Genomic DNA, 57,407 nt, shown 5'->3' with positions numbered 1-57,407 from the left:
ATATATACATACATACACACATACATACATAAATACATACACAAATACGTTCATGTATATATACACAAAAATACATATATAAATACATACATACAAACATACACAAAAAAAAATCATACATACGTATGTAATAAATGTGTCGTCGCGTGACGCGTTGTAAACGTGTTAGAAATGTGTCGTCGTGTGACACGTTGTAAACGTGTAATAAATGTGTCGTCGCGTGACACGTTGTAAACGTGTAATAAATGTGTCGTTGCGTGACGCGTTGTAAACGTGTAATAAATGTGTCGTCGCGTGACGCGTTGTCAACGTGTAATAAATGTGTCGTCGCGTGGCGCGTTGTAAACGTGTAATAAATGTGTCCCTCACGTGACACTTTGTAAACGTGTAATAAATGTGTTATCGCGTGACGCATTGTAAACATGTAATAAACGTGTCGTCGCGTGACACGTTGTAAACGTGTAATAAATGTGTCGTCGTGTGACGCGTTATAAACTTGTCATAAACGTGTCGTCGCGTGACGCGTTATAAACGTGTAATAAACGTGTTGTCACGCGACGAGTTATAAATGTGTCATTAACACGTCAGCGCGCGACGCGTTATAAACGTGTCATAAACGCGTCATCGCGCGACGCGTTATAAACGTGTCATAAACGCGTCGTCGCGTGACACGTCATAAAAGTGTCATAAACGTGTCGTCGTGTGACACGTAATAAACGTGTAATAAATGTGTCATCACGTGACGCATTATAAACGTGTCATAAACGCGTCGTGGCGTGACGCTCTATAAACGTGTCATAAACGCGTCGTCGTGTTATAAACGTGTCATAAACGCGTCGTCACGTGACGCGTTATAAAAGTGTCATAAACACGTCGTCGCGTGACGCGTTATAAACTTGTCCTAAACGTGTCGTCGCGTGACACGTTACAAACGTGTAATAAATGTGTCGTCGCGTGACGCGTTATAAACGTGTAATAAATGCGTCGTCGCATGACTCGTTATAAACGTGTAATAAACGTGTCGTCGCGTGACACATTATAAACATGTAATAAATGTGTGGTCGCGTTATAAACGTGTAATAAACGCTTCATCGCGTGACGTGTTATAACCTTGTCATAAACGCGTCGTCGCGTGACGCTTTATAAACGTGTCATAAACGCGTCATAAACGCGTCTTCGCGCGACGCATTATAAAAGTGTCATAAACGCGTCGTCGTGCGACACGTTATAAACGTGTCATAAATGCGTCGGCGCGCAACGCGTTATAAACGTGTCATAAATGCGTCTTCACGCGACGCATAAATATAAACGTGTCATAAACACATCGCGCGACAATGCATTATCACCGTGTCATAAACGCGTCGTCGCGTGACGCATTACAAACGTGTCATAAACGCATTGTCGCGTGACGCATTACAAACGTGTCATAAACGTGTCGTCGCGTGACGCGTTATAATCGTGTCATAAACGCGTCGATGCGAGCCGCGTCACAAACGTGTCACAAACACGTTGTCGCGTGACGCGTTATAAACGTGTAATAAACGTGTCCTCGAGTGACGCGTCATAAACGTGTCGTCGCGTGACGTGTTATAAACGTGTCATAAACGTGTCTTCGCGTGACGCGTTATAAACGTGTCATAAATGTGTCGTCGCGTGACGCGTTATAAACGTGTCATAAACATGTCGTCGCATGATGCGTTATAAACTTGTCATAAATGTGTCGTCGCGTGCCACGTTATAAACATGTCATAAATGTGTAACATACATACATACATACATACATACATACATACATACATATACAAATACATACATACACACATACACACATACATACATACATACATACACAAATACATATACACATACATACATACACAAATACACACATACACATAAATACATACATACATACATACATACATACAAACATACATACATATATTCACACATACACAAATACATACATACATACATACACAAATATGTAAATACATACATACATACATTCATACATACACAAATACATACATACATACATACATACATTCATACATGCACATACATACATATATACATACATACACACACATACATACATACACAAATATTTTCATATATATATACACAAACATACATCATACATACATACATACATACATACATACATACATACATACATGCATACATAATGCATACATAAAGCATACATAAATACATCTATACATACATTCATCTATACAACACATACACAAATACATACCTACATAAACACATAAATACACACATACATACATACATACATACATACATACATACATACATAAACCCATACATACACACACAAATATATTCATAGACACATGCATACATACACACATTCATACATACATAAATACATACATAAACACATACATACACACATACATACACACATGCACAAAAATATGCTTACACACATACATGCACACATAAACAAATACATACATACATACATACATACATACATACATACATACATACATACATACATAAATACATACTTTAATACATACACAAATATATACATAGATACTTACATACATATACACATACATACATACATACATAAACACACACATACATACACACCTACATTCATACACACATATACACACATATAAACACATACATACATACATACATACATACATACATACATACATACATACATACATACATACATACATACATACATAAATACATACATACATACATACATACATACATACATACATACATACATAAACAAATACATACATGCATACATACAAACATAAATACACACATTAAACCACACACATACATACATACATACATACATACAGACAGACAGACAGACAGACAGACAGAATGACAGACATTCATAAATACATATATACATACATGCATTCACACATACATACATACATACATACATACATACATACATACATATACACACACACACACACACATACATACATACATACATACATACATACATACATACATACAAACATACATACATACATACATACATACTCACACATGTATTGATAGGATTAGTGGATCAACAGGTATTAAACTGTTTACATCAGTAGATGGTTTTGGTCGACAGTGGATGTTTGGGTGTTTATGGGTTAATGTCTGAAAAGTCAGTTCACCTTCATAAGAAAATAAACACAGGCTTAAAGAAAAGTAAAGTGAACTGAGATTATGACAGTACAAAAACCACATTAAAGTCTTCACTGTGGTTTTATACAGGTCTGTTTAATTTACTTGTCAAGTACAATACAATTCATAAACACGACAAAAAGTAAAGGATGACAAAAATATTCAAACTTTTAAAATAATGATGATAAAAAAACTCTTCTGTGAAAACATTGTCACCTATATTTTCAATTTTAAGTAACTCACAAACACTCAGTAACTCACAACTTTTTTCAAGTAAGTGATATGTGAATGAGTAGAGTATGAGGATGGTTTCAGGTGCATCTTGTCATGTTGTTGAAACTGAGCTAAAATGACAATTCAGATTAAACAAACACAAGTCAGCAACACTTTCTGATACACCGACCCCTTGAGAGACCAAATACTGAGGGCTTGTGTCATTTAAATACTATTATAGTTGTACAGCTCTACCTTTTAAAGCTAACTATCTGAGCTCCTGACATTGGATCACAGCCTGTACATCTTGATCTTTTTCCCCTTTAACTATTTGTTTCTTCTTTATTTCCCCCTTTAACTATTGAATGATAACCAACAGAGTAAACTAACTGTAAACATTAGGATTCACCAAACTCCTTGACTGAAATGTGCACTATTTTTCACAGCTTCTGGATCAGTAAACGTCATGGTGACTACTTGCTTAAACACAGATTTAGATTTCTTATTATACTTCTTTACTAAAATATTCACAAAACTGTCCCATCGGTGAGTCAACTGATCTTTACTTTATTTACCATACATTGCTACATTTTTCCATCTCTTGAATGTGTGTGTCCCAGTGGGCGTTTGCTCGTATGATAATGCATGTGGTGGTGTATGTCACCCTACATCCTGTCGCACCCGAGACAGGAAATATGAACTCAGTGGCGGAGGAGTACCAGTAGGGGTAAATGGATAATCAACAGATCAAATGATAAAAGAACAAAAAGACATTTAAAGCACAAGCCAAACATTGTGCACAAAGTCTGTGTAAAAGTGGATTCTGAGAAGAGACAGAATAGTTTCATATGGAATGTTATATTAACATCAAAATAAATAAGAAAATAAGACGTTACTTTTTGATTTTCACTATACCAAAAACATCAAACAAAATACTGTAAAAGAAAATATACATCAACATGTGTAAACTATTATGTACATCATTTCTATATTAATTTCCCTTTATCATTCACATTTGTATTATACAATTGAAGGGCCTGTGTGTATAACTAAGGGTGACTTAAGATTTTCTAAATGCAGAGAATGCAGTTCATAAATAGATCATATCTGCAGAGGCAGTGGGTCACCGTCCTCCATGACTCCCACTTGTCGTTTTTTGGATTTTACGGCGGGTGACATCCAGTGTTAACGTCCATCGATATAATCCACAATGTGTGAGAGTGAACCCGGGGTATTATTCCCTTCAGAAAAAGTCCCAAAACAGCAAAAAGGGAATTCTATGATTTTGTATCCACAGTTATGGCTGTTGAATAAGTCAGTTCAGCTGGTTGATTCACCTCCAGAAAAGCTTCATGTCACACACTGAATCATTAAATGTTCAGTTTTTATGGGAATATAGCTGAAAAATTTCCGTCTGCACTAAGCTTATGTTAAACACAGTCATATATATATATATATGTCTGCATGAAAGTTCTTTTGTTTTTCTCACTCATCATAAGCTGCAAAGCCAAACCCAGTCTTAGTCTTAGACGGATATACTTAGGGTTTGGCCTTTGAAGCCCTTTAAGTAACGGCTGGAGCCTGTGGACTTGGACATGAGCAGAAACAGAAAAGGGTCCAGACAGGAATGGAGGCAGCACAAACACACCGCCACGTTAAAGTACACATATAAAATCCCTGTTCCATTCACAGACAGGTTCACATAATGGAGAAAATGCAGGACTCCAGCAGGGGCAAAACACACCACAAAGATGACAAACACCAGCGAACTGGCCTTCATGTACAGCGCCCAGTCACTATGTGCCTGGTTTAGCTCATGCATGATTCGGACATAGCACATGATGGTGACCACCAGTGGCAAAAGGAGGCCGAAGATGGTGAGAAACAGGTTGTAGTAGAGCAAGAAGGAATGGGAGTCATAACGCACAGGCAACACATCGTGGCATGTGAGGATGTGCAGTTGTGGGATCCAGTAGGTCTGCTGGATAAGGAGCTCAGGGATGACAGCAGCACCAAACACCCCCCATACGACCACGCAGACCCATGACGTGTACATCCTCTTGGGGAGACTTTTGTACATGAACGGGTGTGCTACAGCTAGGTAGCGTTTTATGCTGATGCAGGCCAGGGTCTGAGCTGAGCAGTAGAGGTTGCCATAGAAACAGGCCGTGACCAGTCGACAGGCAGGCTCTCCGAACAGCCAGTGGTTGCCATGGAGATGGTAGTGAGCCTTGAAGAAGAGGGAGAAGAGAAGGAAGAGGTCGGAGACAGCCAGGCTGCAGTAGAGGATGGCAGAGGACACCTTTCTAATTTTAGTGGCTAGGGTCCCCAAGATAACGATGTTGGCTGGGATCCCAACAGTAAGCACCAAAATATAAATAACAGGGATGACTCTGGTGCTCAGCGGGCCTTGGATGTACTGGGCACTTGTGTTGTCTTGCAAATGTAGCTCTGGAAAGAAATCTGATGAGTTAGGAGCCAGGGTCCCATTTTGGGATGGGTCCTTCTGAGTGATTAGGTCCCCTGGAAATATTCTGGGTATAGGAAAGGCATCCTTCAACTTTTTATTCTGATGCTTTTCTTTGTTTTTATCTGCAACGAGAAAAATAAAAAATAATTATTTGCATGGCTTTTTTTTATGTAGGAGTGCCAGTCAGTAGCTGCTGCACTAATAATTAATCTATTTTACAGATGATTATTTTATATAGTAGCATTAATATAAATATAAATACACACACACACATATAAAGAAAGAGAGAGAGCAAGAGAGAGAGCAAATTATGACATTGCATATATTCTATTATCATCTGTACAAAAACAATCACTTGTTAAAGACATCTAAGATGAATCTAATTATACCTGTTTTAGGAACCACTAGCGTGTTGACCCATGGGGATCCACGAGTTCTAGATGTGGTAGTTTTTATTAGGTTGTGTATTTATGTATGCTGTACTGCATTTGTCCAGCAGTCACCACCAAAGCGTTCCGGCCATAGCGACGTGATTGGAAGGCTATTGTATTCCAAAATTACTAATATCTCCCAAAATATTGGCCCTATCAACTTGACATTTTTGCTACTGTCTTTCTTGACCAAAAATCTATTAGTATGCCAAACTGCAGCTGTCAGTGCTTTCTGGATTTTGTGTGAAGCCCAGGACACACACACACACACACACACACACACACTCACACACAAGCACACATACACTTAATATATATCATATATTGGCTGTATATATCCTTACATGGTGTACATATTTCTCATTTGTAGTACAGTTAGCTTTTGGACATGTCAGTCGTTTTAGTAGTACTGTACTAACTTTACTAACATATGTATATTTAATATTTTATCCTGTAGCTTTTTGCACACACACACACACACACACACACACACAAAGGCCACTTGGCTTTTATAATACAGATTAGGTATTTCATTGTGTATGTATAGTATGTTTGTATGTTCATTGTCACATTTTAAATTAGTATGAACTCCATATATTTATCACATAAGTACAAAAAGCACTGTATGTGACAAAAATGTTTGATAAGTGAAAGTAAATCTCATATGTGTTGGAATCAGTAAATTACTTGGCTTTTTAGATAATCATTTAAAAAGTTTTCAGTATCATTTGTGTTAGACATGTAAGTATACTTGTAATACATTCATTTCTTCAGTGACAAAATCAAGTGTAATTTCATGTTGACTGAATCAGTCAAATTCAGTGTTGTTTAAACCGGTCTCAGCAAAAACTTACAAATCTTCAAAAACGGATCAGTTTTTCTGACGCCTTCTGACACATACGTACATAAGATGAAAGTAAAGCAAACAGTAAAACATCACAAAGGTTCTGTTGTCATTTATCACAGATTCTTAGACTAAAATAAATCCATCTTACCTGTGGTTTGAAGTGTCCCACTGAGACAAAGGGAAAAAATGAGTAGAAAAGCTAAAGGTTTCTTCATGTTTTCTTCTCGGTCAGTAGTGCTTCGCTCAGCTGTAACAGGCAAATCTAAGGTCTTTTCTGTACTGGTGAATCATTTGTCACCTCTGCTTCTCTGTGGGTGTACTCAAACAGCTTGCCCTCCCAAACTTCAACAAAAAAAACAAAAAAAAATCATTGCCGTTACCAGAGCAGCAAGAATGTGGGTTGTCTTCTGTCGCTGTTTTAACATGCACCGTGTGAGTTTGTGGAACTTCAACACTCAGTATCTTCTACCAGAAATCAACTCAGTTACATTACATATTACTCATTATAGTAATTACACATATCTTTTTGTGGTTTGCTCCCTAAGTTTTTTTTTTTAAATTACCATGGTTTTCTTAGGTACACTGAAGAACAATTAGGAGGGTTATACAGGATTCAAAGACTTCTATTGTCTAATAAATCACATTTAAGCAAATATTCCACTTGTGTCATTCCTAAAGCTTTCGGCCGTGGCTGTAATCCTTACTTCCTCAGACTTTTCAGTAGTGAACAACATATGAAGTGTGAGAAAGTCAAATGGAATATGTCACATTTGGTATCAATTTCACAACTGCTGTGAGCTATTCGTTACATTTGGATGTTTCAGTTTATGCGTTGTGTTGCCTGAAGGATGAGGAATGAAGCAATAATTTCATTTCATATGAGGCCACTGGGAACCGCAAAAGGAAATATCTGTCTGGAGATGATAAGCTTGTCTGAACATGAGCTGTTTTGTTTAGGCTTCTCTATCACACTTTTAGCCAAAAGCTCTCTTATTTCTTTTTATTTTTTCTTGTCTTCGTTTTTTTGGGGGGGAGGGGTTACTCTCTTCACTTTTTTTTGTCTTCACTGTTTAAGTTGCGAACACTCCCTGAAATCTGCTTATTGACACCAAAGATCCTAAAAAGACGGTGACTGTGACAGTAACAGTAACAGTAACAGTGAGTCACACTGTCACATTCACTAAACTTCTACTGAACTAAACTGAAATCTGAGGTTAGAACATGAACTTCACACCCACTTGTTGAAATACCACCTGAATGCTTTTATTTTCACATTCTATCTTTTATTTTATTTACTTGAGTTTTATCTAACTGTTTAGGGGTGAAATGTCTGGAGAAGTGACATTCTTTCCTCCAGTGCCTGTGGTTTAGATGCAGGACAAGATGTTTTTGATATCAGCATGTGTGTATGAGCGGAGCAGATGGGCCCTCACAGATGATATGCACTTCCTGTCTGTGACGCACTTCAGAAACTTAACTCAAACCAAACATGTTGTTTCCATATTTGACCAAAACTTAGTCAGAGAGGTTAACTGTTTGTCTACTGTATATAAATACTAAACATTATTGCTATTTACAGGCTCATTGTTTGCATTTTGTAGAATTTATTTGTCATATATGATTTTGTTTTATTGAAATGCACTGTTTTCATAAACTACAGAAAACAACTTTTTTTCTATTAACTATCGATTCATTTATTTTCAAGAATTACAAATGAATTAAGTCACCACATACTTCACACAGTTCACACATCTCTTTCTGGTAATAATGACAAACCTCCTTCCTTCTGTAAAATCAAATATAGAACTGCAAACATCTGTTTCCTGTAGCAGAGATGTACAGTAAATAAGACTCTCGCAAATACTTCCAGTTTCTTATTTCATAGTTAAGAGTAAATAATTCAGTTTTAAGGATTTGGGTTATGAATCTGAGGGGAAACTATCTTTCATGCTAAACAACAATGAAAGGTTTGGTTTGTTTTTAACCTATAAAGACCCAGGACTACTTTTGTGTCAGTTCCCATATGAATTGTTCTCTGTATTTAACTTTCCTTAAGTGATTTATCATCATTTATTATAATCTTATCCTCTGTATTTTGTATTTTTTTTCAATGAAAATCATGTGTTTTCCTATATTTCATTCGCTGATCATGTAGATGTTCATTGAAACTCAGAATATAGTTGAAGGTTATTATATAAAAAGCAGAGAAAACTGAAGAAAAAGTGTCTTTTTCAGTCAAATCTGTCATTAACTGAACATAAACCCAGTGTCTTCATCCACTGTCAGTTATCAAACTCCATGGGTTTTACTGGTGAGTCAGTGTTGTAGAAGATCAGTGTTTGCATGTTCACTACGGAGCCTCTGAATGTCCAAATGGGTGATATCTGAGGACCGTGAAAAGATGACAAACTGTATTTTACCTGAATTATTTTTCCATATTGATAGGTTTAATGGTTCAGAAGTTATTAAACATTTTAGGTCAGTAGATGGTTTTTGGCCACCAGTGGCTGTTTGGGTCTTTAGAGGTTGAGTAGTTGTAAAAATAATAAGAAAAATGAGAAGAAAAATTCATCCAAGTTCTATACTTTTGGTTTGTAATCCCGATACCTCTGTTTAGAAATAGTTACACACATCACACAAAGATATGTGGACACATTAAAAACAAGTTGAGTGCTGGGTTTTTCAATGAAGTAGAAGTTTTTTCCACAAGAGGGCGACAATGTCATTTACCGTAGTCTTAAACTTTTTAATTTCAAGGCTATAGTCTGTGTATTTTTGTATGCATATTTTATGTTTTTTCAGTTCTTAGACCTTCTCAGAGTTTTCCATGTATCGTCCCACAAGAAAAAGTCTACTGTTTGGGTGAAAAGGCTCATTTAGAACAGATAAGTGGACAAATTAAGAGCTTCCTGCAGTGTACTTTCATACTTTCTGCAGTAGATATGTAAACACCATTAAGTCACTTGATGTCAAAGCTTAGGATGTTTTGTGATTTGTTTTGCTGGAACATTCAAACGTTAATGCTGTTTCTAACATTAAGGGCCAACCTAAACAGTGTTTTATTTTGACTGTGGAAAAAAAAATATTTTTGACATTTACAGCTTAAACCTAGATCTTAAAACTTTGCTTAGAAAAGTTCTTTCTCTAACACTGCTTTATGTGGGATCGTTTTCTACAGAAGGAGATTATACAGTTTCTTATGAGAAAATATAAAGAAAATTAAAATGCTTAAATATGAACAAACTTTAGGGGAGATGATGTGACTGAATGACATGAATTCATACCCACTAACTGAAACTATGAGTAAATTTACATGGTGTTTCATAAAGGGGACAATGGAAGAGAAAGAAGGGAAGGAAATGCGTGAGCAAACACTGTGTCATACATTTGTTGTGTCATTGTGGTTATTTGGCTCTTTGATGTTTATCTGCCCTATGCACTAACTTTTGTCACCACTTCCAGAGTGACTACAAATGTTCACCACTGCCTGGTTGTAGAGTATGTGGGATTTAAAGACAGGGAAGAGACTGTGAACATCACTTTCAAATATGCAGTTGTGTTCATAAGTTTACATACCCTAGCAAAATTTGTGATTCTTTGTCCGTTTTTCAGAGAATATGAATGATAACACAAAAACTGTTTTTTCACTCATGGCTAGCGGTTGGGTGAAGCCATTTATTATCAAACAAATGTGTTTGCTCTTTTTAAATCATACTAACAACAGAAACTATCCAAATGACCCTGATCTAAAGTTTACATACCCTCATTCTTAATCCTCTGTTCATCAATGACAGCTTAAAGTCTTTTGTGGTAGTTGTGGATGAGGCACTTTATGTTCTCAGATGGTAAAGCTGCCCATTCTTCTTGCAAAACACCTTCAGTTCCTCTAAGATTTGTGGTTTTCTTGCATGAACTGCATGGTTGAGACCTCACCAAAGTGGCTCAATGACACTAAGGTCAGGAGACTGAGACGGCCGCTCCTTCACCTTCACGTTTTTCTTCTATAACCAATGACAGGTCGACTTGGCCTTGTGTTTTAGGTCATTGTCATGTTGGAACCTCCAAGACAGTCCCATGTGCATTGTGTCAGGGTATGTAAACGTATGAGGACAACTGTACATAGACATGCATGAGGAAATAATAAATAATCTAACTTCGCTGTAATGTAATATAGATTGTTCCCTCTTTTTCAAGGGTTTATGATGCTGTTTACTCAAGTCACTGAGGATGTAATGTTCGTTAAATCCTCATTTTCTAGTTTGCTCCACTGTATACTTAAAGAAAAACACACCGAGAAAAGAAGGAAAAAATAACTTCCCCATCTCTACTGAAGTCAAAGGTTCACAGGAGGCTTCTCAAACATTTTCAGCATAGTTTTAATAATTGCTCACGATCATTGTCACGCAGGCAATGAATCATTCTAAGCAGAATAAACAAGGCTTTACAGTGATGCAACAGAATAAAATGCTGTTTCAGTACTGGACGTGCTTTATTTCATTTTTGTCTGTGTGTAACTGATATTTCTAGTATACCAAAGTTCAATAATAATCTACTAGTTTAATGGCAGTTTCCCTTTTTTAATCTTCCATTTAAAGGCTAAAGAGTTTATGGGTAAGCACCCTTTCACAGACTTGTGTAAAGGAACTGATGAGGTCATTTCAGATTTTCTGTGAAATGAGGCACTGGAGGCAGAGGCTTCTGTGCCACTAGACTACAAAGTTGTAGCATCGCATATTATTAAGGTATTTCAAGCAGATGCTCATTTTAGCTTCATTTTTCTTCTTCAGTCTGAAGAACCAAGGAATGAAAATAGAAACTTCCTCTTTCAGTGGTAATAGTTTCATGCTGTGTTCCACAAATAAAACCACAGTTCTCACAGTGGTACAATCCTCCTTTCACTCTCTAAATTCATAGATTAAAAGGCAGATGAAACTGAACAAGTGAGAATACAGCAAAAATAATATTTTGTACATTGCATTTTGTTGGTTGTTATTCTTTTGAACCTGTCTAAACCCCCCTCCCCCTTAATTTAACCCCCTGTTGTTGAAGTCAAGGCCTGTCCTGACTCAACACTGGCCTGAGAACAATAAACTGTGTTAAAGTGAATGTAGAAAACAACAGGAATTCATGGCGTTAAATGCAGACCTGGAATGTTGCCATGCTGGACCTAATCTCCCACAGTCTGTATCCTGCCTCCTCCTTTGAGCAGGAATGAGCTTATGTTAGTTCAGGAACGCCCAGCTTGCTTCGCGACAGGAGTAACATGACCTCCACCATGGCCAGCTGCACTTTGTCTCATGATGAATTTCAGAAAAACACAAATAACCGAAAAGGGACATTTTAGACACAAGCAGAAAGAACATTAAATGATACACATTCAGATCTGTATGTTTATGATGAGACTGATAAATTTAGCTTCAACCCTGGACTTGTATTGATTCTATAAAAAACAGATGATTTGGCTTTTTATGAGAAAACTGGTTTAGTCTGGCTGTCTGTGAAGCTCCCAGTGGACAGAGAGCCGACAGTCAGGATGAATGAGTCACACCGCTTCCACCCCATCCTGCCCTTCATTTCCCTTTGTCAAAAACTCTACTCTTTTATCACCCAAATCACCACAGCAGCACTTTTTGTTTTCTTTTACGCATGCAAACTCTCTCTATGTTGAACACGAAGACTGATGTTTCCTTGTTTTCAGAAGCTCATGCCAGTAAAGAGCTTCAGTTTAATCAGGAACTACCATTGAATAAATAAGCAAATAAACGCCATAAAATGTGGGTTCTGGAGAATCTATGAACACATCAGGACACAGTGTTACTTTTGCAGTACTTCCCAAATGAATTTTTCTCTATATTTAACTTTCCTTAACTGACCTATCACCATTTATTGTAATATTATCTTCTGTATTTTGTGTTTTATCAGTGACAGTCAGGTATTTTCCTACATTTAATTTACTAATCATGTCAGTGTTCATAAAAGCTAAGAGTAAAGTTAAGGTTTATTATATCAAAAAGGGAGAAAACTGAAGAAAAAGTGACTTTTTCAGTAAAATACATCATTAACTGAACATAAACCCAGTGTCTCCATCCACTGTCATTGATCAAACTCCATGGATTTTACAGGTGAATCAATGTTGTAGAAGATGATGGTGTTTCCACGTTCACCACAAAGCTGCTGAACATCCAAATGGGAAGCATTTTACACCAATTATTGACATGGGTTGATAAGATTAGTGGATCAACAGGTATTAAACAGTTTACATTAGTTGATGGTTTTGGTCACCGGCGGATGACTGGGTCTTTCTGGGTTAATTTTAAAAGTTAGTTCACAAGAAAATAAGCACAGACTTAAAGAAAAATGAAGTGAACTGAGATCATGGCAGTGCATTTTCCTAAGACCTGGTTTTATTGTCAAATTAAGTGGAATATATAAACTGGGACACACAGAAAACAGTAAAGAGCTGTGATATTCTTTGGGACAACAACACTCACTGACACAACTTCAGGGAATGAGAAGAAGTACAAACTGTGTGAAATAAACATAACCAAATTGTTTAGAAGTAACCTGTCTCTGGAGACATTAAAATGTTTCCTCTGTTTATACTCTTGTAATTACATCAAATGACCGCCTGGTTAGATTACTTAAGTTTTTATTCTTAAAATGCACTGTAAACTGCAAACTGATCAGTTATTGCAGACATCGGGTTATTTCCCAAACTCATTTTTTTAACTGAGAAAATGATAAAAGAAAGATTTGAAATGTTTTCACTAACCCACATCCCAGATATAAATTACAAGGGTTACAACACACTGTAAGAGATGGGACAGAGGACAGAGGCCTTTTTACCAATATGCATTAAGATTTTCTCAATCTTTTTTTTTTTTTTTTTTTTTTACAATATAGTGAAATAAAGATTGACTCTCTCTTTGTAATCATTATCGTTGTAATTATTATTATTATTATTATTATTATTATTATTATTATTATTATTATTATTATTATTATTATTATTATTATTATTATTAAGAAGGAAAAGGAGAAGAAGAAGAAGAAGAAGAAGAAGAAGAAGAAGAAGAAGAAGAAGAAGAAGAAGAAGAAGAAGAAGGTTCCTTTTAAACTATTTGATGATTATCTCTTGGACCTATTCTTGTAATGCTACTTTCCTGTCCAGTCATGATCCACTCACCACTCCACTTACGAATTACACTGGTAACTGAAAAATTTAACAACTTTCTCTCAACTTTTCAGTCTTTTTTATTTATCTTTGCCCCGACTTTTCCTGAGTGTGAATGTGTTCAGATTTACAACTATTAAGTTTATCAGTGAAAACATTCGGTCAATTTTCTTTTATCAGTTGTGTGAAGAGAGACAACAAATCACAGATGTGGCTTTTTATTGCATATTAGAAAATAAGTAATATTTGTGTTTGAAATAATCAGTTTGTTTGTGGAGTTAAAGCAACAAATACAGTAAATGTTAAAATAGTATCCTGATAAGTAGCCAGTCATTTGATACAGTTACAGTATAAACAGAGCCACCATTTTAGAATCCCAAGGGTCATGTTGCTTCATCATTAAATTTATTATGTTTATTTGGCCCCCTTTGCACTTCTTCTCATTGCCTGAACATGTGTCAGTGGGATGTGGTATCCTCAAGACGACAAAAAACCTTTTCATCATAATAATAATAACACAGACTGAACCACTTGATGATGTTACTGACTCTGGGGAGTTAAAATGATCCACATGAGAGGAGATAAAGGCAAAGATCACTTCTGAAACTGTTAAGTTTATCTTTTACTGAACTGTAGGACATGTCACAGTCCTGGATGCTTGGATGTTAAAGGCCGATAACCCCCAAAACCCAAGAATAATATTTTGTCTTCATTTGATTCTACAGTAGAATCAAATGAAGACAAAATATTATCCTTGGGTTGAATTTCTACTGTCTTTGAGGATAACACAAGCTACAGGTGAGATGCAAACGTCTTTCTTACAATGACAAGAAGAAGCATTAAAGGATTGTGTTTACCCAAAAATTGATATTTGTACAGTGATGCTCACCTAGTTAAACAGTCCAATAGCTTTCAAGTGGTTTTCTGGAAAAATATAAAATGGTTTTCTAGTTCTGATCCAACAACAAAATGATGATTGACAAAATGATGATAAAATAGAAAATAATGTCACTCCAACAGATATATGGTTTTCTTGTTCTGTTCCAGAAACTCTGAACATAGTGATGTTCATTGTTGAACCCCCTAGTTACTCACAGGTTGCACAACAGCCAAAAGGAAAGCTTCACCAAATGAACAGAGAAATGATAGCAAGGAAAATATTGAATGGTCTTTGAAATATTCTCTGAAAAAATAAATAAATAAATAAAATAATGAAAAAACTATACTTTTGTAGATATTATGTGATCACTCGTTAGGTTTTAAGTTGTGTATATACAATGTATGTATAATGTATATACAAGATCATTAAATGTATATTTCATTTAGCCTAGATTTACATTTATATTTATATTTTAGAGATTAGAGTTACAGTTACATTACATTTATATTTTTATCTTGTGTGCTGTGTGTAATTATTATTTTACATTGCTATTAGCTGCAGTTGCAAACATATATTATACTATGCATTGTGCTATGTAACTGTGCATGTGCGAATAAAACTTGATCTTACATAACTTTGATAAATAAGATAATAATTATAAAATTTAATTAACCCATAAAGACCCAAACAGCCACTGGTGACCAAGACCATACTGATGTAAAATGTTTAATACCTGTTGATCCACTAATTCTATCAATACATATAAATAATTGATGCAAATGCTGTCATCTTTTCATGGTCATCAGATATGACCCATTTGGACATCCAGAGGCTCCATAGTGAACGTGGAAACACTGTCATCTTTTATAACACTGATTCACCAGTAAAACCCATGGACTTTGATAAATGACAGTGAATGGAGACACTTGTTTGTATGTTCAGTTAATGACATATTTTACTGAAAAAGTCACTTTTTCTTCAGTTTTCTGTAAAGAGAAAAAATTATTTGGGAACTGCCACAAAAGTACCACTGCGTGTTTATGGGTTAAAAGTGTGAACCCTAAAATTACATAATAATGTTGTTGTCTATCTGTGAACTATTGGCCTAGATTATATATCACACTGCAGTACAAGCAGGTGAAGCAGGGCTAATACTTAATTCATGGGACATTGAAAAGTACACAGTTGTTTCTGGAGCCTGGTGCTTATTGAGAATAATCAAAAATTTGACTGAATTTCACTTTTATTTTGTCTTAATAACCACTAAACCCACTAATAATAAAAACAGTCTGACTGTGTGTGTGAACTTGTGGTGTCCTGGTTCATGTGGTTCTGATCAGTGGGTGAGTGGGTGGACTTCCACGGTGTGATTGGACCCCGCTGCTGCGTGACGGGAAAGGTGACATCATCCCGAAGGCATTCCTGAGCCGGTCGCTGATTGGCGAAGAGGGGCTCGAGACCCATTGGACTCTGAGCGGAAATAAACGCTTGAACATTATGGACTGAGGAGAAGGCTTGGAGAAAGACGGGAAGAAGTGCGTAACACACGGACAACTAAAACCACGTCTAATAACTGGTTTTGTGGCTATTTGTTTGGGCAGAAATGGATTCGAAAAGTTTCCTCCTGCTTCTGGTGTTTGCCTGCACTGCCACTGCTGCGTTCAAGAACAGTAAGTCAAATGTGACTCAGTCTGTATTATTGTACCGAAAATATTTAACCCCTTTTTTATTTGGTAATTATTTGTTAAACAGAGCACCATAAAATAACACAAAAATTAACAACTGCTTCCGTAAAAAGTGTAAAATATAAGTTTACAAGTTGAAGGGTTTGCATGGAAGTATCTAAATGGACTTAAACTATGAGACTATAGTTTAACACGTAATAAATAACACAACGGAAAATTCTATCTGTCACTCTAACCTCTAATAGGAAACAAAATGTATTCTCTAATTTTCAGTGTTTTCTTATTTGTCACAGATGAACAAAGTAAACTCATAGGCACTTGTTGGTCATTATAATGTAACTGCAATAAGTGAAAATAGAAAGGTTTTAGCAATGCACAGAGTTAAAGTACTCCTTAAACAATGTATAATAATATATTTTGAGGCTGAATCCATTTTGAAGTAAAATGTATTTTAAACCTTGTCAAACAGAACTGAATGGATTTAGGAAAATAGTGGCAATACTTAATACTCACTAAGTTTTAATTAATCAGACTGTCTTGCATCTTAATACTGTGAGTTTTGCACAACTATTTTGTTTACATTTCATATTTTTGTCTTTATTCTGCTATATTGTAATTCTTTGCATGCAAATATTCTGTGTTTCTGATCTTGAGTGCAATAACTGTAATAAACCCAATTTTACTCTTGGGTCATTAAAATATTCTGATTATTTTTCTTCTCCAGACAGCGTGGGTGCGAGGAGTTTTGCCTACACAAACCATTTAGTCACAGATGAACCTCTAGACCTGGATTACCTTTTAGGAGAAGGAGCTGCCAAAATGAATCATTCTGAAGGTGGAGGCATGCGTAATAAAACCTATACCCTCATGCAGAATATCTCAGAAGAGGCCCTGCTGTTTCTCACGGGGCCTGTGTCCACTATCCTCATACCTTCTTGCTACACACTGGTCTGCCTCATCAGTGTGCCCATCAACATCTGCGCAGTGATGGCCTTCGCTCAGAGGATCCGGCCTAAGAAACCAGCAGCCATCTACATGCTGAACCTGGCTTGTGCTGACCTGATCTTTGCCCTGCTGCTGCCATTCAAGATCTCTTACCACTTTGCTGGTAACAACTGGATATTCGGCCCCATCATGTGCCGTGTGGTGACCGCAGCGTTTTATTGGAACATGTACAGCTCTGTTCTGCTCGTAACCTGCATCAGTGTGGACCGGCTTCTCGCTGTGGTTTATCCTATAGACTCTCTGGTCTGGAGGAGACCAAGAAATGCAATCATAGCATGTGTCACCATGTGGATACTGTCCTTTGCTGGGTCTGTGCCTCTCGTTCTCTCCAACCAGACTGTTTACTTAAATCAGTTGGACATCACAACCTGCCATGATGTTCAGCTGTTAGATGATCTAAAGTGGCACTATAAGATTTACTTCATCACCATCTGCTCTGTCCTCTTCTTCCTGCCTCTGCTCATCACTGTGGTGTCCTACACTCGTGTGATCTGGGCGCTTAGCAGAGTCCCTCACGGCGTGCCAGGACGTTCACGCAGAAAGACGAGGGCAGTGGTGATGGCTTTAACAGTGCTTGTGATGTTTGTGCTGTGTTTCATGCCTACAAACACTGCCCTCCTGGTGCACTACCTGCAGTTCAATGAGGGAGTCCAAAACAGCGAAGAGGCCCCGAATGGCTCCTACGCCCTGTATCTTGTGTTTTTGTGTCTGGGGAGTCTCAACTGCTGTCTGGATCCCATGGTCTACTACTTCGGGTCGTCTCAGTGCCAGAGACAACTATCCAGTGTGCTGAGATGTGAGAAGAGTTTAGTCTCTAGCATCAGTCATTCCTCAAGTGATTCATACAGATCCAACAGCCGGACTGTCCTGAAAAGCAGCTGCCGCACAGAAAGCACCAAAATAAACCCTCCAGTCTCTGAAAATGACTCTTTCCAAACAAACCTCAACAGCCAGTACAAGAAACTACTGGTCTGACAGACTTGATTAACATGTACTGTGATTTTACAGCTATAAAACAAGATATATTTTATTATGAAATAATAGTAATAGCAAATAAACATACATAGGTGCTTTAAAGTGAGTCTGTGGGGATGACCTATGTATTCATACTTAATGATTGGATGGAATGAAGGAAATTTAAGCTCTCAAGTCAACGAAAACATTACATTAAGCTAAATTCCCCACATAAACTCTTTATTATGCAGCAACAAATGTACCATGTCGAATAGTCATTGGAATGAAGCAAAAGCATGAGAAGGAAGTGGAAACTACATGAGAATGTTTTTACTTCTACAGATATTATGCTGATCACAGTGTTATATGTTTGCACTGCTTGTATAAGCACTTATGAGTTCATAGGCCTTTGTATGTGAATCTGTTACACATTTAATGGAAGGAGAGTTCTACTATTTTGTCATTTGTTCTATATTTTTTGTTTGTGTATAAATGTATTTTTAAGCAGTTGTTTATAAATTGCGAATGTGTCTTAGTTTGAGCTTCTTTTTTTTTTCAATATGCACCTTTTTTTATCACTCTGTATTATAGTAAAACAAATTTTAAGCGATTCTATGATGTGCTGTAGAAAATAATCGTCCACTCTAGCATTGTTAGATTCATACTGCTCCCTGCTGGTGGGAAATGTGCAGTGAATGTTTATTGAGTCTGGCATTTTATATCCACTCTCCATTATACTGTATTTTCTCCTCCACCAGGTTGTGCTACATTACTGTTTAAGTACAAAAGCCACTTCTTAGACTGTGAAGGAACAGTAATAAAATGAGTGAAGAAGTCAGCAACTGACTGTCCCAAGTTCAGCCATTTATTCCACCCATAAAAATTTTATGACCTTACTGCTGGCCAGGAGGGAATGAACAGCACCTATTATTAAATCTCTTTTAAAATGATCTGGTGAAGTATTTCTTGACTAATTTATCAAAGATTTTCTGTCATTTTTTAAAGTTTTCATTCCAAACACAATACATGTTTTATAAATATCTATCATAGACATGTGTTCATGACACTTTTTTTTTTTGAGCAATTCACTTTTTTAAAACATCATACCATTGTGACATACCTATAATAAAAATGAGTAGATAGAATTCGTGCACATGTTCCTGATAATTCTATACTACTATTTTTGTTTCATTGTATCATGTCACCTTAAACAAGTAGACCTGCAGTTAAGAAGAAATATATCTCTATATAATAGATGTCATGGAAATGTAATGGAAATGTATGTATGTGTGGAAATGAATAAATCCTAATAAATTCCAATTTTGGCTGATGTAAGTGTTTTTCCCAATTTTTTTTTTTTTTTTTTTTCTCTTCTTAAGTGAAACAATCAATGCATATATGCATGTTTGCAAATGCATTTATCAAAATAATATGAATATTAAGGACCAGAAACATTCTTTGACATACTTAAAATGCTCATTTACTAGATAATTCGATGATCTATATGGCATTGTTTCTTGAATTGATGATTTACTTTATCAGGAGCCAAAAATGTTCATTGACGCTTGATCATTTATGTTGTATTTTCATTTAGGGACTAAACAGTTGCTGATCATGAGCAAAGTCTCAAAGATATTTTTCTTAGAAATGCGAGGAATTAACTGGTAATGGTCAAGTAAAACTACCTAAAATGTACTTAACCCTTAAAGATCTAGAGCTATTGTTGTGGTGACTTCCAATTCCAAAAGATTTTTTCCCCCTACATTTTAAGTTTTTTATTTATCCCTGAACTTTATAATGCTGAATGTCCTCTGTATTTTGCGTTTTTCAGTGTTAATCAAGTATTTTCTTATATTCAATTTGCTGATCATGCAGATTTTCAGTAAAAGCTCAGAGTAAATTCAAAGGTTACAATATCAAAACAGAGAAAACCGAAGAAAAAGTGACTGAACATTAAAGGGAGCACCTACAACCACTGATATTTAACTAATTCCTTGTTCTCTATGGAGCCTCTGAACTTCCAGATGGTCATATCTGATAATGATGAAAAGCTGAGAAACTGGATTTACCTGAATTACGTAAAGATACTGATAAGGTTAGTGGTTAAAAAGTTATAAACATTTCAGATCAGTGGATGGTTTGGGCGGTTTGGGTTTTAAAGGGTTAACTAAGTGTACTTTGCCTCCTTCCAATCACACTAAGTTTAAGGTAATCTGTGGGTATTACATGTATTCTGATCTGATTTTAGTTAAAATCCATTTGCGAGGGACAAACAGAGAAGCGCGTGTTTTATAGCCTGCGGACAAACCACACCAGACAGTCGGTGTTATCTTTTTATGTCTCTACTCTTTATCAAACCTGTGCGTGTGTGCGCGCGGTGCTTGTCACGTGACGCTGTGACTTCACTCAGGTGTCAAAACAGGCTGCGTGAACACAGGATGGCAGTTCCACGCCACACCCGTGATCTGGATGTATGAGTTCAACCTCAGACTGCAGTCATGGCGTCCAGAACAACACGGATTCACCTTCTTCTTTTTTTTCTTCTGTGTTTCCTGCAGACCTGCCGATCCGAAAAAGGTAACGATCCTGATCACCTCCTCCACTCTTCTTCTCCTTCTATTCTGTTTATTTTCTGGTTGTAATGTTTAGAGTAGACAACATAGACTATATAACGCACTGAGTCTCCAAACGGCGCTTTTACTAAATGTCACATGCTGTGGTAATAAAATCCAAGTGTGGGTTGATGGATAGATCTTGTTGAAATTATAATCACAATAAATAAGTTTGAAAATTATAAGATGCCTTTAACGGTTATAAAATCCAAGTGTGGGCCAATGGATAGATCTTGTTGAAACTATAATCGCAATAAATAAGTTTGGAAATTATAAGATGCCTGTAAAGAAGCTGACTCTTACCAAAAATGTATTCACAGGTCAAAGAACCACAGTCTGGCCCACATTTGAATTTCAGAATTAGGCAAATTATAACATGTTCCTGTAAATAAACTTGTTCTACTTCTGCTTTTCATGTAAACCTCTCTGACTTCACAGATGTTAAAGGCTTCACAGGCCCAGAGACCGAAGAAGGAGTGTCGCTCTATCTCCAAGCTAAAGAAGTCCTGAACAGCCGTCTTACCACAGTGTTCCTCCCAGTCATCTACATCATTGTGTTTGTGGTGGGGCTGCCCGCTAACGCCATGGCTATCTGGGTATTTCTCTTCAGGATCAAGAAGAAGCACCCGTCTTCGATCTTCATGGCCAACCTGGCTCTCGCTGACCTCCTCTTCGTCATCTGGGTGCCCCTGAAAATAGCTTACCACTTCAACGGCAACGATTGGATCTATGGAGAAAGTTTGTGCAAAGTTCTGGTGGCGTTTTTCTACGGCAACATGTACTGCTCTATCGCCTTTATCACCTGTATTAGCGTTCAGAGGTACTGGGCTGTCGTTCATCCGCTCACCCAGGTACAGAGGGAGAACTGTATAGCAATCACTGTCTCCGTCACAGTCTGGGTTGTGGTCTGGCTTCTTACAACCCCCCTTTACCTCTACGAACAAGAGGTCAAAGTCACAAATCTTGGCATCTTCACCTGCCACGATGTCACCAGGCCAAGTCAGAAGGAAATAGCAGCAGGTTACTTCTTGACAATGGGAACACTGGGATTTGTTGTGCCAACCATCGTGTGCATCATATCCTACGTCCTCATGCTCAAGTCGCTCTGGAGCAACATGACGGATTCTTCCATTGCTAAGAAGCGAAGGAAGGCCGTGGTCCTGATCATCACCGTCCTGGTCATGTTCTTACTGTGTTTCACCCCCAGTAACATCATGCTCCTGGTCCACTACATCCTGCTTTTGCGTGAGGTCAACAATAACTTGTACGGATTCTATATCACCACCCTGTGCTTGGCCAGTCTGAACAGTTGTATCGACCCTTTTATTTACTACTTCATCTCAGAGGACTTCAGAGACCACGTGAAGAACACTTTCCTCTGTCGGAGTGAGAGAACAGTGCAGAGGATGAGGGTCTCCTTCAGCGCTCTGAAATTCTCCAAGAAGAGCAACACGTATACCTCTGATTCAGCTAAAACGAACAGCACTGACTGCTAGGGAACTGATTTGAAGCCACTTTCATTCACACATGAAATTCCTTTATAAGTGGATATTTTCTTTTTTGTTGTTCTACCAGTGACTTCTTTGTCTCAGGTTTGATACACATGAACAATAGGGAAGCTGCTTATGTCTAAAAGCAGAGCAGCAGAGTTACTGCTTTTCCCACTTTGTAAGTTACTGTGATAACATATTAACGTTGTTTAATGCACTGTTGTAAATTGTTTCTTTTGTTGGAATCATCTGAGTTTGTCACCATTTTCTATATCTCCATCTGTTTCTAGTGTATCATGTTTTTACTTTTGTACCTGTTTAACCTGTATTATATTTTAAAGTGTGATAATAAAAGTATTAAGGTTACTACCAAGCAAGATGTTTCCCTTTTCATCACACTATATGGATAAGGACATTCCTCTTGAAGCCATTTTGAAAAGGTCAAACTGGTTTCCAGAACAGTCCATGTATTTTAACCCTTGGTTGCTTTTAACTTTGCTGTGTGTTAGCTAATATGCTGTGCAAAACAAATCAACACAGTGTGTTTACAGTATGTACAGAAACAGTACGAACTGGTTTGCTAAGTTCTCAAAGTAATTGCAAATGTTTATACAGTGCAGTGCAGAAGTCTTACACCATGGTTGTTTTTTCTGGGTTGAAATAAGCATATATGTCTGTTTTGTTTTTGGTTTTTTTCTTCACATACAAAATAAAATATAGGAAATTTGTGCACAAAAAGACACAAAAAACATAGGTAAATGGCTTCTAAAGGTTAAAGTCACTATTTAGTATGAACCCTGACCCCATGACAAGGAACAGCACAAACAGTTAAAAACATCTGATGCATTGAATGGAACCTGGAAAAAAAATACCAGAAAATTAATGGCGGAAATTTGTCCAAGCAAAAGGGTTAAAGACATGTTAAGTGCTAAAGGAGGTCACACTAGATACTATCTCTTTGGTTTATAGAAGCTGTTTTTTTCCTGAAACTTTTGTTTTTACTGTACATACTTCATGTATATATCCTGATTGTATCTTAATACAAAGAAATGTATATGTGTGGTCATTATAAATGTATTAAACCAAGGAACATAATGTTGGCCTTGGATCTTTGTACAGAACTGTACATTATAATATTTGTCTCATTTTCCTGTGAGACTCAAAAATGCGTGATTTGTTTTCGGGAAAGTAGTGCTTCCCTAATTTTTGTTTCTGTGACCACAAGCTTCTAATTTTACCACTGGCAGACATGAACGTGCAAGTCTTTAAAAACAGGTGGTATAGTTTCTATGATGGAGAGAAGCTTATGGAAGAAACAAACCTTTCACAAGAGAAAGATTCACTCCATTGATGTGTTTAGCAGTTTGAATTGGTTCTTAACATCAGATTAAGTAGAAAAAAATTATATGTTTTAAAGGTTGTTGTAATCTTTGTCAGTACGTTTTAGATCTGATCGACTCCTTAGGAATCATTAAAGTTCTGCCATACAAGCTCTAACTATTATAAACATGTCAGTGCCTGGTTTGCATATTTTGCAAGTGAAATGTGTTTTTTTCCCTTTGTTGCCTGGAATTCAAATGGTGTCACCTGAAATTTCTAGCAATTGATAAAAATAAAAACTTACTAATAAAAAAATATATGGTGAGTTGAGAGACAATCCCAATACATAAAAGACATGACAAACTCTGCAGCTGAAACTGAAGCACTGTGGTTCTGTTTATCTTTCAGATGTTCATTGTGGTCAGTTTCAGATGCTGCATTTCTTTCATAATTCATAGTTTCAGTTCTTGTTTGTTCAGTATTAATTGTCAGCCTTGTAAATCCAAGCTGGACTAACTGTACATATCCTGACCAAGGAAAATCCAATCCTCACTTCGTGCAGTAATCTACACCTGGCTTTTCTGCCTCCGTCCATAATAATATACATTATATAGACTAAATGTTGTCTCAAATTAACGTTTATTTGCAACATTTTATAGAAAACTATTACATGATCAAAAACAAATTTTGGATGTCTGGGGTCACCAGAAATTTGTGGTGTTAAAACGAGGTCATAAGCCAAAAAAGGTTGGGAACCACTGCTTTAGTAGGAGGCAGCAGATGATTTTATGTCATGCATTATTTATGTTCATGCACATAAACAAGTAAGCATATGGTATACGTGACTACTCTGCTGTGGAAAATGGTGAAAACTGTCTGTTGCCACAAGATTTACCAGAAGAACAACAGGAAAGCGGAGAAAGTCACAATAAACAGGACAACTGAAATATAAAATTTAAGCTATTCATAGTCACAATAAATAAAATACCTCACTATGAACGTTCTGGCTTTGTATAGTATTGATATTTAATGTTTCTCAGTGTTATTCAAATGAACGGATGCCATGGTGTTACTGTTGTGAACAGGTTGTCCTTTTGCCTATTTAAGTGTATGTGGTCACGGAGATCCACCTTAAACCCACGCTCAGGAAAACTACCAAAACCAGGACTACAGGAAACAAGGAGAGCCGGTGTGGGAGGAGCTAGACATGACGTCACTCCTCTACCTGTTCCACCCGGGTAGTCTCGGGGTGGGTCCAAGGTGAGAGGTGTCCGACATTTAAGAAGTTGTACGAGTCGTACTGTGTCAGTGTGCTAAGAAAGACCACACGAAGACGGTTCAGACATGGACTTAGCTCGGTTACTGTCGCTGCTGTTTATATTCTGCTGGTTTTCTGCCTCCAGTGCGGGTCCAGGTAAAGGGTTTGTTTCTTTTCCTCATTGCAAAGGGCTTGGCTGCTTATGTACCGAGGCCAGTGACACCGACTAATTCCTGGTCTCAGAATTTATCAGGCTCATGTAACTGTATTTTAGTCCGTATATTAAACTCAACATGTTGAATATGGAATAACAGGAGAAGGTTTTTAATGGACTGTAACAAGTTTTGTAAAGAACAGACAGGAAGTAATATTGTTTTTGTAAAAATCCAGCCTACATTTATTAAGGAGTGTCTGTGTTATTATAAAAAGAGCTTAAATTACACTGCTCCATGTACAGTTTTACAGTTATAGTTTTAAAGTCTATATGTATTAATTAACTTGTAACACTTTCAGGAAAAGGACGTGGTTTCTTTGGCCAAATTGACCCTGAGGATTCAGATAAAGTCATTGTGGATGAGGATGTGTCTGCTGCCCTGAGGAGTAATTTAACCACAGTCTTCATACCAGTCGTCTACATCATTGTATTTGCTGTGGGATTGCCTGCCAACTGTATGGCCATCTGGGTGTTTCTGTTCAGAACAAAGAAAAAGCACCCTTCATCCATCTACATGGCCAACCTGGCCCTTGCTGACCTCCTTTTTGTTATCTGGACTCCCCTAAAGATCGCATACCACTTCAATGGCAACAACTGGATCTATGGAGAGCCGTTGTGCAAGGTTCTCATCAGCTTCTTCTACGGGAACATGTACTGCTCCATCCTCTTCATCGCCTGCCTCAGTGTGCAGCGGTACTGGGTCGTGGCCCATCCTCTGTCCCACCAAAGGAAGAACAACAAGGTGGCTGTTGGTGTCTCTGTGGCCATATGGGCTTTCATCTGGCTCACCACGACGCCTCTGTACCTGTATAACCACACCGCCAAGCTCAAGGAACCCAACATCACCACCTGCCACGATGTCAGCGTGATCAAAGATCCTCTCAATCCCTTTTCCTCCATCCAGCTCCCATTCTACTACTTCATCTTCATGGGATTGGTAGTGTTCCTTGTGCCTTGTATAGCGATTGTCATTGCTTACATCATGTTACTCAGAGCCCTGGGACACAGCATGGAGGACAGTACAGCGGCCAAGAACCGCCAGAAAGCTGTGGTGTTGATTGTGGTTGTTTTGGTCACATTTTTAGTGTGTTTCATCCCCAGTAACATCATGCTGGTGGTGCATTACTCCTTGCTGAAGGATGGGGAGATAAATAATGGTTACAGTTTCTATCTGTCTACATTATGCCTGGCCAGCCTCAACAGCTGCCTGGACCCTTTCATCTACTACTTTGTGTCTGAGGACTTCAGAGACCATGTGAAGAACACGTTGCTGTGCAGGAGCAGCAGGACAGTGGAGAGGATGAGAGTGTCTTTCAGTTCAATGAAATACTCCAGGAAGAGCAAGTCGTATGTGTCAGATACTGGGACGACGCAGAGCAGCACGTGTTAATACAAGAGAGAAAAGACTCTATATGCACCTGTGTGTCATGTACTGAAACCACAGCAGCCGACAGATCACAGTGGCACATGGTGTGATTTTCTTACAATGGACATAGCATGTGTGATCCACAGTCACAAAGTGTAACCTCACCACATCAGATAACCAAAGATCAACTGCGCTGAACTTTTTTTGTGCAAATAATGCAATGTGATCTAAGTATGTTTTTATTTTGATCTTGCTAATGTGAACATTTGCTGGTTTTTTTTTTGTTTTGTTTTGTTTTGTTTTTTTAACACAAATGAAGAAAAAGCCTGTTTTTATATATATATATATATATATATATATATATAATGTTACCTTTGAATGTCTTGTAAATGTGGCTTTTTCCAAGACCTTGACTGAGCAAAGTACTGCATTAAAGACGGAAAAAAATTACTATGTTGTCTTATCAATAGTGCAGATGTTTATTTAATATTTTTCTTTGTTTCAGCATGTACTAAGAGTTTTTTTTTTGTCAATTCAAAGACACAAACAGTGTTTTTGTTTTTGTTTATTTTAAAGTCATGACCTATATTGTAATGTTACATTGTTTCTCAAATAAATTATAGAAACAGGCGGTATAGTTTCTGTGAAACTCCTTCATACTATTACGCAACTGATTAAGTCGCATGTCAGGTGAGTCACTGGGTTTATTTTTATCAGTCTTCAGGTGAAGGATGCAGGCAGGACTTCATTGTTGTAGATCTGTTCTTCACTTGTGTTACTGTTATGATTAGAATTCAAAGAATGTGTTGTGATTGTGTTAAGTTTCAGGAAATGTCCAAACCAGTTTGACTGAAAATGTTTCAGAGTTGGTGAGTTACTAGTTATCACATATATTCACTAGAAGAAAAGGCCAAAAAGAAACATATAGTACACCAGACATAGAGGTGAAAGAATGTTGAGCATGACGAGGCATGTCTTAGAGGATGATCTCAACATGTTGTCATTCTCCTAGTTTCAGTGCTTGGACTGTGCCATGTATGTATGAAACATAGATCGTGACATCTCCACTTGAAGTTTTCTTTTGGTAGTAAGCTTTTAAATAATTTCTTACTTGATAGTTAACTTTGTTGGTGTCTTAGCTGCAGGTTTTTCTTTATCTCAGTTAAACTCTAAGCTGTTTCTTAACCTTTTGCTAAGGTCTGCTCATTGCTTAAAGAAAACACTTGTGACAAAGAGGGTATTGTAAACTGAAAGGAATTGTTCTGGTCTTTTATCTCTGTGGGAGTAAATGAACTCGTGTGTATTGGGCAGTAACCCCACCCAAAGAGTCACCCCCACCCCCAGGTGTAGACACACAAAGTGAATGCTGATAGCTTCCTGTTTAATGACTGGTTGAGGCAGCGCTGTGGAGGTAAATGATTGTAATGGAGTGTCGTCTTACATTTTGTCAGCACTTTGACATACATTCTTTTCACATGCTTCGGCCACAGCCACCCCCTGACCATGTTTCATTTTCACAGTTCCTTTTAAATATCAGTCGGTTACACTGTGAAAAGACATGACCATAAATCATGTTAGGTCTGAGACAACATATTGCCTTGTTGCTGAAAAGGACAGCTGCTAGTGAAATTATACCCACCAAATGGAAAAAGGACTGACATTGCATGTGAATGTTGAGACTCTTCAGCGTTCAATACTTCCCAGGTGTTGAGTGTAATAAAAACAATGAATTGTAATATGATCATTTTAAGACAATTCATGTTGCATATGAGAAGCAATCAATTATGCAAGATGGGGGAATGTATTTTTATTAAAACCAAACCATGCAGACAGAGCACCTAAGGGTGCAAATGATGCAACAATACTCCTTTTTGGCAATCCTGCAACATTTGCTGCACAAAGAAAGAGTCATTTCTTTGCATCGCTGCTATGATTGACAGCATTGGTATGAAAAGAATGGGAAGTCTTAGGTTTTTTTGTCCCTGCTGCATTTTGTTGTATTAAATTCATTGACAGTAAAGTACAGTAAGTACTGTTTTTGAGACTACATGGCTGTCCCTTAAGTTTAAATAGTAGAAGAGGAAAAAATCTCCCATAAAGTTGTATCCACAGTTGCATGACCATGCATGTAATGATTTGATTTGCAGATTTATTTGACGCACCATGCACTGTATGTTCTTATATTCTCCAGAGTGCCAACATTTTTGTGAAACCAAAGGGTTCACATGCTGTTTAACTCTTGAATATGACAAAAAATTAAATAATAGATTTATTTATCAGTGTAAGTTGTAACTTTTCAGCTCAAAATATTCTTTCCAACACAGCATAAAATTAAGTTTAATGACTAGTTTTAGTATTTGTTACGTTAAAGCTCCTTTTAATCTTTTTAAAGATTCACTCAAGTACTCAAGACATGAATACATGTTTTTGATTTAGCAACAGTCAGTGCTCTTGCAAACTAGAAACAGGTCAAACCAGTTCCGTCTGCAGTGTTTGTTACAAGGTAAGTAATAACAGGGGAGGTATGGAGAATATGGGCCTGCAGGGTTTTACACTGCAATGCTGTGACACACAGTATTTCTACACAATATGAAAACATGCTGCTGCACAAAAGGGGAAATATGCGTTTTACCCACTGAGGGATAATCTGACACTACTGTGCTTGAAGGGAATTGGTTTATTTGCTTGCAGTTGTGTACAATGAGTAGCTTTGCTGTTTTCTGAATTGTGTTGAAAAGTGACCTCTGCTGGTTTGCATTATGGAGTGAAATTAAAGCCATCAACTAGAAAACTATTGAATGTTTTATATCAAGTTCAAGACTCCTTATGTTATGATATTTCAACTAAAAGCAGATGTATCACTGTAAGTTTAAAGGTACTGTAAAAAAAAATTTTTACCTGTTAAGTCACAGTAATGACTGCGTACCAACATACTCGGATATCTTAAATTAAAACACCAGCAGTTCTAAACAGAAAGAATTATTACAATCAATGTTCATTTCCTCTGTGGGTGAAGACTACTATCTCTTCTGCAGTTTATTTAAGAACTCATCCAGTAAGAGTATTGTGCTCCAAAGAGAGGATGAAAGATTAGTATTGCGCCCACGCATTACTCTGGGACGCAGCTAAAAGAAAGCTATTCATGTGTGCGAGTGAGAGGGTCAGTGCTGAGGAGGGAAAGAGGGAGAATGTACGTGCTACTGTGTGTGTAATCACTCTGACAGATCCTGTATACCTATGTACCATCAGCAGACACTTCTTTAAGATGTAGTTGGTGAAATATAACAAAGCAACTCTGAAATAAGTGTTGATTTTATCTTTATTTTTCAAAACCTAGTCACACAGATATGGAAATCTGACCTGAGAATACCACTGAGACAATATGGCAATGCCACAGTACATGAACTTAAATGGAAAACCTCAATTAAAGAGATAAATGTTGCACATTACAACAGTACAAGATCATATAACACCGTACACAATTCTTCTGAAGAACTTACCAGATGAAGAAGAAATGCTTAAGTGATCATTTGCACCGAAACGCCAAAGAATATCCATGTTATGTTAGCAGAAAAAAATAACAGAAGAGGGTGAGTAAATATAATGTCAAAAAGAAAGCTGACAGTGGGAACAGAAAACTGGTATGCTGGAGAGACAAGGAAAAAACAAGTGCATTGGGATGAAAACAGGTACAAAAGAGACACTGAGTAAAAGAGAGACAGAGTCAATGAGACATTAATTCAAGCTCTTTAGTCTTTCTTCCCTTTCATCTCGTCTGGGTCTCCCGTGGCAGCATGGCTGGAGGGATTTGGCACAGTGTGGGTGCCTCCCAGCCGGTCCCAGTGAGAGAAGAATGGAGCAAAGTTAGTGCCGGGCTTTTGGTGGTGAGCATCATGCTTGGGTGCGCCACCCCAAAGGCCAAAGGGCACCAGATTATGCATGGCCCATGGGAAGTCATAGCCGCAGTGGTCCTCAGTAGAGACGTAGACGTTGAAGACCATGAAGCCCCATGTGGTGAGACAGTGGCACTGGAGCAGGATGGGGTCTACTGTGGCCCAAAATCCCACGCTGAATAACTCCCACCCTGACAGATACTGGGTGACCAGGCTGAAGGGCTGGTTGTACTGGTGGTGCACGGCATGGAATGTGCGGTACAACCATGGAACCCGGTGGTGCAATAGGTGCCAGACGTAGTACTGAAAGTCAAAGACCACCATGCAGCCCAGGATACCCAGGAAGAAGCCCCAGAGAGTGGGCGCTTCCCGTGGCAGTGGAGTCGGCGGCCTCCACATCCACTGTGCGACTGCAGCAGGGAAGACATAGAGCAGATGGTTGTAGATGGTGACTCCCAGGGTAGTCCAGATGTTGGGCCACGTGACAGGTCTGTCAGGATGGAGCCTGTAGCGGTTGATGCACGGCCAGGAGGGAGCCAACAGGTCCAGCACTGTGTAAAGGCCAACCAGGAAGAAGTAGGTGCTGACGGAGAGGACCACAGGGAAGAGAGGACTCCTCAGGAAGTCGTGGTGGTTCTGGTGGAGGTAGTCCCAGGCAGGCTGCAGGATTGAGCCCTGGGACAGGCCCCCGGTCACGTTGCCCACATCCAACATCCAGGATAAATACTCAGTTCTGAGCAACCTGCCTGTACTCATCACTAATGCACTGTTTTCAGGCTGAATAGAAGGCCGATCCAAAAAAGATTCTTATCTAACAAGCCCTAGGAGAGGATAAAAAGGGGCTAAATGAAAGAAAAGATCCAATCAGCTGCCTCGTATAGGTTGAGAAGCATCAAATTGTCTGGTGATGCTGTGCCAAATTGGACTGGCTGACTGTCTTAGCCTCTTATGTATGTTCAAGCCCCACCTCCACCCCCACCCTCTGCATTTTAAAAGAAGGCGCTCTGTAAAGGCCCTTTTTCATGGGCACAAGGACGGCAGCCAGGACTCAGGAGCTGGGCCACAACAGCTCTCATTTTTGACCCAAATCATGGAGGGAGAGCTTCCGTTTGCTTGTGAATTTGACTTTGACATAAAGAAAAACAAGACAAAGTGTTGTTTAGATGTTAAGAGAGAGGATGAAGTACTAAGTAGATTAAACTGGGATGTAAATGCTGATTGAGTAGGTCGATAATCAGCATGTTAATGTTTCTGCCTCTCTTGTTCTCAGATCATCAAATACAAATACACACATGCTTAACCAAACAACATGGTTCCTCATTAATCATGGAAAAGCTGTCAAATATGACAAGGATTCAAAGGCACTTCCTTTCTGATGCTGAACTGCATTGCTTAGTCTGTTTACTTAAAAAACAGATTTAATTGTTGAAAACTGAACTGGACCAGCTACCACAGCTCTTGTTTCTATGGTTCAGACCCAGTAATTCTGCAGAGAACGGAGGTTTTATTCTGTGCAATATCATTAGCTCTGTAGTCGTGCATTAGCTCCTTTAACTACATTTTTTGACATTAACTGAAAAATAAATCTGAAAAAAGACATGAAAGATTGTTGGAACACTGTTGAATGTGATTCTGTGATCAAAACGGTCATGTACAGTGTTTAACAAAACTATTAGTCCGCTTTTCCCTATTTGTCTCAGAGACTATCCAGTATCATGAGATGCTTCAATGTGGACTCTTTCATTCTCAGTGAGATCTCAACATTTTACCATTTTTAACAGGAATGAGGAATTTCACACTGAACTGACATTTTTATTCCTAAATCTGAGCTGGCTCGTGGGGCTTCTCTGAGAAGTCACAAATTAATCATTCACTAAACATTCATTAAAATTAATATGTCAGAAATGCAGTTCAGATATACAAGTAAATAGCTTAAATTTGATATTTTAATTAAGAAAAAAATAATGTGCTTTACTATATTATAGAGATGATTTTGGTAATTACCAGTAATGTTCATTTAGGGCAGCTGTGGCATAAACCTTACATTGGCAATAATGTGAGGTAGGACAAATAAAATTGTTAAGCTCTGTAAATGTATAGGAACATGTTTTTGACTCTCATGGCATTTAGAACTAAATGATAGTAACAGACATGAAAGTATACAGCTTTTTGCCCATGGTATAATCAATAAATCATAATAATGAAAAATTATCAGAGTTGCTTGTTTTAATAAGTCCAATCCTTTTGTGTTACCTTTATCTTCTAAGGCACAATTTCTCTCCTCACTATAAATAAAACATTGGAATTATTGGTTACTTTTGTCAGCCAATCTCACATTGAATAAGGAAGAAGAAACTGACCATTTGAATGGTAATTTTTACAAATAAGGACAAGAAATATCTGCTAAAATAGGCTATGAAAATAATAACAAAAGGATGACTATTTATGGTGTTTTCCAGTACATGGAATGAAAAATGCATCAATTTCAAATATAGAGCATCAGCGTAGATTATATGATACATAGGATAGATTAAAGTAAACAGAGTACTTACACCTGATACTCAATGTAAGATCATATGTTTCACTGCAAACCAGTGAATTATTGTTACGTTGATCCTCATGTCTGTGGTTAATAAAACAGCAAAGTACCCAACACAAGATTAATACCTCTGATCAGCCAACAGAGGGCAGTACAGCCTTTACCAACACAAATTGCACTTTGAAATACTGTACAATAGTGCCTTAAAATAATTCTTACAGTTTTCGATGTTTCCCTCTGAGTAAGAAAGCATGAGTTCTTATGGAGCAAGAGGAGACAGTAACATTAAAACATGTGAGGTAACACTTATGCCTTCATTGATGATCACACTGCAACCCAATAATTAATACATGAAAACTGTACTAAATTTTGCACTCTGTCTGATATACCTGACACTGCCACAGAAACGTTATACAACTCACTGAATTCATGTCAGTTAATAAGTATAGACTCTTTAAAGATGTACTGTAAGGACTGTAAATCTATGTGTGACACAGTCACAAGCATTCACAAGCAATTTTTGCTTCCACGTTACCACTTACCGGACAAGTGTTGGTAAAATAAATGAGAGAAGGACGTCTGTGTTTCATCACATCACTAATGTGACTAGTAGGTGTCTGAGGAGATGATGACAGTGTGTCAGACCCCTCTTTTCACACATGTATTTAACTCTGCAGCCACAACACTTCCAAGAGCTGCCGTCCAGATCACCCCATGTGGTAAATGCTCTGGCTTGCAGTGATCTGCATTAATGCAATGATGCTATTACATTACTGTTATGTCTATGAATTACAGGAATCTGGAACACATTTATTTTCAGGCAAAGATTAGAAGTTCCTTCCACCATGCTGCTCATTGTAAAGTAAGTTGACCAAGAAGTTTCACTTTAAATGAACAGTATTGGAATATAACAAAGCCAGATATTAAAAATAAAATGCTGTGCTAATGTCAAATCTCTTTTAGGAGACTTTAAAGTAAGTCTTTTAAATAAGGTGCAGTAAGTAAGAGTAAGTTGAGAAAACAGACCTAACTTCCTCATCCTAAATCATCTCTTCTCTGTGTAAAAGCAGCTTAAGGCTGTGTGACAGTATGTGTTGACACAACTTAAGGTTTAAAAGAAACTGTCCTACAGGGACACAACCAGACAGAGCCACGTGAGGACTCGTCAACAGGTGAAGGTCTTTATACAACCCAACACCACTGGAAACAGAGCCTCCAGTCAGACTGGAGTTGATGATACTGAGTCAAACGCTGAGACCTATCAGCAGGTTTACTGACCGCACATGTGCAGGGAGGTGAACCCCTGTTACCAGGGAAATATGGCGAAAAAACAGGACATCAGTATATGATGAGGTTGGTATGTATAATGCAAATGACCTAAAAGACTCTTTTTGTTTTTAACAGGGATCATACACACTACTATAATCTTCATAATTAATGTATTCAGGAGTGGTAGCATTTAAAATATAAAGAAATGAAAGTAGGAAGGTAAAGGACAGTGCCACGTATTAACAGTTGTTATCTTTTTGTACTTTTTTGACCCAGTGCAGCACTTGCCATATTCTTTTTTTTTTTTTTCTTAGATATGAACAAATTGAAGACATAAGGAGCTCCATCAGAATCAGCATCACCAAATCAAAGAAGTGTCAATGAACAACTACATGTCATGGTGGATAAGTATGATTTGTATCATCTTGTTTACTGAGACATCTAGAAAAAAATGTGTGTGGTCACCATGAAGACATAAATAAAGGCTGAAGAGAACTGGAAAGGTGGACAAGGGCACATAAAAATCAAAAGGGACATGTTGTATCCGAATGAAGGGCCTGTATAGCCTTGAAGTCAATAAGCAGAGCCGTAAAATGCCCTCAGCTTATTTTGTGTTGTTCAACCATGTTGGCTGTTTCTCTGTTAAGGATATTTAAAAAGGGAGTTATTAAGAATAATAACTGGTCTGAATATCATTATACTTGTGTACATTCTTAGTTAACAGTTTATTGCTACTATTTAACAGCTTTACATTAAATGAACGAGAAAGAAATTTGATGTTGATATTTCATTTTGGTCAATATGTCGCCATCTGGGAAAGTCTACTATTGTGCATCACACTGAAACCAATACCCATGTTAACATCTACCGTACTCTGCAAAAGTCCTTGGATACCTCTTGTTATGTTGTTTTTACAAGATTGTAATGAGCAAACCTATTTATTTCTCGGTCTCTAATAACATCAATTACTTAAAACACAAAATCACAGCTACATGGTTTCTACTAGTGAAAGTTGGCTTTACTGTGACTTTCATTTTGTTAGCCTCAAAACAAAATTTATTGAGTCATATTTTTTTCAGGAAATAGCCCATAATGCCAAATGAAGCAGCAGTGTTTGGAGAGTAAAGTTACACAGATATGACAGTTTGGCCAAAAACATTACAGGCAATTATGCTATGAGGATAACCATTTGGATTTAGTACATGTTGACCTCTCTTGGTTGACTGTCTGGAGGTTTTCTTAACCCTTTATAGGGCACTCATAGAAATACTCTGAAATCCAAAATTTCAACCTTTGTGTGTTACTGGAGGACTTTACAAGACATTATTAGTGTTGTTAAATTTTAAAAAATATGTTACTGCCGTGCAGAAAATGATGGTCAATACTCTATTTGGTTTCTTGCCCATATGTGGCAATAAATAAATAAATAAATAAATATATAAATAAATACAAGAAGTAAATATAAAAAAATACAAGAAAATCTCATGTAAGGTGCTAGGAATATGTATTTTAGAACATTAGAACAACACTTTTATGACATTAGACCAACATAAGTGCTGATCCAGACCCCCGTCCACATCTACATTATCCCTTTGAACATCATTCCTTACATTAGTACCATTACTTCATGGTACCTAACAAAGCAGGTACACTCACTGTTGTGAACTTACAGACCCCATAGACCACATTGGACCTGAGATTGTTGACTCACTGTCCTCACTGTAGTTGTTGCTGTCACTGTCTTGTAACGCATGCTGAAATTACCAAAAATAGTCACTTGGCTGATAAAGGGTTAAATAATCGAATGGTATATCATATCAAGCTTCATGCAGATGTTTTCTTTTACATATTTTTTTTTTATTCCTTTCTCTGTCTAGATGATCCCACATAGCTTTTATACGATTAATATTTTTTATTTTTAATCCTATAGTCACATATTATCTGTATATTCCAGCTGTGCATATAGTAATGTAGAGACAGAAATGTGTATGTGGTCATTATAACACTGCTAATGTAACAAAGCCAATAATGGCCTTACATTTTTGCACTGCACCCTGAAATTACAATGACTTTCACATTTTATATGTTGAGAGTCTGTGTTAAGAGTTTCATACGTCCCCTTTCTTGCACGACATTCACTGCACAGCGGCTGTCAGAGGAAACAGTTTCGTCACCTAAATAAACGGAAAGTTATGTTCTCTGTGGCAGTGGAAGAAAAGTTGCAGGTACACCTGACGACTCAAGTCCCTCAGGTCGTGGTCTTTAGGGGCTATGGGCTAAATCAGGTGTTATTCTCCCCTGCCAATTATGACACAGAGACAGAGGAGGGACAACACTGTTTGAGAGGAAACTATCAATACAAAATGACAAAGGATCGAACACACTGTTGCTAAAAATAAGTCTCACAACGTACATGACAATTTTCTATCACAAGGTGACACAGACAGAAAGGTAACCCGCTGGCAAGTGAAGCATGAAAACAGGATATTCACAAAATGATTTTTATGCTTAGTGACATTTTATTTTTAGAAACCTTAATAAAAACAGACAAAATCCACTGTTGCTTTAATTTATTTTGGGATTTTATACATGGAAAAGTTAGAATGTGTACCATAATAAGTATACACAATTCACTTTATGCTCATATAATACATTTTATATTTATATTCATGTACTTCTTAGTTTATTATGTACTTGCTTATTTGTTTTCTTTATGCCATTGTCCTTTTGTTGTCTGGTTGTGTGTAAATACCCGGAGAAGAAACACACAACACATTTTACTACACGTTGTAAAATGTATGATTGTGTATGTGACAAGTAAAGCTCATTTGATTTGATTTGATCATTTTTTTTAATTTTCATAGTCATCAAATATTATGAACTTCTGTATTTTTCAAGAGACATTTATCCTATATATATATATATATATATATATATATATATATATATATATATATATATATATATATATATATATACACATATACATATACATATACATATATATATATAAAATATTGCAGTTTTCATCCTTCATTGTCTGGAGTTGAACACAGTAAAAGGAAGAATGAATAAAAGAGCACATGGTCTGAACAGAAAACTTTCAGATATGTTTATATTATATTGCATCATGATATCTAATAGAATCAACTACTATATTCCAGTGAGCCTATATACATTTACTAGGCCCTCTGTAGGAGTCAGCTTTACACAACTAGTTATGTAACATTCAATAAGGTTGACATCTTAGTCACACACAAAATAATTCCATCCAGTTAATCCTGACAGAATCTTACGGAAGAGGATAAGGACCACCAGAAAAAAAAACAAAAAACATCCAAAGTATTTTATTATTATTATTATTATTATTATTATTATTATTATTATTATTATTATTATTATAAAAAAAAGTCTGAAGTCTGAGTTTAAAGTCAGAAATCTGAGAAAAAAGTCTGAATCCTGAGTTTAAAATCAGAATTCTGACTTTAAAGTTAGAATTCTGAGATTAAAGTCAGAGGTCGGAGTTCAAAATCAGTTTAAAGTCAGACTTGTGAGATTAAAGTCAGAATTCTGAGTTTAATCTCAGAATTCCGGGTTTAAAGTCAGAATTCTGAGATTAAAGTCAAAATCAGAGATTAAAATTTTTCTCAGTATAATAATAATAATAATAAATATATATATATTGGACCTTAATTTTTTTTTTTTCTTCCCAGTGGCCCTAATCCTCTTCCATAGAATCTTTACCATGTTGGAAAAGTTTAATCTTGAATATAATGTTGACTCCATTTGGTTATTTGGACAGTCACATCAACATCTTATTTAGGACGAAACATGATGACAGTAAGTCTTGCAGAGAACCATGGGTAACTGTGGATAACTGCTATTTCTGTCATATGATTCTTTGCACATTTATAGTTAATGCACATTTATAGTTAATTTTTCTAACTGGTGTAAAGAAACAACATTAGTTTCCACAAATAACTGTCATAAAGATAAGCACATGTGTTCCTGTCCGGTGGCTATAGGACCATCTACAAACTGGAAACAAGTGTGTCAGCTCTGTGTTCACAGTGTAATTGTGGGTCAGACACACATAAAAATAAAATGGTCACTCCTAATGATCCAATCCATGTTTCTTTGTTTCTTGAAAATGAATACATGAGGTTTTCTTTCACAGCCTTGTCTCCATCCCCCAGCCTCTGATGAAGCCTGAAACACTTCAGGGATGTAAGTGGTGCTGATGTGTGAACGCTCATGCCCGGCTCAGGCTTTGATGAATTCACCTGGGGCTGCAGGGTTACACTGGTACATGTTTTGTTTTTCATTTAGCAGCATTGATTAAATCTTGGAAAGGAAGACAGTTACCATGGATGTCTCACCTGTGGAATTAATTATCGTCAAAAAGATCATGGATGGCCCAGTTAACCACTTCACATTTCCTAATAAACAAGCTGAGCCACAGCGTCTCTGCTCACTTTTCTACAGGACTCTAACCAGGTAAGTACGTCTCTGACAATTACTCTAACTTACACACTGACCATTTACTGCAGTTTGACCAAATTGGAATTTATTTTGCAAAACATTTATTTTCCATGAAGCTGCGACACTGATCCTTCCGTCAGGATGCCGAGCCAACTTGAAGGTGCAATGGATGCTCTGATAACAGTTTTCTACAATTACTCTGGAAATGATGGAGACAAATACAAACTTAATAAGGGCGAGTTGAAGCAATTACTAAACAGCGAACTCACCGACTTCCTCACGGTAAAGTACACTGTGTATATTATCTTTTTTTTTTTTTTACCTTTTAATTATCATTTATATACTGCAAAAAATAATTTCAAGAAAGTTAAAATATCTTGGTTCTGGAGCATGATTGTATCATCAGATATTTAATCTAAATCTAAGAAAATAAATCTATCTTTGTTTTTATAAAATATCCCTGTAAGTGTGCTCCATTTAACAGATAAAACAGTAGTTTGCATAATATCCCAGCAACGGGACACAAATGATGACTTTCACAACAAACTGGATGTAAGAATATTAAAGCTGTATTTCATAACTGTTTCATTTTGTAATAAGCATGTATTTATTGGTTTATTTTCCTCAGTTTGAAGACCCATTGTGATCTTTCAGTGGCTTGACTTTTATTCTTATTTTATTAAAATGTGCTCAGTCCCCATTGGCAGATTTATTCTGTTTGATACAGGACAGTTTGGATATTTTTAGGCATATTTGGGTTGTTTTCAGTCAGTGTTTGCAGTTTGCTTTGAAATAATCAATGTTTACAGCTTTTTCTGAGTTGAGGGACTCAATAGTTGTAATTATTGAGAATATGTCGGTGCACCACACATGACCTGTACATCAGTTTTGGTTTCCTCTATTGATCTATGATGGTCAGTTGTAATAATGGTAATTAACTTTTTAAAGATCCTCTCTTCCCTGGATGACGCATTACTGTTGCTGGGCTCGCAAAAAAAGTGAAATCAGATCACTGCATTTTTTTTATATGATTTAAGTAAAGACCACTCTGACCTTGTTGAAGGAAATTGTTTTCTCATTGATTGTTATCCTGCTGTCTAAGTATAACTGCTGCTGGTGGCTCTCACATCATAATAGTGTGGAAATAAAAGACAGGGTGAAGGAGATAGATAAGGCCATTTCAGATAAGCCCCGGCCCCTGACTTTGTGTGATAGCAGTGTGCACAGGCCTGCGACTTCACATGATTGAGACCGACACATTCAACAAAAAGAGCCGAGGCCTGAGAGTGTGAGCCCCCATGCCTTCAGATATATTTTTTCTTTTCACTTCTTGTCCTCCCTCATGCGGATGGAAGCCTCAGGTGCTCACACATCATCATCATCAGTGGCCCACATCGCCTCCAAATATAGATAGCCTGTGATGTCATCACATCCCCACGGGCCATAGTCACCTCTGTGGATAGACAGTGGCCCGGTGAGACGACAGTCACCCTCTGTTTCCTCTAAAAGAAAAGTCTGACGCATACAAATCAATGATTCATAAACTATTTTTGCAGATTGTTTAGTAATAGGGAGGATCATTTTACATTTAAAATGTAATAGTAACTGGAAGCTCTCCTGACAAAAAAAATAAAATTGAACAGAACAGTCAAGGATGTAGAGCATGACAAATGTGTATTCATTCATTTATTTATTAAGTGCATATAATAGCTGCAGCTTTTTTGTGATGAATTCCATTTATTGGGTTTCTTTGTAGAAAATTGAAATGAGGGATTATGCCTCTGTATCACACATGTGTGGCTTTTAAACAGGAACAAAAACACCTGCAGACCGCATAGTTGAGGCAGCCTACGCCACAAAATGGGCATCCAGTCAAAACACGTACCTCACATATTTCAAAAACTACTGAATTAAGCAAGAGGAAACTTAAAATAAATAATAAATAATACTGATTACTGAAAACTGAATTTTGTGGCCTGTACCCAGTGCATGTAATGGTCCACTGTATTTGATGGTGATGTGAATTATTATATGTCACAGTAATACAAAGTCATGCCTCAATATTATTCAGAGGATGAACCAAATTAAGCTGAATTAAATTGCAGAGATACTAAACAGCAGGTTTTTTTTCTCTATAAGATGAATGACATTTAACCGTTCAGAGCGAGTTGGATTTAATTTAACCTTTACATTAATGGAGTCCATTTAAAGATCACCGCTGCCTCGGAGGTTAGAAGGTGGAAAAAGCAAAGACAAGTCTTTCTTCTCAATTCTGAGGGAAACAAGTAAAGCACTGAATCATGTGTGCGATCTGTTTCAGCTCAAGGTTCATTTAACAACATCTTCTCTGGACATAAATAGTTTTCTCTTGAGTCAATATGAAGCCCCTGTAACGATCACACAGCAACTTTTAGAGTGTTTCATCGGATGTTATATCCTATGTAGACCAATATTTTATTTATTATGGCCTAAATCAAGCTCATTTCAAATTTAGCAATCATCATTACTCAATTATGTAACTATCCTTATCATGTATCTACATCTGAAAGTGAATAGAAGCCCAAAAAAATATCAGTTTCATACATCAGACTTATGTTCTTTTCCTTTCTTTTTTCAGTCACAGAAAGATCCAATGCTGGTGGAGAAAATCATGAACGACCTGGACTCAAACAAAGACAACGAAGTGGATTTCAATGAGTTTGTTGTGTTGGTGGCGGCCCTGACTGTCGCCTGCAATGACTTCTTCCAAGAGCAGCAGAAGAAGAAAAAGTAGACATCCCAAAGAAATCCACTGAAAATCTTTAGCCACCCTTCTTCGCACATTTATTCTGTCATAACTTACAGATTTTACAAGAATTCACTTACATTAAAGACAAACAGTAACATTTCTAATGCCAACACTCTCTTGCACGACGCATAGTAGACATAAAAAATGAAACTGCATGACAAAAAAGTAAACACTTGGTGAAACTCAAACCAAATTAGCTTCGAAGTAGTAGCTAAACATGTAAAGTGTCCTTATATTGTGTTGTCTGTCATGTCTTTATTGTGTATGTATTAATATTTTCACCTGATTTTGTCCGTGAAAAATGAAATATGGTCAAATCTAGTGGCATTTACCTTCACAGAGATACCTTAGTCATTGAAAAATAGTCCTAAACCATCCTGTCATCATTTTTTTTACTGTTTGTTTGAGCAGATGTCCCAACAGAGACTCCCTGCCTCCCTAATGCTTAGGTAAAATGTCAAAGTTGAATTTATCATGTTTGTCACAGCTAAATTATGTATTTAATAGAATGATCATTTTAGTCCTGTCAGTCTACATTCCCAAGGAGAAATACATCTTAAGTGTACTGGTTGAACATTACTGTAATAAGAGTTTACATTTTCAGTAACATGTAATATTTTGAGATGTTTTGTGTGTGTGTGACTTGTAAAATTAAATGTATAATTTTTTTTCCTTCCTAAAAAAACAAGTGCATAAAAAAATGAAACCATCAGTCTGTTTCTGAGCCATATTTGACTGAATTTGTAGTTTGGCAGTTAACAGAAGTACAGCTGTTGAAAACTCAATGAAGGTCCAGTCACTTGTAAATGTGACATGAACATATGATCACAACTCTGTGCTGCAGTTGTGAAAGTTTTCTGATTCAGCTTTTACTCATTGGGTAAATTACGATGCAAAAGAGGCTGTGCTTTTGGGAAATGACCATGCACTGTGTCTGGATGACGCACGGCGTTCCAGAACCACCCAGACCACCTGGGTCCAGCAGTACCAGCCCTTCACACAGGCACGTCTTCCCCTCAAGCACCAACGCTAATATTCTCACCTTGGTGAGGACAAAGAATGTCAACTAAAGCTGTAATTTCTCAGGGTTTCCACTGTACGCCCCCTTTTCCTTAAAATACCAAACCAACCCGTTAATTTGCAATGACATTCTCAGCTGTGACGTGGAGGAAAATTACTGAAACAAAAGTTGCCACAGGAGCAAGCATGATGCTTTTATGTGCACAGATGGTGCTTGCACAAACCCTCGTGGTTACAATGCAATTTGCCTGTGATTGGCTGTAATCGAGCAGGATAATCACCCTGACTCTCTTGGGAGGATGCCATGCAGTAATTATGTTTTTTGTTCCAATTATAAAAGATTGCAATCAATCATAAGTGTCATTTGATCATTTTTAAATGTGGATATTTATATTCACATTCATATAATTGCCCTCCATACTACATATTCATGCATTTGTGTTTATTTCCTCTGTACGTCACATTCTGGAGCTAAATATAGTATAAAGTTTGAGTCATATGTTGTGGTCATCTTGTAAATGCAGAATCATCGTGTTCAGTATTTGACCCATTTCCAAAATATGCATCAATGATAAGTCAATAAGAATAAGAAGTACAGAAGCAAAGATGGAAAAAACTACAATGATCAGGGGGAAAAAATTTTGAAAGATAAGAAGAAAAAATGCTGTTCATAGGATGTGTTTTTTGGAGGAAAAAGACAGCATTTGGAGGAAATAATTTGCAAAAAAAAAAAAAAAAACCTTAATTATGTTACTTGAGACAAACTTGAATTAGTGCAAAGTACAAAGTGCTGAACTGAAAAACATGTGAAGGTTTTACAAGATATTAATGAACACATGTTTGGTTTAATTGCAGTGGAATCCATCTTCATGCACAGGACGGTGTCTCCTCCTCCCTTCATGTGTCACTCATCCAAATGTAGCTGCTACCTGCGACGAATGTCTTCAAAAATGTGCCCCGAGCGCTTATCTCCCACATGCTGTCTGTTTCGTCACTTTGTGCGTCACCATTCGTGTCATAACTCTTCATTAGGACTGACCCGTGTGTGTGTGTGTGTGTGTGTGTGTGCGCGCGCGTGCCATGATTTCAGTTTTGTCTTGGGTTAAGAACAGTCACAAGTGATGAAAATGAAGATAAAGTGAAAATCATCCTGATGTGATACAGAGCTTGTGGAGCAGATCATTCCATACATAAAGTACAGTTTATTGACCACACTGTTAAATCACTCAGTAAGGAAAATATTTAATGTTTGTGCATGTGTCTGTGTCTGTGTGCATCAACTTTACAGCTTTACAAAATGACTTAAAGGAGCAAAATGTGAAAGGAATTTTGAGTCTCTATCGTACTATTGCCTCCACTAAATGGTCAGAGCATTCTAAAATAGCAGAAGTAATTTGTTAGCAGGTCAGCGCTAATGGCATCCAGGACCTGCTAATGGAGATATTTAGAGGACACTTCCATTCAGATACTTCACTGACAAGAACAGGGCAAATCCTGCCAACTTGGGAAACATTCAAAGCATACAGATAATTGATACCAAAAACAAGTATCCCAATGAGTAAAGACTTGTACAGACCAAGGTTATTATCGTAAACGAAAACTAACGAAATGACGAAAACTAGAATTGAAAAAACATATTCGTTAACTGAAATAAATAAAACTACAATTAAAACAAAAAATGATAACTAACTGAAACTGTATTATGTGCTTACAAAACTAACTAAAATGGATAAAAATTATGGATAAACTTCCCTTCGTTTTCATTTTTATCAATGTCAGATTGATATGAAATCGATATATTTCACTCGAGCAATTTTAGTTAGCATATGACACTTCATGGGATGTCACTTCTCGTCACTTGTGGTTTAGAGTTGACTTCTCGTCCCCACTCCACCTGACAACATGGAGACGAAAGTTAGGAGAAAGCAGCAGCGTCCTGTAGGAAATTTCTTTGAATACGACAGTGAGGAAGACAAAAGATATAAAAAAAAACCTGAAACTAAACTAAAACTAAGCATTTAGAAAAAAACTCATAAAAACTAGGAAACCTGCTCTAAAAACAAATTCAAACTAACTGAATTAGAGAAAAAAAGGTCAAAACTAAATAAAAACTAAACTATACTGAAAAATCCAAAACTATTATAACCTTGGTACAGACTGAATTTATGTTGGATTTATTTTGTCCCAGCTTTAACAGATCACTAATACGGGAGATAAGACACAAAAGACAAGTTTGATTATTCATGAGTTTTGGACACAAAAACACAAAATAAAGCTTAAAATCTACCTCAGAATGAAAACCTCACAGCATATGACAGTAATTTTTTAACACCTTTCTTATCGTTTACCAACAGACAGAGGACAGTCCTGTCATAAAACCACGCCACGTGAGGAGCCAGATTTTCCACAGCAGCCTGTTTTTACCCGGAAAATAATACAGTCATCCCTAGGGGAATGATGTCAAGACACCAGTAAAAGATTTCGTCTTATTGCCCCTGTTGGGCAGCGCACAGCAAGTAATCTGTCTCCCACATTGGAACAAAACAGTTTGGATTGCTTTCCATCACCTACGATCTCTCTTGTGATTTATACCAGACTGTCGTGTATGATGCACATAGTCTGTTTGCTGCAGATGTTTATTTTTACATTTGGTCTTTTTCTATTTAACCCATAAAGACCTAAACATCCACTGGTGACCAAAATAATTTACTGATCTAAACTGTTTAATACCTGTTCAACCATTAATCCTATCAATCCATGACAATAATTGGTGTAAAATAGTTATTCATCTTTTCATGATCATCAGATATGACCCATTTGGATGTTCATAGGAAACCATGGAACCACCATCATCTTCTACAACATTGATTCGCCAGTAAAATCTATGGAGTTGGCTCAACGACAGTGGATGGACACACTGGGTTTATATTCAGATAATGATAATGATGAAAAAGACACTATTTCTTCAGTTTTCTTTGTTTCTGATACAATAATATTCAACTTTAATTTGAGCTTTTATGGACATCAATCATGATCTGTAAATGAAATATATGAAAATACAGATTTTCTCTTAACGATGCTAAATACTGAGCACAATATTAGAATAAATGGTGATAAATCACTTGAGAAAATTTTAAAAATTGAGAATAAATCATTTGGGAACTGACACAAAAGTAGCTCAGAGTGTTTATGGATTAAATTGTTGCGTTAGATGGTTTTAACCTTCATCAACAATGTGTCATTTTCACAAACTAATTTACAATTTCCATAAAATTTCATGTAACGGCAGGTCATAAGCCATGGACATACCCATTATATTTTGGAGCAGATCCAGTGAAAGAGGCTGATATGAGTTTGTTGTTCTAATTGTGAGACATTAGAAGAGGTACTTTTGCAGATTTTTGTAGTTTTAGTCATAAACTCTCTAAAATTAACCCAATAATAAAAAGGTAAAGTAGTCCCAGTTGTTACATTGGAATGAACTGTGTCAAAAAAAAGCAACTTATTTAACACTATTCAAAAAAATGAATATTTATATATATATATATATATATATATATATATATATATATATATATATATATATATATATATATATATATATATATATATATATATATATATATATATATATAATCACCCATATACTGTTGAAATAAAGCAATAATAGGAACATATTCAAGTACATTTTCAGCAAAGCGTATTATATTAATAAGAATTGAACTTGTATAATATGAAGCTGATCTTTTGAGTAAAATACCAAACTAATATTTCACTTCAGGAGATTTCAACCCTTGCTGAGTGATTGACAAATTATTGATAGTTTGTGTCTCTTAAAGGCCACATTGAAATGTCAGATTTGATTGAAGTTTGAAGGGGTCTGATAGCACCACCTTCACCACCATCATCGTTGTCATCATCGCCACCACCATTATTAGCCAGTCGTATCAATGGACACTTCTCTTCTGAGTGATATGAGTAAAAAAAAAAAGCCAAAAGACTGCACTGCCTCATACATTTAACATCAACAGCTATAATGTATAATAGTCTATACATAGGTGACATTGTCTTATCTTATTTGTTTCATGGAGTGACTGCATCATCAGTTTTGTTCATTAATCTCATCACTGAGCACAGATGGGACACATATATGAACCTGCTGAGAATAGCAACACAACACATATATAGACTGTCCATATAGCACTAATGTACTGATATGAGTTAAACTATGCAATCACATCATTACTTAACCCTTTATAGGGAACTCTTTGAAATAATCTGAAATTCTAAATTTTAATCTTAGTGTGTTATTGGACATCGTCATCTCCCTCCTCTTGCTATAAAACATCTGAGCACCACTCGCTAAAAAGTAATCACATGCAATAAAACAACTGTTATAAGGTCATAAACTGACAAGAATCACTCGTATTCACTATTTACAACTTCAACATTTGCATAAAATCTCTCTGAATCATTGTATAGTGTTATAGAATCCAACATGCTTCTGGACCTTACTGAGGCACAGGATTGGCCCCATATTTAATGTTTACGGAAATGACCAAAAGTAGTCACTTGCCCAATAAAAGGTTAAAATACAAAGATGAAATTCAGCCACACAGAAAAAAGTAAACATTTTTCATCCATTGCAACATTGATAAAACACTGAACTATCCCTTTAGATCAGGGGTGTCAAACTCATTTTAGTTCAGGGGCCACATATAGCCTAATATGATATGAAGTGGGCCAGACCTGGAAAATAATATATATTATAGGGTAAGAACTTTTGAGTGAAAAAAGTAAAATTCTGTAATGAAAATGTTTAAATCTATGAACTGTACTTGAACATAACATGAACAAATATGAACAACCTGAAAATTCAAAGTGCAATGTTAATAATATTACACCTTAGTTCATCATTTATACATGTGCATCACAATACATCTACAAATACACAAAACATTTTCTAACAGAGAGAATATTTTTAAAATTTCATACGTCTATTAAGACATTTCAGGTTATTCACATTTTTTGTAAAAGGCTAGTCTATGAATGTAAACATTTTTGTGAAATGTAACCTTTTTTTTTATACTAAAACAAAGAAAAATGAGCATTTTTCATTATTTATTGTTTATTATGATAGTATTTCACTGGTCTGATCCACTTTAGATTGAACTGACCCAAAATGATTCTAACATCTTTGATCGTTAATATTTTCAGTGTGATTTTTACATTTCACAGATTCATCCCACAGGCCAGATTGAAGCCTTTGACGGGCCAGATTTGGCCCCCGGGCCATATATTTGACACCTGTGCTTTAGATGCTCAATGGCACAGCTGCACATTCCCTGTATAATTCCACTTTAAATGAATGTGACGCTACTAGAGGTTCCCATGACTGTAATATACTGTATGTGCATGCATGGACACACTGACATATACATTATTGTTCCTGTTCAGACGGAGGTCTTCATCATAAACTCATTCATCTCTGACTGCGGCTGCAGGTGTCTGTCAATGATAGTCCAACGAAAAGCCTTTAATCACCGGTCGCCCCATTGGTTTGGACCAGTCAACTCATTATTTCCACATATGTATGTTACGCCGTTTATTATGGACCAAAGACAATGGCATTATTTCACATGTGAGGAGATGATGCTCTGTTAACCTGAGTGGCATCATGGTTTTATGTTCATTATATGGAACAACTGCAGGTGAACAGAATTATTTGGACTTTGTTCTTTATTTTGTTGCATTTTGTGCCTTGATTTGGCCATATAGAGTAGAAAACAAATCAATGCTGGTGAATTTAACTGTAAGAGAATGTTTGATAGTATTGATGCTGATGTTAGCGACCTGTACCAACGACAGTGGACAACAAAAGAGTCCAGTGAGTAACAGACATGGAAGTGTTGTAGGTGGTAGAGAGGGCACCAGGCAAACCTGATGATAACCTGGACTAATCTGATGTTTATCGCCAAAAAAATACATGAATCTAGCAGCATTTTAGGCAAAAAAAAATATCAACCGGTAGCTGGCACCAAACAAACAAGGATTGTGTTGGAAAAGAAAAGAAAAGAAAAGAAAAGAAAAGAAAAGAAAAGAAAAGAAAAGAAAAGAAAAGAAAAGAAAAGAAAAGAAAAGAAAAGAAAAGAAAAGAAAAGAAAAGAAAAACAATACCATAAGCACAAAAACAGTAGCTTCAGCACTATTCAAACATAAATTACAGTACTTGACCTTATCATTCAGGAAAAACAGAGCAGAAGCAGTGTTATCTAAGCACATGTCTGGAAAGGTGGAGCAATAAAACTTCCCATATGTGATCGTCCGCTGAAACTAATGAATTGAAAGTAATTTAATGGAGCAGTGAACAGAATGGACAAAAATAGTAACAGGAATTTCCCTCAACTAAAGCAAACAGAAACAGTACATGTATTCAGCTGCTGAAATGATGTATGGAAAAGGCATGTGTATTTGGGAATGGCTTGTAATCTAATTTAAATATGAGCGGGTTTTATTTGCTGGAGTCTTTTGTGTTGGCAAAACATTAAGTTTTAGTGAAATCAAGCATTAATGTTTTTGTTGACTTCACAATAATTCCTGGAGACATTTACACAAATAAGTTTTTTTTAAGTATAAATGATATGTTTGTTCTTGCATTCATATCTACTTGAATACTAGATGCCGTGTCACTGTGCTGCAAATTAAAACATCTTTTATAAACTAAATGATAAAAAAGCGCGTTTGAGTGCTTGGTCATGCAGTATAATTTTATTACAAAAGGTTTTTATACAAATCTATAACAGCAATGAGTAAACTTATGTATCGCACTGAACACTGAGTCTATCGCCCTCAATCTCATATGGCACATCATGTATCATTCAGCAAAATAAATAGAAGGAAACATTCATTTTAGCACCATTCCTTTTCAAGAATGCTGATGTTGAGCATAAACGTAGAAACATGACAGAAGCCTAAGTCTGGTCTGAATAAATACACATGGAGTTTTATACACAAAGCAAACATAAAAACAACTGCAGCTCCACCAAACACAAAAGGATACTTCATTTTGCTTTATTCAGTAACAACAAGAATGAAAATACTAAAAAGAAAAATGAAAGATTCCAGTTGATTTGGAAGTTAAGACAACAATAATAATAATAATAATAATAATAATAATAATAATTAAATAATACCGCGGTGACTGTGTGTGTGTGTGTCATTTTATACACTCTTGTGTATTCTGTGTATTCTGTCTTATTTAACTTTTAAAAGAAAGGGGCAGTCCTTAAATGTGTAATAAAATACATTTCAAATGTTTGCAGTCAAATGATGCATTTGTAACCATATGATCCAGCTGGATCAGTTATTGAAACAGAAATCTTCCACGTTGTTGAGTTTGATCGTCTGCAGTTCCTGGGCGTCCAGTAGCCTGTAGCTGAAAGACACTCGGTTGACAAACTTCCCGCTGGAGACCATCCTCACCACCGTGTTATCACAGCCAATCTTCATCTGGGCTGAAGGAGGAAAGGATGAGCACGACACATTTTATATCACAGTGGCAGCAGCTGGGTTTGATAAAGTAAGAAGAAGGCGACGAGTGTGCACTCACTGGGGCCGGTGAAGGAGATGCAGAGGTCTGTGATAGGCAGCAGTTTGGACGTGTCGATGCCGTTTCCTCCCAGCAGCTGCACAAAGTCTCCAGATTCTGCACATCCAGGCATGGACCTCTGCAAAGATCAGAACATGGTGTTATAACGGCTGGTAAATATAGTCCAGGAGCAGGTTTCAGCTCGTTTTGACTCGAAGACTTAAAATAAATCTCAGCAAAATACCTAAATACGCAACAGATGTTTACATTTGCGTGTGTTTGTACTGGTGTGACATAACTTTGTCTCATTATGTCATTTTTTTAAGTTCCCTTTTGTTCATTTTAATGAGTCTGGTTAAAACCATTTTGCACCTGATGAGGAAACATCTCCATTCATGTCAACAATGATCCTTCACTGACAGTTTGGAAAGATATGTTAGTGTTTAGTATCAAACCAGATCCATATTCATCCACTCGCAAGTAAAGGAAACATGTGATTTAGATACTGGAGTAACAGTTTGGAGCACATAGACAACATTTTCCTAATTGTAAACAAATGATGACCAGAATAATTTTCCAATCTTTTTTCAAGTAGATTTAAGTTGCCATAAAAACAACAAAAAAACAAACAAAACACGTAGCTAAGAGAAAATGGAATGATTTTTAATAGCAAATTAGGTCACAGATAACTGAAGTAAAACATATGTAAAGAGGAATTTTGTGCAAAAATAGATTATGCTAACTTTAAAGTGTCAATTCCGTCAAAATAAAGAAACAATTGTGAATAAGCAGATTTGTCTACTATCAGGCCATTTTTTTTTTCTTTGCTTTCTGTCTTTCTTTCTTTCTTTTTTTTTTTTTTTACCGTTTTTGTTCTATGAGTACTTTACTATTTTCTATTACTATCATCAACTATGTCATGTAGGACCAGGGACGGGGCGGTGGGAGGGTGGGGGTGGGAAGAATGGGACATGCTTGATGCTTCTAAAATTGAATATTCAAATGTTCAGTGTAACTTAAATCTGCACCAAAAATGATAAATAAAAATGTAAAAAAAAAAAAAAAAAATTAATAAATAAACAAACATTAAAGAATGTCTGCTTTTTACTGACTAGGACACTGTTTCAGTATTTTTCTTTTTCAATATTTTCAATTACATTTCTTGCATAGGTCCCTGAACATAAAAGACAAAGAAAACAAAACCAATGCAGTTCTTATCACATGTAAATCAGAGGTTTGTGCGTTTGCATTGAACCAACCTTAGGAAAGTTGTTGTAGTGTCCCAGGCTGAACTCTGAGATGTCGATCTCCACTGGATATATGATGGAGAAGCTGCAGTTTCTGTGCTGCTGTGGGATCACCATTGTGTAACTGCCCTCTGGTGACTGGGAGATGACATTACAGGCTGAAAAGAAAAGAAGAGAGCATGTTAGGAGGGTGTCCTTGGTGGGTTCTAAAGTGGCATCAGGTGATTACAGCTATAATCACAGATGAAGAAAATCAATAATGACAAAAAGTAGAATTACAAAATGTTTGTTTGACTTCTGATAGTTCTGATGAAGACTATGTAAAAAGATGATGTTTTAGCCTTTTTTCATGACATTTACAATGTGATCATGGTCCAGATGAAGGAATGTGTCAGATGCTTATCCATTGTTAATGTCCTTCACCACAGACTCACACATCTATGTCCTCATAAATCTGCCTCCTCTAGAGCAAAAGCTGAACATTACGTATTTGTTTGTTTTTTTATCCATAGATGCTACCATCTACTCACGGAAGGGGTTGATGAGTTTCCTGATTGTCAGAGTGAAGCTGCTGCCGGCATTGTGGATGCGGAAAAAGACCATGGCCACATTCTGGGAGGAGCGCACGGTTCTCCTCAGTGATCCTGAGTCACAGTAATCCACATACCGCTCATACATGGGCAGGGGGTGGTCCTGAGTACTGGGGAACTTCTCACCTTTCATCACCCAGCCATCAAACACCTTCACAGGAGAAAGTAGGATTTCATCTTCAGGTTATCTCAGCACCAGAGTTTTATGTAAGTCAGTCCAAGTCAGGACATGTCATTCACTTCACTGCAGCTATGTTTAACATCTCCTTCTTGATGTCTTTAGGAGGACTAATAAAGAGCATCAGCATGCAAATATGCAATGGCACTTTAAGGACAACTTAACTCATGTAAGCAGGTTTATACAGCCTTCATTATGGCCTCATGTTAAAGGAGCTTTAACATAATCAGGATGTCTTTCTTAACTGAGTTGGGCAATTACAGAGCAGGTAAACACACACAGACAGAACACACAAAATATGACAAGTGAAAGCAACACAGAAGACAAAAAGTTGGACATGAAGCTTTTAGGTTTTAAGGTTTTTTTTTTGTTTGTTTGTTTGTTTTTTACTGTATGGATGATAGAAAAGTGTTTGGAGGTTATTTTACCGTGATGAAGTCTCCTCCCCTACAGTCGATGTCAACATTGTCATAATCCACAGTGATGACTTCATTTGGTTCTGCCATGAAGAAAGCTGCACAGCTGAGCTGAGGCCGCTCCGCTGTGAAGGTGAACTGACCCTCCACTGCAATCATGTCCAGACAACCTGCACACATGCACAGATACACACCATCATACCAGCTGTGCATGGCACTAACATCACAATAACAACATCTGTAATAGTGTACTACTGTTCAGGCTGAAGGTTTGTTTTCTGTTTTTATTTCTGTCAGTCTTTTTAGAATTTGGATGTATATGATGCAGATATGTGACTTACGTAAAGGTCGGCGGTACATTAATTCCTCTGGTATTTCTCTCTTGAGTTCCGCGTTGAAAAATGAATATAAGTCATCCTTTAAGATATCGTTGTTCTGTTGGGGAAAAAAAAATATAGAGACTAATACATATAAACGGATAAAGTTTAAAAACAACTTTTTCCATGTTATATAAGGAATTAAACTGGATAAAATAAACTACTTGCTGAGACTTACCTCAATATATCTGGAGTCTCCTTTGAGGACGAACAGACACAACACCAGAAAGAAGAGCTGCTCGCGGAAAGTGCGCTCCATTACGCGCATTTCTGTCTTCAAGGCGCACCTGAGCGGAGAAAAGTCTGAGCTGCTCTGCGCCCGGCGCCGCTTTTATAGGACTGTAAAGGACTGATTGACACGGTGGCTTTCACCTACCGTAGACCCCCTCACCCCCACCTCACCTCCCCCACAACCGATTGCGTGTTCGTGACGAGAGCAAGGATGGACAAGGCGCGTGTGGGGCGAGAGAGAGAGAGAGAGAGAGAGAGAGAGAGACGAGCTGATGTTTGGAGAAGCTGCTGCAGACCTTCCACAGAGATGACCATTACACAGATGGCTTCTGATGATGTGGGCTCATCCTCATGTCAATACACTGTTTGGATTTTTTTTTTTTTTATGCCATTTGTATTTTTGCAGACAAAAAAAAGTCAACTTAACCCTTTATAGGACACTCAGAAATACTCTGAAAATGAACATTTCAATCTTAATGTGTCATTGCAGGACAAAACAAGACTTTATTACTTTTAAGAAAATTTTCAAAATGTTTTATTACATGGAAAATCAAGGTCAATGAAGTTACCATATTTGGTCCCTTGCCCATAAGTGGCAAAAAAAAAAAAAAAAAAAAAATCCAAGAAGTATATATGAAAAATTTAAGAAAAAAAACATGTAAGGTGAAAGGAACATGTATTTTAGAACATTCTAACATCACTTTAAGAGTATTAGACCAACATAAGTGCTGATCCAGACACCTGTCAGCATCCACATGATCCCTTTGAACATCATTCCTTACATTAGTACCACTACTTCATGGTACCTAACAAAGCAGGTACACTCACTGTTCATTACAGACCCTGTAGACCACATTGGACCTGAGATGGTTGACTCACTGTCCTCACTGGAACTGTTGCTGTCACTGTCTTGTAATGTATGTGGAAATAACCAAAAATAGTCACTTGCTTGATAAAGGGTTAAGAAATGAGTCACATTAGCTGCAGCCGAGGTCATTTAAACTCATGTATTTTACTTCTCCTGCAGAGCCACTAATTGTTGAAAGTTCAGTGTGTGATATTCAATGATTTCTAGTGATGGGTATGCAGATTGCGACCCCTCACCCTCACCTACAGTGGCCGGAAAAACATTAAAGTCAGACGTCAGGTTTTCAGTTCTGGGCTTTCTAAGGGGATAACTGCAGCTCATATTGAAACATAGTAGGTGATGGTAGTGCATCTGAATCCTACAATAAAAACAGAAAAGCAGACTCTGAAGGGTGATCTGCTCCCTATGTAGAATAAACAGCTAATTGCAGTTAAAAAATAATAATAATAATAATAATCACATGAAAAACAGCTTTAATGTGATAATGACAACAACGTATACAAATATAATGACATTCTCTTAAATCCCCATAAATCTTTGACATTGGAATTTTAAAGGTCACTGTGGTTCTTCCTGTTTATGTTTGTAACATTAAGAAAGACACTAGTGACACAGAATTTCATTGTTACAGATGAATTTTTGTTGCCAAAAATGCCTTTTGTCTGTTATGTCTGCTTAAGTCTGCATTCACCCATGTTCCATATACTCAAAGAGTCCAAAAAGACCAGTAGGAGAGGCAAAGCACATAACATAAACAAATCTGTTATCTACTGTATACAGTATGTGTAATTCTCTATTTGTAGACTATAAGAGGAAGCCTGAGCTGGAGCTGTGATTTTTACTTCACACCCGGGGTTCATTCACAAAGCTGTTTTCACGCCTCCGCTGAGTGATGCAGTCCGAACAAACCCTGGAGCCATCAATGGCATAGTCTGGCTCATTTTGGGGAGGTGAGAAAATATGAATGAATCCTGGGAAACACCACCCAGTTACTGAAAGATGTGACTGATTTAGGCTAATATGAAATGTAATGAAGTATTGGATGTAAGTTGCATCAACACTGCATTTACACTGAAATCTCTTAACACCATATCATGTAACAATATTACAGCTTTGTGTTTTAGAGCTATCACATTAGGATTTTTTTTGTTTATAAATCCAAAGTTAGATTCACAATTCTTGAAAAGTTTCAAGTTGCATTCAGTGACTTCACAAAGAGTCAAGGACACTGAGTTGTTGTCGAAGCTCCGTCCCTGAGGTGTGCAGGTGCCGCAGGCTGTTGAAAAGGTCACTCCATTCAGATGCAAAAATTGGGACTGAGTGTAATCATCACTGCTGGTGCTGAGTGGTACGAATCAACTAGTTTTTGTCTCAGTGATAAGCTACGTGTCCCAGTATATATCCCAGGAACCTAACAAATCACAGCTTGTAAAATTAATTCAGTTATTTTCATGGAGCCAGAGGGAAAATGCTAATCCACATACAATTTTAGTTGTTACAGAAAGTATGCATGTGTGCAGATAACACCTTACCTAGAGTCAAACAAAGTTCAACATATACATTTATTTCAATACATGTTTTTGTTTTATTGTATATAAGGCAGAGAATGGTTACATGTAATTGTAATGATAAGACAATGTGCAATAATGTCAAATGAATAGATGGAGTACATTTTTTGAAAATTACAATTTAAATTGTCATTATTGTGATAATAATTTCACTCAAAAACAATTTGCTCCGTTGTATGATTTTTGAAAAAAGAATATGATGCATTTTAAAGCCCAGAAAAACTCATTCTTACTCTAAATAATGTGTTTTTGCAGAATCTCATTTATTCATTTTTATTTTTTCTTAATAAAATTTACAGATTTTTCATTCCTAATCTCTTCTCACCTGTTTACATAAAGGATATAAAAATATTTCTATTGTGTCAAGAAGCCTTCACTATTTAGTCGCACTAGTTTAAGCATTTCATGTAGTCAGTTTCCTGTGTTGCTTCCATTCATATTGGACATTTCAAGATGTTTTTATCCTCTTCTAAAATACTTTCATTAAAAGCAATGGGGGTTAAAATCATTCTCTCCAAAATGTATTCCAGTGATTCTGTGTGGCTTAATATGAGGCTTCAGCAGTCGGAGTAGATAAAAGCAGATATTTTGCAAGGTTACAGTCTCTTTATTATACAATTAACTTCTTTCCTGCACTGTGTTCCCATAGTAATGTGCAGAATATGGATAGAAACAAACAAACAAACAAAACAAAAAAAAGGGTCAGTACAGGACCTGCAAGTAGCAACAGGAAATATCAACTTTATTTGTCGGATTCATGGGTGAAATTTCGAAGACTGATTAATAAAACAAGGTCTGTTGATGTTATCTCCCATCATTTACAGAAGAATTATATTTTAATGGTCAGTATAAACAGGAGCATAATGGATTCTGAATTGAAATTACAAACTTAACACTTGATTTATGCAGGATGTCAGCAGTCAGAGTATTACTTTGGGTTTATGATTTGTTCTTCACAGCAAAAATTTGCAGTTATACGATATGAAAATGAAAAAAAATATGTGAATATGACTAAAATGTATTTTCAATTAACACACTTTGCATCATGTAAATTCACTGAACTCAGACCAAACTGTCATTTTACCCTTTTCCTTTCCATTTGGTGCCGTATGCACAGAGAGCATGGCGTTTTTATTTGAAAGTTTAAAAGTGAATTTGCACATTAGACGTTGCCCTCTCGAGAGACTCTGTTGCTTTTCATTTATCCCTGAGAAATGGAGTTGAATAGCAGAAGCCATT

The 57,407-nt window shown here is 36.8% G+C and overlaps 7 protein-coding genes across 7 annotated transcripts; 4 read left to right on the top strand and 3 right to left on the bottom strand.

Annotated features, from left to right (window-relative positions):
• Positions 1–3,270: 3,270 nt before the first annotated feature.
• On the bottom strand, positions 3,271–7,469 carry LOC115430549 (proteinase-activated receptor 3-like). Its single transcript, XM_030150623.1, has 2 exons — positions 7,305–7,469; positions 3,271–6,000 (listed from the first exon to the last, which is right to left on the bottom strand). The coding sequence occupies exons 1-2, from the start codon at positions 7,369–7,371 to the stop codon at positions 4,934–4,936; spliced, it is 1,134 nt and encodes a 377-aa protein (XP_030006483.1). The 5' UTR covers positions 7,372–7,469; the 3' UTR covers positions 3,271–4,933.
• Positions 7,470–16,686: 9,217 nt separating this feature from the next.
• LOC115430572 (proteinase-activated receptor 1-like) lies at positions 16,687–20,184 on the top strand. Its single transcript, XM_030150662.1, has 2 exons — positions 16,687–16,880; positions 17,620–20,184. Exons 1-2 carry the CDS (start codon positions 16,814–16,816, stop codon positions 18,873–18,875), a joined length of 1,323 nt encoding a protein of 440 aa, XP_030006522.1. The 5' UTR covers positions 16,687–16,813; the 3' UTR covers positions 18,876–20,184.
• A 1,076-nt stretch (positions 20,185–21,260) lies between these two features.
• Positions 21,261–24,476, top strand: f2rl1.1 (coagulation factor II (thrombin) receptor-like 1, tandem duplicate 1). Its single transcript, XM_030148501.1, has 2 exons — positions 21,261–21,431; positions 21,905–24,476. Exons 1-2 carry the CDS (start codon positions 21,353–21,355, stop codon positions 22,960–22,962), a joined length of 1,137 nt encoding a protein of 378 aa, XP_030004361.1. The 5' UTR covers positions 21,261–21,352; the 3' UTR covers positions 22,963–24,476.
• A 1,058-nt stretch (positions 24,477–25,534) lies between these two features.
• On the top strand, positions 25,535–27,756 carry f2rl1.2 (coagulation factor II (thrombin) receptor-like 1, tandem duplicate 2). Its single transcript, XM_030148489.1, has 2 exons — positions 25,535–25,690; positions 26,048–27,756. Exons 1-2 carry the CDS (start codon positions 25,621–25,623, stop codon positions 27,136–27,138), a joined length of 1,161 nt encoding a protein of 386 aa, XP_030004349.1. The 5' UTR covers positions 25,535–25,620; the 3' UTR covers positions 27,139–27,756.
• Positions 27,757–30,863: 3,107 nt separating this feature from the next.
• Positions 30,864–31,763, bottom strand: ch25hl2 (cholesterol 25-hydroxylase like 2). Its single transcript, XM_030150727.1, has one exon. It carries the CDS (start codon positions 31,761–31,763, stop codon positions 30,864–30,866), a length of 900 nt encoding a protein of 299 aa, XP_030006587.1.
• A 7,414-nt stretch (positions 31,764–39,177) lies between these two features.
• s100z (S100 calcium binding protein Z) lies at positions 39,178–42,681 on the top strand. The gene is made up of 3 exons (XM_030149971.1): positions 39,178–39,312; positions 39,414–39,579; positions 41,915–42,681. Exons 1-3 carry the CDS (start codon positions 39,182–39,184, stop codon positions 42,068–42,070), a joined length of 453 nt encoding a protein of 150 aa, XP_030005831.1. The 5' UTR covers positions 39,178–39,181; the 3' UTR covers positions 42,071–42,681.
• Positions 42,682–49,851: 7,170 nt separating this feature from the next.
• crhbp (corticotropin releasing hormone binding protein) lies at positions 49,852–53,828 on the bottom strand. Its single transcript, XM_030150949.1, has 7 exons — positions 53,680–53,828; positions 53,466–53,559; positions 53,137–53,294; positions 52,471–52,681; positions 51,953–52,098; positions 50,715–50,832; positions 49,852–50,619 (listed from the first exon to the last, which is right to left on the bottom strand). The coding sequence occupies exons 1-7, from the start codon at positions 53,767–53,769 to the stop codon at positions 50,465–50,467; spliced, it is 972 nt and encodes a 323-aa protein (XP_030006809.1). The 5' UTR covers positions 53,770–53,828; the 3' UTR covers positions 49,852–50,464.
• Between the last annotated feature and the right edge of the window lie 3,579 nt (positions 53,829–57,407).

The sequence above is a fragment of the Sphaeramia orbicularis genome, chromosome 12, assembly GCF_902148855.1.
Source record: "Sphaeramia orbicularis chromosome 12, fSphaOr1.1, whole genome shotgun sequence".
Classification (NCBI taxonomy): Eukaryota; Metazoa; Chordata; class Actinopteri; order Kurtiformes; family Apogonidae; genus Sphaeramia; species Sphaeramia orbicularis.
Note: the sequence above shows the minus strand (reverse complement) of the source record. Positions and strands in the feature narration are given on the sequence as shown.

What these genes read in the sequence shown, in the direction of transcription:
- crhbp (XM_030150949.1), bottom strand. Translation starts at nt 53,769, where the DNA reads ATGCGCGTAATGGAGCGCACTTTCCGCGAGCAGCTCTTCTTTCTGGTG. An exon ending in GGGGAGGAGACTTCATCACG is followed by an intron (nt 52,682 to 53,136) that starts GTAAAATAACCT and finishes TCTCCTGTGAAG; the next exon opens with GTGTTTGATGGCTGGGTGAT. An exon ending in CATCTCCTTCACCGGCCCCA is followed by an intron (nt 50,620 to 50,714) that starts GTGAGTGCACAC and finishes TTCCTCCTTCAG; the next exon opens with CCCAGATGAAGATTGGCTGT.
- LOC115430549 (XM_030150623.1), bottom strand. Translation starts at nt 7,371, where the DNA reads ATGAAGAAACCTTTAGCTTTTCTACTCATTTTTTCCCTTTGTCTCAGT. An exon ending in TGGGACACTTCAAACCACAG is followed by an intron (nt 6,001 to 7,304) that starts GTAAGATGGATT and finishes TTCTCGTTGCAG; the next exon opens with ATAAAAACAAAGAAAAGCAT.
- LOC115430572 (XM_030150662.1), top strand. Translation starts at nt 16,814, where the DNA reads ATGGATTCGAAAAGTTTCCTCCTGCTTCTGGTGTTTGCCTGCACTGCC. An exon ending in CACTGCTGCGTTCAAGAACA is followed by an intron (nt 16,881 to 17,619) that starts GTAAGTCAAATG and finishes TTTCTTCTCCAG; the next exon opens with ACAGCGTGGGTGCGAGGAGT.
- s100z (XM_030149971.1), top strand. Translation starts at nt 39,182, where the DNA reads ATGGATGTCTCACCTGTGGAATTAATTATCGTCAAAAAGATCATGGAT. An exon ending in TTCTACAGGACTCTAACCAG is followed by an intron (nt 39,313 to 39,413) that starts GTAAGTACGTCT and finishes TTTTCCATGAAG; the next exon opens with CTGCGACACTGATCCTTCCG. An exon ending in AACTCACCGACTTCCTCACG is followed by an intron (nt 39,580 to 41,914) that starts GTAAAGTACACT and finishes TTCTTTTTTCAG; the next exon opens with TCACAGAAAGATCCAATGCT.
- f2rl1.2 (XM_030148489.1), top strand. Translation starts at nt 25,621, where the DNA reads ATGGACTTAGCTCGGTTACTGTCGCTGCTGTTTATATTCTGCTGGTTT. An exon ending in TGCCTCCAGTGCGGGTCCAG is followed by an intron (nt 25,691 to 26,047) that starts GTAAAGGGTTTG and finishes TAACACTTTCAG; the next exon opens with GAAAAGGACGTGGTTTCTTT.
- f2rl1.1 (XM_030148501.1), top strand. Translation starts at nt 21,353, where the DNA reads ATGGCGTCCAGAACAACACGGATTCACCTTCTTCTTTTTTTTCTTCTG. An exon ending in GACCTGCCGATCCGAAAAAG is followed by an intron (nt 21,432 to 21,904) that starts GTAACGATCCTG and finishes CTGACTTCACAG; the next exon opens with ATGTTAAAGGCTTCACAGGC.
- ch25hl2 (XM_030150727.1), bottom strand. Translation starts at nt 31,763, where the DNA reads ATGAGTACAGGCAGGTTGCTCAGAACTGAGTATTTATCCTGGATGTTG.